The 72,089-nt window shown below is 34.7% G+C and overlaps 1 protein-coding gene across 1 annotated transcript; it reads right to left on the bottom strand.

The window, feature by feature from the left end:
- Positions 1-19,554: 19,554 nt before the first annotated feature.
- On the bottom strand, positions 19,555-42,714 carry LOC129225583 (uncharacterized). Its single transcript, XM_054860034.1, has 8 exons — positions 42,556-42,714; positions 40,701-40,793; positions 35,769-35,815; positions 34,862-34,969; positions 30,474-30,524; positions 24,397-24,480; positions 20,789-20,843; positions 19,555-19,765 (listed from the first exon to the last, which is right to left on the bottom strand). The coding sequence occupies exons 1-7, from the start codon at positions 42,608-42,610 to the stop codon at positions 20,790-20,792; spliced, it is 492 nt and encodes a 163-aa protein (XP_054716009.1). The 5' UTR covers positions 42,611-42,714; the 3' UTR covers positions 19,555-19,765; position 20,789.
- Positions 42,715-72,089: the final 29,375 nt, after the last annotated feature.

Here is a 72,089-nt window from a genome sequence, read left to right as displayed (position 1 = left end):
CCCATATAATAGCAAGAACGGTGACACCCCCGTAGTACTGTTCGGAACCTCCCGATACGCCCATAGAAGATAGGGTAACTGTTTGTGCCATCCCCGTTCATCTTCTCGGATTACATGATGGAGCATATTTTTCAAAGTCTGGTTAAAGCGTTCGACTAATCCATTGGCCTGGGGATAATACGGCGTAGAAAAACGGGGACTAGCCCCTAATCTCCTTTCAAACTCCTTCGTGAGTCCTGAAATAAAATTCCTGCCGTTGTCGGAGCTTATCACGGAAGGAATTCCCGTACGCGAAAAAATGCTCAACAAAGCATCACAAGTCGAACGAGCAGTCAACGATTTTAGAGGAACAGCCTCCGCCCACCTGGTATGCTGGTCTACCATGCATAAAATATATTTGTGCGGCGGATCTATAGGTCCTATCAAATCTACATTGACGATCTGAAATGGAAGTTCTGGCCTGGTTATGGGGGTAATTGGTGCCCTATCTTTAATTTTTGCATTCCTTCTCAGCTGACAGCCCTGGCATGCGCTGCAATAACCCTTTATATCTTTATTTATCTTCTCCCAATAAAACGAATAACGCACACGATCACATGTCTTTTTAGCGGCCATGTGTCCGCCGAAGGGCGTCTCATGCGCTCTTTTCATTACCTCTAAACGTTTCTCCAGAGGCAAAACCAACTGAGTAACCTCTATTCCTCCAACCTTCTCTTTGTGAAAAAGCAGATTATCCAGGACAAAATATCCTCCCTTTCCCTGGGACGCGAGCAGCCATTCCTGGCGCAAAGAGTCGCTCTTCCCCTGCAAGCGGAGAAATTTTTCTTGGGGGCTGAGACCACCCTGACAGTCAGCTCCGTCCAATTCTCCCCGAACTGTTTTCCCCTTTTCCGGTGCCTCGAGCGCTTGCTCTTTCTGCGCTTCTTCCTCGGACGTTGCTGCTAACTTCTCTGTTTCTACCTCCAACACATCTGCTTGCTCTTTCTGCGAAGAGTCGGTTCCCCGTTGCAAACACTCGCTTTCATTCCCCCCTAGCAACAGATTTAAAATTTTTGGGTTCAGGATAGCCTCCTCGGAAATAAACGGTGTGATTGCACATAATATTGGCTTGTGCACCACACTAGAGTTACCCCCTATGGGTACTGCTAAATTTAAATGCCCCAACTCCGTCATAATTGGTTTACCGAACGCTGGCTTTAATAGAATCCTTCCTTCGGACTTCTGTCTCCCTTTCGGTAACATACTTTCCTTTATAACAGTGATTTGGGACCCCGAATCTTTTAGCGCAGATATAATCCTTCCTTCTACACTAATTTTTATCCGTTCCAATGGAACGATTAATGGGGTATTGGAGCTTGTTATATCTGTATTGTGCCCAATGTTGATTTTAGCCACAATTGTCCCCTCTTTTTCTGGTTCGATTTCAGAATTTTCTGCCACCTCAATATGATTTACTCCCTGACCATTACTCCCTGTTCTTAAGTTATAGTTCTTTATTTTATTTTTATTCTGGGGACAGTCTTTCTTACGATGGAACTTCGAAGCACAAATAAAGCATCCTTGGTTGGAATTTTGTCTGTTTTCTGTGCTCCGAAAGTTTGGTCTGGCCGTTGGGTAGCTTTTGGCCTTCCCTTCTCCCTCATTAAATTCATTTCGACTTTGATTTGGGGCTGTTGCGCTCACGTAATTATCGATTTGTGTAGACAATTCGCGCGGGAGGAACCATTTCTCTGTCTCTTTTAACTGTATGTATTTTTTTTATTTCTGGGCTTAAGCCATCTTTTACCTTATCAGCAATAAGTAGCTGTTTCAATTGATCAAGATTGTTGACTTTTCGAGAATTGATGTACATATTGACTGCAGCTTCTACCCGTAGAGTGTATTGGGTGTATGTTTCACTGTCCATTTTCCTTATTCTATCAAGGTTGTTTTTATATTCTATTGGGGTGATCTGGAATTCGCTCAGCACGAGCTCTTTTAAGTTCTTATAACTTTCCAGACCTTCCTCCCCTAGTCTAGAGCTCAGGCATGTGACTCTCCCCTTTAAGGTATGTAGGATTATTTTACCTTTATATTCCTCAGGCGTGTCATACAGTCGAAATATTTCTTCGACCTCCTGAAAGAAGAAGGGCCAGTCTTCTGGCCTTCCCCTCACTTCTGGTAGGGCCCCTTTTATGATATTCAAGTGGGTCACAAAATTCTCCTTGCTTAGATTTGAATCCGACCCGTTCCTGAATTCATTTGTTTTAATCCTTTCGACCTCTAAGATATGCCTCCTCTCCGCTTCTAGCTGATCATTTTTTTCCTTCTCTAACCTGTCATTTATTATTGTAGTTAAGCACCCCTTAACAAATTCCTCGTCATACGAGTCACTTTTTGTAATTAGCTCTTCAAACTCAATTATCTTCGCATTTAAAGGCACCTCAATATTTAACTCCTCCGCTAATAAAGCGAGGTCTTGTTTTTTCCCTTTAGACAAAAAGGCCATTTTGTTCTTTTACCAATAATTTTACAAATGACAAGGTTAAAAATAAGCAATTCCAAAATTCAAAATACACATAAAAATTATCAACTTGTACTAAAAACTCAGTATTTTAAACATAAATAATGGGTTCGCAGCCAAAAAGTGCCCACTAACCTGGAGACCGTTGAAAACATCTCTTGCGATCTATTGTACTGCTGGGAGGATGACGGAGATACACAGTCCCATCAATATAGAGGCTTCAAATCTGTGCTGCTGTATTCTGCCAGAGGCTATTCAGGAACTCTCGAATGTCTCAGCAAACTGCACTCCAGTCCGAATCGGAAACACGCTTTCAGGAACCACCTTCCACGGGAAACCGGGGCCTTAGATTTTATTCAGAGTCCCTCATTCAGCGTTGAAATTGGTGATCAAGTTCGTCCAGAAAGCTATTTGACTGTCGCTGATATGAAATCGTCATTTGCGTTGCCCGCAATCGTTTTCCTGCCTCTCAACACACACATCCCACTTCTGACACCAGTATGTCGGAGTTGGCCGAGCGGGGGCCGTTGTAATTACTTGTGAGATTGGTGTGAGGAGGCAATTGAGCAGAGTTCGCTAAGCATAGCTTTATTTATACAATTCTATGTACAAGATGATGATGATGAATATGGAATGAATGATGGGTAGTAACCTGACCGACAAAGGCCAGCTAAGCCCTTCTCGCAAACCGCGAGAAGAAAATCACAGCCTCCCGTGTGTACGGGACCGAGAGACGTACCTCTTCCCTCTTGAGCTTCCAGGGGTCAACTGCCCCCTTCTTCGCGCGACGTTCTCTCCTCCCCCTCACTCCTTCCCCACTTTTGGCGGAGCGCGCTGTCGATCGCGACAGTGAGTAAGTTGTTTTCATGAACGGACCTTCATCCCTTTAGAATCACTGAGAGCAGAAGTAACCACACTGTACTAGTCTTTTATCGCTTATATAAATAACTACTTATCATTTTCCATTATTTTTTTTCATTCTAAATGCAAACGTTAACAAAATATAACAACACCTAGGAGCGCTGCTTTTTTTAAAGTTGGTGGAGATAGAAAGAAAAAGAGAACGTTTCTGACAATTAAAGAAAAGGTAAAGCTTCTTGAAAAGCTGAAACTGAACCAAAAAATGCTTCGAAGGGTAGCACAACAATTAGGTATGACGGTATGAGTGAATCTTCCATACGTACAATTAAAAGTCAAGAAAAGGAAATCCATAGAAGTTCACCGAGTAATAGTACCCACGCAAAATGCAAAAATTATGAAAATGGAAGCTGTTTTTTATTGTAAATTAAAGAAACCAGGAAGAGGGATAATGCCATAGATGGAAACTTGATAAAAGAACCAATGAAGCAACTGTATTTAAAAATATATCAGAATAACTGCAGCATAAATCATCATTTTCACTTTTTTAAAGTTACAAATATCATTACTGAATCAACTGTACAGTACAACTATAGGGCATTTGTTCTCCTTACTACATGCCGTACGTACAGTACTGGTTTATTTTATGTCTTTCTTTCCCATTGATCATTGTTTTTGTGCATCATAGCAGTATTTTATGTTGAATAAAACGGCTTTTTTTTAAATACAAATGAAAATTCAGTTCTTTATGTAAGAAACAGTAAGGTATGGTTAAGAAAAGATTTTTAACTGTTTAAGGTTGTGTTTACACGTGTCTAAAATGATTGGTTATGTTTATAAAAGTTTTTACACATATCTTTTTCCACAAGGCGAAATTTCGACTTACGCGAGGGGTCTTGGAACACATCCCTCGCGTAAGTCGGGACTCGACTGTATATCAAAATATCGGATATTTTCGAACCCTGATCTTTACAGATAATCTCAAAACCCCATGATGACAGCCTTTATTTTAAAATGCAATTCCACACCAGTTAAAATTTAACTCCACATTAATCGAGATAGGATTATTTAAAAATCATTTTCCCACCAAATATCGAAATTTTTACGAACTTGACGTGGGGTGAGAGCTTCAGGTACTTTATTTTTCTGCTGATCTAGAAGAGTAGAATTCTTCTAAAGTTCCAAGAAACAGGTTGTGTCATAATGACACACGATAGATGTGAAACATTTTAACTATTCATCAAACATTTTTGAACAGATTGTGTTTCTTATTCATATTTTTACATGAAATTATACACATGTGTCCACTGATAATGATCATCTTCTTCCTTCTTAAGAAGAGAATTGATCTGTTTACGATAACTAAAGTAAGTAACTACAAATGTACATATTGATCTCCGCCCTGCCTGAAGCAGTACATGCAACCATACAAAATGAGAAAGGAAGAGAGAAAAGTGTAATATCTCACTTTTCTCCAATACCTGAAGGCAACCAAGCCACTTCTTTCCTTCTAACCGACATTGCTTATTCCAACCACTTTTCGTCACACAAAAAGGTTGGATCATATGCCCTCGTATAAAAAGTTTCACTTAAAAAATCTTTGATTCAGCATTTTATCATAAAAGTATTGATATTTCAACCAGCAAAACTTTAAATGTACCTAATTTCTGACAAACAAGAGCTGTGGCTGGGAGGACTTTTACAATCTCAAAAACCCATGATAACGGTCCTGATCTCAAAGGTAATTCAACACTTGTTAAAACTTAATTATGTATCAATCATAACCATAATTATTTAAAAATCATTTTCTCAATAAAAATGGTAATTTTTACTAACCTGAAGCGGGGTGAAAGCAAGCACTTTATTCTTCAGGTGATAAAGAAAGAGTAGCATGGAAAGGAAATAACTAGGCAACCTAAAAATTAGTAAACCCTAATTAGAGCATAATGAAAAGTAGCTTGAAACGAACTTAGAACATCTCAGTTTTCTGTTTATGATGGAACACACAGCGACTGACATGCTTGTTGAATAAAAAAAGAGTAAATTACCAAAAAAAAAAAAAAAAAAATTACCTACAGTTCATTAAATTTTTAATAAAATAGTACATTTTAAATTGGCTCGCTCAAACTAAAAAATTTATAAAAACTGTGCCGTGTGTCAAGCAAGTGTTGCACTTCATATCCACCTCAAAAGCTTTGGCAAATTCATGTGGTTACATTAATTTCATAATCGAATTGACATTTCTTTTACAAATTTCAACTACAGTAGAAGACCATTATAACGCACACCTTGGGACCAAAGCTTTTGCATTATACAGGTTTTGGCGTTATATAGGTCGTTTCACAAATTTTGGAACTAATATTCAGAATATATCTATATTGGCACTTCAGAATGGGTTTTATCTGCAATGAGTAGTAAAGCACTAATTATAGAATTAGTTATTCACAAATAAATATGTTTCACAATCAAAAGAAAGTGAATTATCTTGCATTTCTTGTAGCTTCATGGTTTGCATAACAGCTGCATTTTCAAGAGCCATCTGGTATTTTCTTTTTACTGTGAATAATAGTTTACATTTAAATGCTTTGAATTATGATGGGAAGATGAAAAACTGTTTCAAAATTGAATTTGCCTAACAATTTTTATGTGTGCAAAACAAAACAGAGGGATTTTTTTAACTTTAAAACCTATTGTTTACTTCTGAAAAGTTGTGCGGTGGTTTATAGAGAATTGCGTTAGATAGGTCGGTGAAATAAATATTTGGCAGAAAATCATAACAAATCGTTTTTCCTTAAATCTAAATGGTATTAAAAAATACTGCCAGCAAGCATTGAAAGTTCTATAATTTATAAGCATTTTATTTCCTCAGCATCTCCTTTCAAAAAACAAAAATTTGACACTGTAAATACTTACGTTGCATAAAGAGAAGATTTAACTTGGAGTTTAATAGCTTGAAGGAACATTAAAAACGATACATAAGTCAATTATTGTCGAAGAAATGATCAGGAAAAATAAAAACCTTAACATTAAAACATAAGTTAAAATGGGTTTTAATATCAAGTCACATTCATTTAAAATAAAAATTTCTGCAACATACAGCATTTATAATACAAATCACAAGTTAAGATCTCCTCGCATCACAAGTGTATGTTTTGTTTACTTCCACTCGTCGCCAAGCACGAAATTGATCGCGCCAAACCGAATACAGAGATCTATCGTTAAAAAAATTTAATTTACACAATTTAAACTTTTGCCTTGTCTTAAAGTGTTGTTTTTCCAATTACGTTGTGATTGGAATAATTGATTTAACAGGAAAACTAACTATAAAAGACCAAATAAAGTGTCAGAAAGGAATTTTAGCACACCGGAACACATGTTCTTGATATAATTACGCGATAGTTCAAGAAATAGGAATGGACTCGCTCAAGTAAAGCTACACACGTATAGTTTGAACATTGTAGAACAGTAATATGAGCATTAAAATCTTGGACTCACCTTTAATTTTCCAGATTCTGGGTTTTTCCACAGCACTGTCATACGCTCCATGTTAATCCTACGGGAGAAGAAGAAACACTGCCTCAGGCGGTCTTCGACCAATAGGAAAATGATGCCGCGTTGTCGCAACTCTGAAAACTACGTTTTCATATAGGGACTCTACAAACCGTGAATAAGGGCCAAAGTCGGGGTAGGAGCTACTGGTCGATGATAATCGCATGTACTTGGAGCGATTAACTGATGTCAACCAATGAGAGAATTAGGTTTGCGCTCCCTGGGTTTGAGATGGTTAAAATCACTCGACGTTAAATCCCGGTTATCACAAATTTGCCATTTCAACTGCGCTTCCGCGCGAACTTTGCTGATTTCAAAAATCTTGCTAAAATTAATTACAAACATTTTAAATTTGTTAATAAATATAAGATGGCAACTGATAAAAATTAGAAATCACAAATCTGCCTCTGATTTAGTCTTTAGGCCTCGGTAAAGATTGAGTTTTGCGTTTTAATTATTAATGGACTAGGAGTCTGATCTTTCTATCAAACAAAGGCCATTTTCAGGGCCAAATTTTTAACCTCAGAAGAGCGTACTAGAATTGCAGCTACACTTCTAATACAATGCCGAACCCTCAATCTAAATAAAAATGTATAATACTAAGCTGTCTACGCTTGACGAGAAATATCTGCAAAAGACAGATATCTGTACTCATATTCCAATCATTTTTGAAGTGCACAACGTGTTTTACGTTTATGTTGAATAAATATTTCCTAACCAATAAATATTGAAGTGTCATTTTTCTCTTTACATTATAAAGATTATCAGTTATTTATATGCGTAGTTTCATATAATATGTCACGAAATCGCTGTAAAAATATTCTAATCGCATTCATTAATTTGTTGGCACTCTAGCTTAGCCTAAACAAGCAACACGAAATCTTAAAACAGAAAGTCGGAAACGCTAAGTCCACGCGCAAGCGCAGTTGAAATGGCAAATTTGTGATAACCGGGATTTAACGTCTAGTGTTAAAATCGTGATGCAATATTTGTTTTGATGTTGAATTCATGTTCGCTCGCGTAATGGATATGTTCCGTGCTATTTTTTTTTTCAACTTTCAGTTCTACAGTTAGAAAAGAAAGCAAACTGGATAAAAAATGTTGCCGTTTAAGAAATGCTTTATATGTTCCACATGCATATTGTATTTGTTTTGAATAAAACGCATGATGTTTAAAGGAAAATTACGATTTGATAATCATCCGATGAGAATGAATCTGAAGAGTATCAAAGATTTTCAAATAATTTTCTCACAACGACAATTGAATAATACTTAGAGAATTTTGAATTTAAACTGCCTATTGTAATATCTGTTTGATTTGAACATGTTTGTTTCCCTACGTTGAATACATTTGCACAAGTAGTAAGTAAAAATATGTTTACTTATGAAGCAAAATGAGAGTTTTTGTTAATAGTTTGGGTTATGTACAAGTTTAAATTCAAAAGTTGGAACCAATTTCTAGAATAGTTACAAATAATCACATTGATAAGATACATCCAGTTTTGAAATGGTGATACACATTGTGCAGAGATAAGCTCTTTTTACTTCAACTAAACACATTTTTACTGATTTTACTTATTTTAGTTTACCTAGATCATAATAGGTCTCTTTGATTTCGCTTAAACAGGTGTGATTGCAGTATGTCTTCTTTGTTATTAAGGAAGTCAGTTGTTTTTTCATCAGTAAAATGTAAACTAATTTCTTGGTACCCTGAAATAAGTGTAGCTTCAAAAAAGAAATTTTATTCAAATACAAAATTATAAAACTAATTACACCTATATGTACTGTAATACGAATAATGTAAGAACATAGTATGACCAGGGCCAGGCCCGAATCTATCAATTTTGAGGCCGCCTGCCAAAAATCAGCATGGCGGCTAACTGTCTACTAAATTTCTATGTCACTAAAGGTCGGGGGGCACTTTCAGTGGCATGCCCCCCCCCCCTTCCCACACACACTGTAGGGTCTGCGAGTATGTAGATCCGGGCTTGACTAAGGCCGCACAGAGGGTAGGAAAGCAGGGGCAGGGCCGTCCGAAAAGACTGACCATGTTATCTTTCCTTTTATTAAAAAAGACAGGAATGTGTTAGTATTTTAAATTAAATCTTTACTAATAATAAAGCTGAAAGTCTCTCTGTCTGGATCTCTGTGACTCGCATAGCACCTAGACCGTTTGGCCGATTTTCATGAAATTTAGCAAAGTTTGTAGCATGAGGGTGTGCACCTCGAAGCGGTATTTCAAAAATTCAATTTTGTTCTTTTTCTATTCCAATTTTCAGAAAATTTCTCCGAAAAATTATCACAACGTGGAATACTAAATTACGAAATCATCATAACGCGGAACTGTAACATGGGCAAGCGAATTGGCGAGAAATTCACCATACATTATTTAAATATACAGGCGAACCAAAAGACCTTTTAATTTTCTACTATGGGCAAAGCCATGTGGGTAACACTAGTACTGAATAAAAGTAAAAAGAATACATTTTAATGCAGTTAAAGCTCAGTTTAGGGCTCGCTGTCATGTCTTCACTCCCGCCCGGCGGGGGATGCCCTGCTCATCCTTTTCTTTGGACCGCCATGTGCCAGGCAAAAACTCTGAAGCTGGCTCACAAGGTGCCTGCTAGCCCTGGAAATGGACACACAAGAGATGTTTTTGGGCATTGTAGCATAACGAGAAATTTTTTATGTGGAGGTGAAGGTTTATTTATAACCGGGGTTGCAGTGTCAGGCCAATTTTAGGTTAGAAGATACGAGTTGGAAGCTTTGAAATTCTAGAATTTGGAATCATTTTCCCTCAAGACTGTAGCTGTGTCAGGGATACGGAGTAGTAGTGAGAATTGGTTTGGTTTTGGGGTAAAGGCAGGGCACCTGAGAGTCAAGGAAAACCTGTTGTTAGTTTGGTCCCCAGCCCCAATTCTCCTCATAAAACTCTGAGCTGTGACCCCTAGTTTTCGACTAAGCTGGCATGGTCTCTCGTTGGCCCTGCGTAAACAAGTCTGAGATTTAAAAATTCAAATGCATTGCTGTAATGCAATTTTCCCATCACTGCTGCACGTAAAAGGCATACATTAGCTTTAAAACCAGCCATGTACTTCATGTAGTATTACAGAGCTACATGCTGTATAACTCGCCACAAGTCGAACCGTACCATGCTACGGACACTCACTGGTGAGATAAATTTACCGGCCTAGTTGACCTATTTAGTAATCAAGCCCTGAGTGAGAAAACATTCGCAGAATCGAAACTTCGTAAGGAAAACTTATTTTTATTATTGTTTTTTTAATTTCTCATATCTTTCCTGTTTGTTTATAGCTTCTGTATAAATAAAAATAAATAGCTTAATGATCTTAGGGGTAGTAGTGTGCCTTAAGGGTTTCGTAGATTGAAGCCATTGATCTAAAGAGAATACGAGGGGTTACCACATGGTGATCGCCCCGCTCCAGACCCCTTTCAATTTTTCACACGTAATGGAAAAGAGCGCGACCCTCATATTGCTCGTAAAAACTGCTTATACACTGCTCGACATTGAAAATGCAACACCAAGAAGGAGTGGTCAGAAAGTGATGAAATTTGGAAAAAAGACAGAGACAGCAAGGAATAATAAATGATCTTTATTTCAAAATGATAGACAGAATACAGAACGAGAACGGCGTCGACTCAGTAGGATGTAGGACCACCGCGGACAGTGATACACGAAGAAACACGTCTAGGCATAGTGTCAATAAGGGTGCGGATGATGTCTAGAAGGATGGCTCTCCATTCCCTTTCAACCATTTGCCACAGTTAGTCTTCGGAACGAGGCAGGGACAGAGTCTGCAAACAACGTCCAATCACATCCCACACATGTTCGATTGGTGACAGGTCAGGAGAGTATGGTGGCCAGGGAAGCATCTGTGTGCCTTGGAGAGCATGTTGGCAGATGCGAGCACTGTGTGGTTGGGCGTTATCTTGCTGAAAAATTGCATTAGGTAGCCCTTGAAGGTAAGGGATTGCCACCGGCCGTAGCACATTATCCAAGTATCGTTGGGCCGTCATAGTGCCCTGAATTCGAACTAGAGGTGATATGGAATCGTACGCAATTGCGCCCCAAACGATTATGCGACACTGTCGTGCGATGGGACGTTCCACAGTTTCTGCCGAATTAGATCTGTCTCCACGTCGACGCCACACACGTATGCGGCGACTATCACTGGATAAATAGAAGCGGGATTCATCTGAGAACACGACATTTTGCCATTCTGTTGTCCACGTCGCTCTAGTCCGGCACCATACTAAACGCTGCTGTCTATGTTATGGGGTCAATGGCAGTCTTCTTAGCGGACGCCGTGATTGCAGACCAAGTTCGACCAAACGACGAGAAATGGTTCTGGTCGACACGGGAACATTCAGGGTATCTTGCACCTGCTGCAGAATCGAGGAACAAGTGATTTGTGGGTCTGCTACAACTTGTCGGTGGATGCGTCGATCCACGCGTTCTGACGTCACTCTGGCTGCCCCTGCATCCCTCAATCTTGCCACATTTTGCTGTTCTAACCATTTTCGGTACAGCCGATGCACCGTGCTCGCATCCATGTGGGTATCAGCTGCGATTTGACGTACGGATCAACCTCCCCTTCTCAGTCCGATCACCATACCCCTCGTAAAAGTGCGTTCGTTGACGGCAGCCTGGCATTCTCTCGTGTTACACGTATCCTCCAAGAGAAAAACAAAATTTTGTCGATAATTCTCCAGTCAGAAATAACGACACGAATATTGCCCATTCTGCAAGTTCCTTCCCTTATATCTTACTTCACGTGCGTCGGAGAGCTGCGCATTTCACATCATTTACATAACTCAGTGATGAACGTCTACTCTAAAATTTGCATTAATTTCTGAACACTCCTTCTTTGTGTTGCATTTTCAATGTCGAGCAGTGTATAACACTTTAAGGGGTTACAGTACCTCAAAAATGATGAAACGATCAAAAAAATTTTTATTGCTTTTTTCAAGACTATTCTTAACACAGGGGAAAAGTTTCAATGCTTTAGTTCAAATATTTAAAAAGTTATGAGTGGTTTTAGGCCATGCTCCCTATGTGTTCTTATGCAAAAGAAAAACTTCAAATTGCTTTTTCTCGATGATGGTTTTTTTGTGTTTTCATGTCATTAGAATCCCTAAGGATTTTTTTCTATTAAAGATACAGCTTAAAAGTAATCCTTTTTGCAATTGGGATAACATATTTGACAAAACTGTGCATTCGATAAGCATTTTATAAATTACTCTAAAGTTTAGAGCATGTTAAACCTTTAAAAACCAAATTAAAAAAAAAAAATTTTGATTTTTTACATAATTAATCACAGAAAATTTTTGAATGAACACATAAGTAAATGAATGCACAGATATTTAGAGATGATTATAGTGATCGTTTTGCAAAAAACGTTTGTTAACTTAGTGAAAAAATAAAAAAACCTTGGGTATTTTAAAAAGTTGAAATTTTCCTCAATTTTTTGAATTTTTAAAAAAAGTTGGCAATGTTTTTAAAATTTGAAAATAAATTACTGATTACGAAATAAGTATGCATGTTACAAAGAAATATAAAATGTATATAAATTAAAAGGAATTGCTTGAGAGGTACTGTGACCCCTTAATAGTTCTCAAGTGCTTAGTTCTTTCCCGAAATGTTTCTCAATTTTTTTATTGAAACTTTGGAGATCTAATAGTTATAGACAAGCAGAATATTTCCAAGCAAATATTTATAACTTTTTAACGTTTGAAAATTTTATGCGGTAGCTAATTCAATTGTTCATATTTAAAAATTAGGTTATCTTAAAATAATGAAGGAAATTAATAATGAATCACAGGGACAGTACATAATTCAGTAAAATATATCATAATAATAAATCATAATTAAAATATATCATATAAATATTCATTAAAATATACATAATTCATTAATATATATAAATATAATTCATTAATATTTAAATAAAACACATTCATACAAATATTTTCACAATGTTCGCGATATCCGCTGATCAAACATTTGTTGCACATGTTTCTCAGATTTTTTTTTTTTTTTAAAGCGAATAGGACATATAATATTAAAAAAGATGGTTCCCTAACCAACTGAGTCAACGGGCCTCTATTTTGGGATGCTATGCATAACGAAAAACAATAAATCTGCTTTTTGATAATATAACTAATTTGCGTATTGTCTCTATTTTTCGCAGATCGTGGTGAAAAATAGCTTTGAAACGACGCCTTTTTACTTTCTTCTATATCTAATATATACACTGGTGTAAGAAATTAAGAGAATTTTCTGATTTGGTCAATTATATCTAGAACTACGGGACCGATTTTATTGAAATTTGGTATGTGCATACATTAAAACAATACAAAACAAATAATCTCCCAAAATTTAAAATACACACGCATGATCATGAATAACACTTGTTAGAGTCGGATGGCATGAAACAGCGGTTGCAAAATTAAACAAAAAAAAAAAAAAAAAAAGGTTAGTAGGGCGTATGGTCCCCTCTAACAGACGTAAAGGTCTCGCGGTGTGACTCCATTCTTGAAATGAAGCAGCTGATGGGATACTTAAGCAATTATTTCCACTCGTTCCACAACGTCGTTCTCAGGGTATGGACGGTCCCCGTATGGTTTTGCGAGTTGCTATTGCCCTCCCGAGAGCGTCCCAGACATGTTCTATAGGGTTGGAGTCTAGAGATCTACTTGGCCAATCCATCGAGTGAATATCCTCCCCTTCCAGAATTTTGTCAACCAGAAGAGCTGTCTGCGGCCTTTTTTAACATCCATTAAAATTAACTCGAGGCTAACAGCGCCCCCCGAAAAGTGAGCATAGAGCTCCAACACCACATTCCTATGCCTCGCAAATGTCACAGAGCCTCTCTCAAAGACATGGAGGGGTGTGCGGCAATCCAACATGATGCCTGCCAGACCGTCAAACCACCACCGCCATAATGGTCGATTCCGCCGATATTGGAGGGTAGGTAGCAAGATCCTGCTTATATCTATGCAAACGTATTACAAGAATAGTTGTTTAAGCTGAAAGGGACTCGCTATTTGCCTTCCAATGTCCGCGAACTCGACCATTATGGAGGAGGAGGTTTGACGGTCTGGGCTGCTGGCATCATGTTGAATGGCCGCACATCCCTCCATGTCTTTGAGAGAGGCTCTGTAATACACTGACTACCAATAAGTATTTGGACACCTGTGATAGAAAAGAAAAACTAACTTTATTCAAAATCAATAGTTGGTAGAGCTTCCACGAGAGGCAATTACAGAGTGAACCCTCAGGGGAATACTTTCCACAAGTCTTTGTATGACAGCTAGTGGTATTTTCTTCCACTCAGCTTAGAGAATATATAGAAGTTCTTTCACCGATTTTCCACGGGGAGTGCACCCCTGAATTCGGCGATGCAACTCGTCTCAGAGGTTCTCGATAGGGTGTAGGTCTGGGATCTGGGCAGTCCAGTCCATTCGATGAACTCCATTGGCACCATACCAAGCTTTGGTTAACGTCGAAACATGACAACTGGCATTGTCGTCCTGAAAGTAACAGGGGTCCAACCCGTAAAACTGCCACAACGTAGGAAGCACAATGTCATCCAAAATAGTGCAGTAGGCATCGGAGTTGAGCTTACCATGAATGGGGATCAAGGGTCCAAGCCCATACCAAGAGAAACACCCCCAGACCATAATTCCACCTCCGCCGAACTTGACTGTTGGCACAATGCATTCTAGCAGGAGACATTCTCCAGGTAAACGCCAGACCCAGACTCTGCCATCCGAACGGTAAAGGGTGAACCTTGATTCGTTACTCCAAAGAACCTGTTTCCACTGATCTACGGTCCAATTTCGATGTGCTTTGCACCACATTAACCGAGCAGCGCGGTTAGACTTTGTGATCAAAAGCTTATGGACAGCATCACGACCATGAAAACCAAGCAGATGTACTTCTTTACGGATGGTATTATATGAAACAATACTCCCGGATGCCTATTGAAACTTCTCGCAGATTAGGGTCATCGTTTGGGTGCGGTTCTTCCGAATTTCTCAGGACAGCACTCGTCGGTCTCTATCTCCCAGTTTCGTTGGTCTACCGACTCGGGGCACATTCCGACAATGACAGCTCACCCTCCACTTCTTAATCACATAGGCCACAGTTGATTTAGGGTACTTCAGATCGCAAGTAATGCCCCTTAAGGATCGGCCACATTTGTGATACCCAATAGTTATACCTTTCTCGAAATCAAAGAGCTCCGAACTGCGAGGCATCTTGCATGCTACTAAAGCCGATGCTGTTTCCTACACGATATATACCGGCGGAGACCGTGACGTACCTTAGGACCGCAGATATCGACATTTGCATAGGTGTCCAAATACTTATTGGTAGTTAGTGTAGTTGCAAGATATAGGGATGTGGTCTTGGAGCCCTATGATCTCCTCTTGAGGGGCACTGTTATCTCCGAGTTAGTTTTAATGGATGTTAACACAAGACCACATACAGCTCTTCTGGTCGACGAATTTCTGGAAGGGGAGGATATTCACTCGGTGGATTGACCAAGCAGATCTCTAGACTCAAATCCTGTGGAACATGTCTGGAACGCTCTCAAGAGGGCAATAGCATCTCGCAACACCCCTCCGGGGACCATCCATAGCCTGAGAACGGGGTTGTTGAATGAGTGGAAATAATTGCTTAAGGATCCCATGAACTGCTTTATTTCAAGTATGGAGTCACATTGCGAGGCCTATATGTCTGTTAGAGGGGACCGTACCCCCTATTAACCCCTCTTTTTTTTTAATTTTGCAATTGCTGTTTCCTACCATCCTACTCTAACGAGTGTTATTTATAATCATGCATGTATATTTTAAATTTTAGATGGTTATTTGTTTTGTAATGTTTCAATGTGTGTACATACCAAATTTCATTAAAATCGGTCCAGTAGTTCTGAAAATAATTGACCAAATCTGAAAATTCTCTTAATTTCTTACACCAGTGAAGAAAAAGTATTGGAAGCGTGCAAATTTTTGAAGTTCGAATTTTGACGGATTTGAACGTTTTGAGGTGTGCTGAGTCCATATCGACCATTTTTGGAAAATGTCTGTGTGTGTGTCCGACCGTGTGTGTGTGACCAGTTTTTTTAGCCGCTCTACAGCAAAAACCACCGCATGAAATCGAACGAAATTTGGTACACATATGTGCCCTTATGTGAACTTGTGCCCATTGGTTTTAGCACGGATTCCTCCAAGGAGGGTGGAGCAATGGGACGTTTCTTGAGTTATGCGTGCCTGCTATTCCCCAAGAAGTAATAGGCGGAATCAATAAAATTTGGTCCATATGTTGCTCTTAACAGGTACAGGTGCTGATTCAATTTTGGTGTCAATAGCTCAAACGGGGGTAGATCTTATAGAACGGTTTTTGTAGTCAATTGTGACTGCTGTATCTCAAGAAATAATGAACGGAATCAAACAAGAATTTAACAACAAGTAGCCCTTAGAGGTATAAGAGTGATTCCATTTTGGCGTCAATATCTGAAAAGGGAGTGGCGCAATCGAACGTTCTTTTTTTGTGTCCATTGTGAGTGCCATATCTCAAGAAGTAATGCTACGTTTTGGATGAAATTTGGAATAAATGTGAATCCATATGTAAACAGACGTTGGTTCAATTTTGGCGCCAATCGTTCCATGGGGGGCTGATTTTTTTTTTCTTTTTTGAGCAATCACGATTGCTAATTATTTTCATTCTTCCGTCCTTGATGTTTGGTTCCTTTTTTAACCCCACCGCCCTCTGCAGGCATGGCTCCTCCGGTCGCCATGTCTGCAGCACCATCGCCTACCGTCCTCTGCAGGCATGGCTCCTCTGATCCTGAGCACTGTCCTCCGGAAGCCGCTTCAACTGGTCGGTGGCGTCCATCATGTCCTACATACACGAACGTTCACACACACTCATACACTCACACACGCGTCTTTTCACACATACACTACACACACGCCAACGTACATACACATAGGTCTACGCACACATACAAGCCTACACATACACATACACAACGATACGTAACCGCCCTAGAGGAAGGCCAGGCTTGGAGGAACAAAAGTTCTTTCTCTTTCTAGAAACAATAACTCCAATGAGCATGGTCCTGTTGCAGTTAGTGATTGCGAAAACATAATTTGAATTCAAAATTTTAGATTTCAAATTATTATTATTATTATAATTATTATTATTATTTGAGCAATCACGATTGCTTATTGTTCTCACTTGACCGTCTTTGATGTCCGGTTCCTTGTGTTTCAGCTTGGACCAGGGGCCTCTGCAGAACCATCGCCTACCGTCCTCTGCAGGCACGGCTCCTCTGATCCTGAGCACTGTCCTCCGGAACCCGCTTCTCCTGGTTGGTGACGTCCATGTCCTACACACACGCACGCTCTCACACTCACACACGCCTTCACACACATACACACACCTACTAGCGAGCACACACACATCTATACACACGTAACTGCCCAGGTGGAGGGGCAGGCACAGGAGCCGTTTCTAGAAACAATAACTCCAATGAGTAGGGTCCTGTCACAACTCGTGATTGCGAAACACATAATTTGAATTCAAAATTTCAGAATTCAAATTATTATTATTATTTTTTTTCTTTTGTGCGAATAAAAATGGCTTTATAAATGCAACAGTAAGAAAGATGAATCGTAACAGACGGTCGTCTGCGCATTTCGCGTGATTTTAATTGTTGGAAATTGACCAGAAAATCGCAATGATTTAAACTTTTTAACTGTTGCCATCTTGTGCTTGTTAACAAAATGTTTGAAATTAATTTAAGCAAGGCTTTTAAAATAATTTTAAATTTTCATTCTTTGCTTTGACTTTTAAAATAAATCGGGAATTGGGATGATCGTCAAGTTTTGGCTTGTGTAATTTTGTTTTTGTTGGGAATATTGCTTCCTCGTCAAGCATGGGGAATGATCAGAATTATAAGAAAGATATATACAGAAGAAAGTTTTGTGATGGCCACAACATGCTAGTTTTTATGAAGTTCGATGTAGTATTGAGGAAGTTATGGTTCCTTCACAAAAGAAAAAAAAAACACCTTTGAGAAATAATATATAAGTCATTCTCTCTACTCTACATCAACAGACCTGACTTTTCTGACCGATCCCACCTGAACATCTCCAAATTGGACGACATTTAATAGAGGAGCAAGAGTTGCCTTTAAAACTAACCTATGCAAATTTTCCGCTTCCAAGATCCAAATCCTTGCAAATCTAGGGCCTCATACAAAAATGCTCCAAAATGGCGGAAGAGTTTAAAAAATATTAACACACTGGAAGCCTAGTATTTTTAGAGTTTAAAGTACTTTTGACTGTAAATACTTTTGTTATAGTACTGCTAGTTTTTTTTTTTTTTTTTTTTTTTTTTTTTTTTGAGTTTGAGCTCATTAGTGTTAGTGTATTTAGCATGTAAACTCTTGAGATTGCGCGGTGGGGAAATTTTTTCCGGGATTTTAGGTCGCATAAATCCTGAACAAAGATAATTCAAAAACTCGTACTTCGTAATCCTACCTTCAAAATACTTGTTTTCAATGAGTTTCAATTGTAGGGTGTAAATACTGATTTTTTAAATGAAATTGTCATCCAAATTGGTCAACAAAACCAGTCACAGGAAAAAATAATGTTTTCAATTCACAGAAGTATAAGTTCTGTCACCTTGCATCTTCTTTTCGTTAGAACCATTAAGCACATTATATTTTTTCCTATCAAAATAATGTTTTTTCTTCGATTGTGTGCTTCCATGGACAAGTTTGAGATGCTGTCTGTCGTAAAGAATTGCCTTGTTTAGGCTAAAATTACAGACAATTTTATCACACTGAAAGCTTGGAATTGGAGCTTTAAGTACTTTTGACTGTTATACGTTATACATAAAGTATTTTTGTGAGCTTGAGCTCGTTACTTTTTGCGTAGCACGCATGCAAAAGCTTGACAAAGCTCGGTGAAGAAATTGTTTCCTGGATTTTCCCTTGGGGGGGGGGGAACGAAAATAATTCAAAAGCTCGTACTTCCTAAATCTATTGTTTAAACACTTGTTTTGAATGCATCACAGTTTCAGAGCGTTTTGTAAAAGATATTGTGATTCAAATTGACCATCAAAATCCTTAGCATGAAAAATAGCATGTTTTCAATTTTCTGTAGCTCGAGTTTGTCACCTTGCATCTTCTTTTCGATAAAACCATTAAAAATATCAGATTTTTTCCAATTAAAATGAGTTTTTTTTTTTTCGATAGTGTTCTTTCAGATATAGATGAAAAAATGAGCTTTAAATCGGAGATAGTCAGGTGGGGACCACTGAGTAATTTGACATGGAATGACTGATATATGATATGCAATTATTTTTTTTAGCTATGCAAACAGTATTTTTATGTTTTCTCCATTTTTCTAGATTTACATTATATTTTAAGCACTAAAAAGATCAAATTCAACTGAAGGAAACAATCCTATGCTGTCCCTTGATGTTCAACATGTGTCATGTTACCACAAATTAATTTCTTGACATAACACATTTATTGTGTTGAAATGAAGTAGACAAGAAAAACCACTAAGAATGTCATTATGCCATAAGCATACTTTAATATAAAATAAACTAAATAAAAAGTTTATTTATTTCGAACTTGAACAAATACTTCCTGCATACATTTTTGATACACACTTAGAGCTTTGTCCTTTAAGTTCTTTACAAAAACTTTACTTTTGTTTGTGGCTCTTCAAAACAGCAAAACGCCGTAGACATTTTCAGTGAGTATTGTTCCTTTTGCAATCAATCTTTATTTATGAAGTCTTGAGAAGACTTCTGCAAAGAAATACAATTGGTTCATAGCATTTTTTTACATTATTCATTTTAAGAGAACGTATCAACTCATTTATTTACATCGAAAATGTTAAGTACACATTTGTGTCAAAAATTTCCTTAAATTTCATTTGGAAATAACATATTCGGGGATCTGTGAATAATGGGAAATCTCGCGGACGTTTTCATAAAAGTGATTTCCTCTGAACTAATCTCTTTTCTACATTTTGTTCCATAGTTCAAAAGAGTTTGATAACAAATTAGAATAATTTTGTTGCGAAAGTAACGGATATAAGTCTCCGATACTTTCGCGGCGACCCCGGGTGAACCCATCATGAAGCACTAAAACTTTGTACACATAGGACCCAAACTCAAAATGTAGCAACCAAGGGACCATCACAGTTCCGGATGTATTTCAGAAACTTGAATTTCGAAAAAAATTCTCGGGGAAAACCCTCGAATCCCATTTTCCCTCCTAACGTCATCAAGGAGAGAATAAGCTCCCCCAAAGTCCGGTATTTTAATTTGAGGCCGGTTCTACTTGTATAAAAATAATTATGGATGTTCAGAAACGATCTAATAGAAATGAATGATCACTGAAACGTTTAGAGGCGATTTCAGGACATTTGTTTAAAAAAATCGATATTTTCAATCGGATAAGACTCAAAATCTACCTTCAGACTTTCTTTGTCAGAGAGCTCGGTCTACCGCTTAACATAGTGGTTTCCAATTTGTGGGGCCCGCCTTTACTGGGAGGTATAGATTTTTTAAGGGGGGGGGGGGGGACTCGAAAATGCACCAAAATTGTTGTATGTATCGAATTGTTGTCTGGATTGGTACCGAAAAAAAAAAAAAAATCTGTGTCGGAAAGGTTAGAGCCCCCGCACAAAGAACAGTAATTTTTTTACTGTATTTGCTTTATTTTATTTATTTATTTTTTTAAAATTTTTATTGCAGCTCCTTGAAGCCCCAGAGAGGATTATAAAAAACCCTGCAATTCAGATTTCTATATAAATTTTTTTTTACCTTAACATGATTCTCCAGGAACTCTACATTTTGTCAAAACTGTCGGCACACAATTCTGAAAAACAGGGAAATAGTTTTACACATTATTCAGGAGTTTTCAAGTAAAATCAATCAATAGAAAAGAAGTTCGTCTAAAAATAAAGTGAGTATTTTTTTTTTCTAATATGAACATCAACTTTGTAAAATAACTTCTTGTCTTTCTCTCTCGACATTGCCTTAGATTGCAAAGTATTTAAAATATAAAATTTCAACGTTGAGAACAACTATCGCAATGTACTTATATTTAAAAAAGGAACAAAAATTAATGATGTGCGTTCTAATACTCACTTTATATCTAAGTTACAACCGTTAGCGGCTCTTCCTTTTGCATGTAAAGCAAAGTAATTTGAATTTACAAAGTTCGTAAAATAAATCAGCCAGTCCAAACTATCTTTTCAAAATTATTATTTTACATTTATTTATTATTTTTTCCCCTTTTTTTTCATAGTACAAAGTAGAAATATATTCGAAGTTTCTGAAATAATGGCAATTATTTTTTAGCAAAACTTTTATTTCTGGTAAAAGATTTTTTTTCATAAAAAATGTGAAAAAAAAAGTTGAAATTGAAATTTAAATTTTCTTCATTTTTAGCGGAAATCATCTACAGCAAATTCACTTATTAGATTAGGATTAATAAAGAATTCAAATTTCTGTTCAACGCCAAATGTTAACACAAGCAAATGTTTTAGTTTTTAATCGGTGCCAAATTAATAAAAATATCATTACAAATTTAGCATGGTGATAGAATCAAAATGCTTCTCAATATGTATTCGCTAATAATTTATTTATTTATTAAATATTAATGAGTTACATAAAACTATAGGGCAAATGCATTTCAATATTTATTTCACAGCATATTTTTCTACTTTGAAGAAGAAAACTAGAAACCAACTCAGAATTTCTGCAATTTTTCGGTGACAAAAGATTTTCTATTTCATGTTTCTCTCTATCAACAGTTGGCGTCGGTTAATGTGATCACGGTTAATGTTATCATTCGTTTCGTTATAAGAATCACGAATGGGGTTGTTTCCTTCAGTCAAAAGTACTACTTTTAGTCACTGAAATTGATAGAATAAGCAAAAAAAAAAAAAATAAAAAAAAACATGGAGCGAGAAAAAACTTTTCTTTTCCCAACGTTCAATTTTTAATTACTTTTTTAAAGTGCCCGATTTTGAAAACAAGGCGTGACTTTTATGACGTCACAAATGATGTACTTTTGCGCATTTCCACTGGCGGTTCCACGTCTTGATAATCAAGCAGCGAATTAAATATTGCGCTCTACGCTTGCTATCAACCCTATCGTTGCCACTACATATGAATAAAGATGCGAATTAAATATTATGATCCGTGAATGGCATTTCATCATTTATGATGTCATCGGCAGAAGCGTAAACGATGAAAGCGCACGATTAAAATAATTTTTAAGAAATACTAAACTTAGCCAAATTATTTAAGAAAATGGTCCAATCCAATGTTTTTAAGCATGCTCTTTCAGAAAAAAAAAAATATTTTTAAAATTTGGGAAACGACCCCATTCCCACTTGTATATTAACCTGTCTTCAAAAAGTCGTATATTGTAATCAGTGTCTTCGTTATTGTTATCACTCTTTCATCAATTTTCCCCCTTTTTGGTTCCTCAATCAACAGAAATTACAAAGGTAAATCCAGACAAATATCTTCCGGAAAACAAGTTTCCTTCTTATCAGTGAAGCAGAAGAATTTTTCTACCTGCTCAGTTATTCTAAAAACTTCAAGTCGAAACGGTCAATGATTTTTGCCATAGAGAACAAGTGCAATGATTTACGATCAAAAAATTGACATTTTGAAACGCTTTACAATTTAACCGTGATGAGTCAATGAGCTGCTGCAGAACAACTAAACATTTCTCAGCCCTTGCTTTGTAAGTTACAACAAATCGTGACAAAATTGAAAACAAAGTGAAGCTAAATAAGAATTTAAATAGCAAGCTAAAACGTGCTTGAAAATATGGTGAAGTTGAATCTGCTTTTAAGGGGTCTAAGGACCTTCAATCTTCAAAATTTTCAACTTTCTGAAAAATTAATATATTACGCATAATTTAATTCTGAACAATTTGATACCTTATTTGTTACCATACGCAATTTTTTCTCAAGTTATCGTAAACATGCGTAAACTCTCTCCATAGAGATTTATGAACAGCAGCTGTTTAAGCCTCTTTTTCTCAGGTGTCGGTTTCTTGATTTGCGTGCGTGATATATCTCAGAAATTTTCTTATATATTTGCTTAAAATTTTGCATGTATATTTGTCTGATTTATTTTCATAATCTGAACCTTAAGCTGTAATTAGCGAATCTCAGGGAAAAGGATACGCGAGTAAATGGTCCGTTAATGCGACGAAAATCAGAAGAATTTTCTTGAAAAATGGACAAAAAAGATTTCGTAGCATCGGCCGGATGGTTTAATCGATGGAAAAACTGCTTTTCCTTTCTGCTAATTTAGTAATTTATAATTTATAACTGCGTTTAGTTGACTCATTGCCATTCTAAATTACAGTTGTAAAAATGAATGCTTCTTAATTGAAAAAAATCATTATGTTGTTGTGTCCTGGATTCTTTTCGGTTATTGTTATCAAACTATACTCGTTTCAAAATGATCACATTAAGCGACGATAACTGTATTTTCTTTCTGAAAATTTGCACTATTTTTTTAATGTGCAGTTTTACAGAAGCTTTTTCGAGCAGTCCCAGACTCTGGAACAATTTAAAATTATTGTGTTTCTGTCATCAAGAAGATTCACTTCTTTTTCAAAGTTTTATGGTTGATCGAACTAATGCAACTTTTGATTTTCGGATTCTCTCACGCAGAGAAATATCCTGTTTCAAACATAGATCTGATAATTATTAATGGTTTGGAAGTTGTTTCTATTTAAATTTCTTCGACACAATAGCGAAATACTACGAAGAAAGAGAGTAAGAAAATTCCGAAACTTAACAGATTATTTCCGGAGAACGTTCCGGGGTTTTCACAGGTTTCCATCGGTTTTCTGGGGAAATCACGTGTCTTTGCGAAAAAGCTTCCTAACTGCTGCAAGTTGTATGAGCGCATATTTCTCACTTTTGGGAAAAATATTTTTAGCTACCAAGTATCAAAATAAACTCAGCGTTTTAATCAAGTGGTGTCTCTCTTAGCTCAGTTAAGGGCCGTCTTGATTGGCTGAGCCCCAAATGAGTGCTCAGTGCAGTCTTTGGACATTGTAGCTTTGCAGGATTTTCTGGCAAATAAGGAGTTAATTTGTGCAAGAGTATAATTTTCGCGAGCAGGAGAAATAAGCAAGATATTCTAGAACGCGAGAGTTTTTAGGAACTCATTTGTAAAGATCAAATTTTTGTCTTATGTTCCTATAATTTCTATTTGATTTTTAATCTTGTTTTACTTTATGTTCCTTTGCTTATTTGTCTTAGTTCTCGTCTTAATTGCATGTGAATTGAACTATCTAACTTGTTCTTATCCGACACCCAAACCGTCTTAAATGTGTGGATTGATTTTTCAAATAAAGCCATATGCAACAGCAAATAAAATATTTAACTTACCAAGAAATAAAAGATGCTTTTTTCCTCGTTTCGTCTTTCTTCTTCGCCATTTGTTTCAAACTGGAGATCTCCATAGATTAGCCTCTGAAATGAAAAGCGTATTAATACAGCGGTCTCCCAACCTTTTACTATCCACTACTGGTAAAAATAAAAAAATAAAAAATAAAAAAAGGAAAAGAAAAGAATAGGAAAAGAAAAAACAAATTCGTAGACAGGTGAGAGTTTTTTTAATGCATTTTTTGCAAAATAAATAGATAAATAAATAAGTGAAAAAGATTGTCGTCAACTATAGTTAATAATGACTATAACAATAACATACATATGTTTTACAAAATAAACACTAAAAAATAAATAAATAGTTTGATAAATGAAATAAAAGAAGAAAGAAAATAAAAGAAAACTAGGCAAACCATCGAGTAAAGAAATTACATAGAGAGGCCCCGCTATACTAAAAAATTGAAGCCGGAAGTTGCACCGCTGTATACGAAGATCCTTAGTTTCTTGCTGAATATTTCGAGATACATTTTGATTCAAAACAATTCATTACTGAGTCTCAACTGGTAGTTAATTGAAACTTGTAATATTTTTGCAAGTTTATGAAGCACGTTTTTGAAATTGCATTACAACATGAATTAAAATGTAAACCAACCCATTAGCTACTTCCTTCGGTTGTTATCATAACCCTGCCCATAACTGCACCACTGTATCCCATAATTCTGTATTCAATTTCATCTCTTTTTTACCGTAGACGAGGCCTGTCTATGTAAATTTCTTTAATTTACGGGACAAACCTAACCTCGTAGCATTGTAATACTGTGATTACGATCTGCGTAGCCTCCACAATGCTGCCAGATTAGGTTTGCTCCAGCGCACGTAGCCAAAAAGCTGCCTAAAAGTCGAAATGTCAACTTTACTGATTGGTGTCGGCCTTAAGTCTCAAAAAAAGTCGATAAACATGCTATTATGTGGAAGTGTTCTTTTTTCACTGAAACTATCCATAAATATTTGCGAGCAGTTGGAACTTAGCTCTTTAATGATTCGGTTGTCTTTGTTTACGACATTCGAGATTTTCAATAAACCTTCAATGTCTTATTTTTCGTGTTAAAGTTATAGGAAGAAAAATTTATTATGGATGGACTTGGGGAATGTTTGTATTCTATTATTCATCAATTTTTACTTTTTAAGACTGTTACTATTTTTTAATGCAATTTATGAAGCCTCACAAAAATATCATGCATTTTTTTGAAAAATTTTTTTATGTAAATGAATGGTTTTAAACACTACGTACTCATTGGTATTACTTCTAACTTATACCTTTTGTAACTTTAGAATGTCTAATTTGATAATCTGCAGCAAAAGTTTGCCCGAGTTCGCCCGAAAAAATAATAAAGCTTTAAATAGAACACACTATTAGTTTCATAATTTTGAGCTTTTCGATTACTTTTAGATTCTATGGCTTCAGTCATGAGTGCGACTCAAAAGCAACTACACAATATTATAAAAGACATTACATAAAGGCTATTTGATGCAAAGTTCAAACAAATAGAAATGAAACTAGCTGAAATTGTGTATTTATCTTATCAGAAAATTTCGAAATTGAAAAATAGCAACTCGTTTTATTTCTAGGTCTGACTTTGAAGTCAGTAGAATCAAATTGTCTTTCTATTGAATAATTTATAATATCCTGTAATTACTTTGACTTTAAGCACCTTAATAAAAACTGTGAGCCCTTAAATAACGGAAAAAAGGAAAATTTATGAAATTAATAGCTTGCTCTCTTTATAGCTTTATTATTTTTCCGTGCAAACTGGTACAAACTTTTGCGTCAGATTTTCAAAACAGACAGTGTTATAGGAAAACTTGGAAGTAGGAGCACAATATTTAAAAACATGCAATTACAAAAAAAAAAAAAGACAGGGATGAGTTTTTGTGAGGCTTGAAGAAAGGGATTAAATGAAACAATAAAAATATATGCATATAAATTGTTGAATAATAGAGTACAAACCTTGCTCGAGCCTTTCCATAATAAATGTTTCTTCTAATATTACTTTCAACTTGAAAAGTAAGACAAGGAAGGTTTGTTAAAAAACTTTAATGTCCCAAACAAGGACAATCGAATCATGAAAGTGTGAAGTTCTGACTGCTGGTAAATTTTTATGGTTAGTTTCAATGAAAAATGAACAATTTTACATACTGCCATGTTTATAATGGCAGTATGTAAAATTGACAAGGACAACACAGACAAGGAAGGTTTGTTGAAAAACTTTGCCAAACTGACAAAAAAGACAAGGAAGGTTTGATGAAAAACTTTAATGTCCCAAACAAGGACAACCGAATCATGAAAGTATGAAGTTCCGACTGCAGGTAAATTTTTATGGTTAGTTTCAATGAAAAATGAACAATTTTACATACTGCCATGTTTATAATGGCAGTATGTAAAATTGACAAGGACAACACAGACAAGGAAGGTTTGTTGAAAAACTTTGCCAAACTGACAAAAAAGACAAGGAAGGTTTGATGAAAAACTTTAATGTCCCAAACAAGGACAACCGAATCATGAAAGTGTGAAGTTCCGACTGCTGGTAAATTTTTATGGTTAGTTTCAATGAAAAATGTACAATTTTACATACTGCCATGTTTATCCGCCTGTTTTGAGAATCAGGACCGACAATAACCAGTAAAGTTGACACTTTCGACTTTTGGTCAACGATTTGGCTCAAATACCCGTCTGTGCAGCGTGAAACAATTGCTATACTTCAGTTCATCTTAACACTTTCAATATTATTTGGTTACAGTTAGGGATTGCAATATCGGATCAAAAATTCAATACCAGTATTCGGTATTTTTAAAACGTGATACCGGTATACCGGTATTAATACCGATATTTGAAATTTCTTATAAAATCCTTGGAAACATAGTGTTTCGTTGCCGCATTTGATAATCTTGTGCAAAACTTGTATTGTTTATGAAAACGTATTGTGAACAAATATAAAATGAAGGAACAGATGTCATAATAAATAATCAATAATAGTGTAAAACATACTGCATCTATTGAATTATCTCCAAGCCTGAAACTCATTTAGTGCTCACCTTTCCTACAGTTGAAAATACTTTTTCTGAATTCACACAGGCAGGTGGTACTGTTAACAATCTGCGATACACCTTCTTAATTTGTCTAGAAGTTCTTCATCTTCAAATAATTTAGCTTCTTGCGTGTTATTTTTGGAAAAATCCCTTTGTGTGTGTGTGTTTCTTTTGTATTATATGTATTATTATTATAATTTTTTTCAGATTTATAGCTAGTTGACTAAATTTGATCTTGTTAGTTTCTGTTATTCGTTTTTGCATTTTTCTCAAAATGCTGTATAATTATAATTATGTATAGATCTGAAAATTTCGTTCCAAATGATTATGCTTAATCTCTATGCAAAATTTTAAGGCACTATATAATTTTTAAATATTATCCTACCAACTATAAAACTTGACATTGCAACAAACCAATGCCGGTGACAACAAATTACCATTTGCTTTACTAACCAGAAAAAGTTTTTTTTGTGAAAATGCAGTACAGTTGAGACAAATATTTAAAGAAAATATCATAAAGTATTACTGCAATTGATGGTTGGAATAAATTATTCATAGAATAAATACATTCGAAATTCACTTTCACAAAAGGAAAAGTGAGAGACCATGGAAATAGGAAAAATAAAAACATGGTCCACAAAAATGCGATTTATCTCACCATCTAGTAATAAAAATATCATTTTGCAATCCTTCCGCTACTTTTGTTTAATGATATTCTATTAGTTCGTGCTTTTGAAGCCAAATTTTTACATCAATAGATTGATTTTTGTTCTGTATCATGGAAAAAGAAATGTTTTTTAAAACTATATAAGTAGATGTTTAACAAGTTAAATTTAAACTATTTATTAGTTTCGGCTAATGCCAAAAATACCGGTATTTTACCTCAGCAAATACCGGTATTACGAAATTGCAATATTGCTCGAAATACCGGTATTCAGTACACCGGTATACCGGTATTGGAATCACTAGTTACAATAATAATGAAATCAATACGCAAAAAATTATTTTAATTATACTAAATAATTAAATAAACCATTAAGAAAATGGAAATTCGTGCCAAATAATTGAAAATTAAGGTAAAACTTATTGTACAAAGCTTATCACCATTTTTTTTAAAAATATAATTGCTTTAAACACGGACACCTAAAGTTGTTATTATTTTTTCTAAGAAATCAAGACTGCTTTTTGATTTCACTTTGCCGTGATTTTTTATCACTTTGTGATTAATATATAGCGAGTCATATGAACAATGCCATTGCGTGAAAAATTATTTCAAGAAATAACGTCTCTGCTAATATTATTTGACTTCATTAACTGAACTTTATTGTAAGAGGTTTCAGCAGTTGAGGGACTGGTTAAAACCTTAGAGTAATCAGTGGTTCGAGTGACCAGAAGTTCCTTTCCCAGCCTTCTCAAGATTAATTTTTATTTTCTTTCTAAATAGCGCATAATGAATAGACTATTACACTTATAGTATGAAAAGAAATAATTGTTAGAAAAACGCAAAGAAAGTTAGAGAATAAATTTTATAAATATAACTCGAAAAATGAATTTTTTTTTTTCTTTGACTGCTTACATTTTTTCACTGCTTTTTGAAACGCCATTATGTTTGCACGAGTATGTCGTATGCGTAATTTTTCTTTCTGTTCGTGTTACTTTCAAATGACTTTTTTGTCCCAAAAGCAGATTATTAGAATCGTCAAAAAAAAAAAAAAAAAGGCTACTTTTTTTCAATGTTTGCCAAAAATATAATTCTCTCAAAGATTAGACATCAATAAAAGTTTAGGTCGTCAGCCACAACAAAAAGTCATCATATTGGCTACTGCTCACTCTTGCAACACTGTGTGGACTAAGGTATTGTAAATAAATTAACCCCCTTATACAAACTGATAAGCAAAGCAATGTGTTAAAGAGAGAGGTTTTTTTTTTTTTAATTTTATTTAGGCTGCGTTTTTAAGCATGAAATGGAAACGAAACTATATCGTAAAAACTTTTCGAGAAAAAGATTCAACTTTGTACTTAAAAAACTAAATTATTTTGAGACCGAATGAAAACTTCAAGAAATAAAATAATATTTGAATACAATCCGGGTACTACCTATTACCTTTATTTGATAGAGGCTCTTAGTATTGTAAGCAATAAAAACATGTACGTGTAACATAAAATCAGACTAACTAGCCTTTGTTTTCAATCAAGTGCTGATGAAACAATCAAACTGATAATACTTGCAAGGCAACGTACTTGACAGTGTAGCTAAATACAGATTTTAAATATTCTTAAGAAGTTAAATGGGGAACTGTTTAATTTTAAAAATTAAGGATTTTTCGAAATTTTTTAAAGCGGTCTCATTCTGCGTTCTACTGATATTCCTCTTGCTTACCAATATTTATAGTTGGACTTCATATTTATAACCTTTTACTCTTGAATGCATCGTATGCCATATGTCAGTAGACCCAATTTAGTTTTCTTAAAATACAAAAAGAACCAATTGAAACTGTGTAGTTGCCAATCACCAAGAAAATACTCCCTGAAGATGTTATTAAATCGATTTAAAACTTGTAAATGCACCAATTCGACGGAAAACAAAAATATATTTACTTTTTTCGGCATTCGCAAATGTAGGATTTTTTTTTTTCGGCTTAGTCTAGTGCGCTTAAAAATGTCTACTTTCATTATAATTCTATGCAAATAAGTTTCACTACTACTTAAATAGCAAGGTATTTTGACAATTATTTTATCCACGTTTTAGTACATTTGATGTTGAGTTATTTGTTATTTTTTCAGTTGAAAAAAAATATAAATAAAAAATAAAAAACCCTAACACTTAGACTTATTAAAGTTGCTTTTTAACTGGTCTCTGGGAAGGGTCCCCACAGATTTTCTTGCAGGGGGGCCGGAAATTTGTAGATCCGTGCCTGAAAATCACACATTGAAAGAATAAAGAATGACAATGCTGAATATTCATATGCATTAAGTTACACTTTTATACTTACAATGAAATTTAGAAAATCATCTGGCAATAGATTTGTCTCTGCACATTCTAGCTACAACCAATGAAAAAGAGAGAGAAAAAGGACATATTAGTACAGAGATGTAAAGTTAAAGAAATTTTAAAGTAATGGGAAAAACCCGTTTTTTTTCCGGGGTTTATCAGGAAAAATTGGAAAAAACGAAATATTTGATTTTTTTTATGAATAAAAATAAAGTTTCTTAATAGCTCTGTTTTTCTTGGAACATATTAAGGGTTAAACATTAAAAAACATATGCAATGCAGACATCTTCTTTTTCTGCTTAACAGAAATACACATAAAGGTAAGTTTAATTAGAAAAAAAACCCTTTTTGTTTTGTAACTGAGATCTTTCTTGGTCAAACACCAGAAATAAGTCAAATCGTCGTTCAACCAATATATTGGGCAAGGTGTATTTAATCATAACAATTACATTTTCTATTTTAGATTGCCTTTGAAACTTGAAATAATAATAATTATTACTGACTTTCAAACAGTATTGATATTTTTTGAAAGAAAAGTATGATTTCCCTTCCTTGTAATGTAACTTTACTGTCTGAAAATTAAAGCTATTGAGTTTAGATTTTTCCAAATCAAAATTGATTTTTTTTTAAAAATCTTTTCAACAGAAACCCCAAACCACAGTGGTGTAATGGTTTCTAGAGCTGAACCAAAACTTACACTGGAGTTTCAGTTAACTATACGGCCGTTATAAGCACAGCAGTAAAAGTAGTTATACTTGCATTTTTGAAAAAAAAATTGAGTTACTGTAAACAGGTTGTTCCTTGTTTCGAATTTTAGGGGGTTGGGAGCCAAAAAGAAATAGCATCAGAATTTAAGTATGAGATATTTCTATTTTTATCGCTTTTTGCTGAAAATTTCAGTTGGAACTTCCTGAAAAGTTGAAAAAATACAATTTTTCAATTTTTCCGGATCGGAAATATACCTTTTTGAAGAAAAAAAAAACGGGTTTTTTCCGAACTTTTCCAGGTTTTTTCCGACTGCTTTCATCTCTAGCGCCAAGAATAATAAAGAATAAACTATCTAAATTAACTTATAACCTAAAATTTTAACTTAAGGAATAACAATAAGTGTAAAATGTTTTGCTATAAGCTGTAGGGGAGAGAACCTTGGGACACTTTTCATATTTTAATTTTTAACATCAATTATTTAAATCAAATTTAAAATCTAAAAGGTCACATTAAAATTCCCCAACATATTTTTGTGCCATATATATTTTAAAATTCAGTCAGTTTGAAAAAAAAAATATTGCCAGTCATTTAATGTAAGAGTTCCAAGCTGTCCCAAGGTGCAACATCCTATTGTACATTGGGACACACCCTGTTGTACTATCGGAAAGTCTTCATGATTCCGGAAACAGCCATACACTTAAACCAATTTTGTACCAAAAAACAAAAAAATATATATATTTCCTGGTAATGAATTAAATCATGAATAATGAATTATGAATTCTTATCGAACATTAAAGGTGTTTAAAAGACAACATAAGATTAGAAATTGCTCCATAATCTTAAATATATCTTAATTATTAAGCACCATGCACATGTTGTACATTGGAACGTGTCCTAAGGTACAAAATGTTTGCCTGTCCCAAGGTACAATCACTACGTGGGTTTAAGAAAACCAAAATGGTGGTGATGCACTTTCATTATTTTCTCATAAACAAAATATTTAAAGTACTTCTCTTTTATAACAAAATAAAAATCAGTTGATTAGTTTTACAAATACATAGACGGAAAATAAAATAAAAATGAAGAAAATATTTACTTTGGAGTCATGAAATTTTCCTTCTCTCTCAAAATCGTCAATTTTACTCATTTATGCTGATTTTCGCTATGGCACCATTTAGTGGTAAAGATTGCTATTAAAGATTACAAAAACATGACTGCTAAATATAGATCCTTAGAAATTAGCAATGTTCCAAGGTACAAAACTTTCCCCTACCCCTTGTTTACGAAGTGATTTAGCGTTTAATAAGGTAATTTGAAAAACGTAGTACGTAAAAAGCATTAATGCCATTAATGCTAAGAGTGCAGTTGCTAACTTTTCATTCTCGTTGCTTAATCATTTTATTCGTCAAAAAGTCTGGTTGATTTGATTGGGGTTTTAGGCTCAAGAGCCTTAATAGGCTATACTGTACTAATTAAAAAGTCTCATATTCGTGACTTCCTTGCACTCCTTTAAGTAGTCTACATTTTTAATAACTAAAAAGAAGTGGGTTCATGTACTCACAAATGCTCATTAGAAGTAATACTTTTTTAAAGCATAATTTTTACTTCCTTTTACAAAAAAAGGAAGCATTGTATTCGCAAAAAAAAATTCACTCAAAAATCGGCCTTATTTTCCATTTTTCTCGCCCCCGAATGAATGTTGAGTTTTTTTTTTTTTCCGACCCGACCACACGTGGATATATGCCTAGGAACCTACAGACACCCGAAATATCCATTTTGACGACCCCTGAGTTAATTACCACGAATTTTCTCGTGACGTCCGTATGTACGTATGTGTGTGCGTATATGCGTATGTGTGTATATATCTCACATAACTCTAAAACAGTATGTCCTAGAAAGTTGAAATTTGGTATGTAGACTCCAGGTGCGGCCTAGTTGCGCACCTTCTCTTTTGGTTGCATTCGGATGTTCCTAAGGGAGTCTTTTTCCCCCTTTTGGGGGGAAATCATTGTTAATTTCGATGTAAACTCGAGTGTATTATAATTTGTCGGACACTTGGCGATATATCGCCAGTCTTTTGGTCTATACTGCCAGTCTTTTGGTCGCCATATTTTGTCGCCAACTTGGCGACAAATTTGGCGATTATTTTTTAATATAAAATTTGGTTTCAATTTGGCCACTGTTGTTGATATTTAGAGAGTAAACAATTGAATCACATTAAAACTGCCAATAATGGGGAAATGACATTAAATTGGAGTAAGAGGAAGTCATGTGATGCACACACACATCAGCTCGTTTTCAATGATTTTTTATTTTTTGAACATAGTTTCTTTGACTTTCTGCATTTATACCTAACACATACAATGGTACAAGTAAAAACTAAATGTGCAAACTAAAATGTAAAAGAAACAAAATTGCAGTACAAATGTGTTTTACAGTGAGAATAAGCACATTTTAAGTAACGAAACCAGATTGATTTTACACCTTTGTTTCGAGGATATAGATGCTGGAAATACAGCGTAATAGATATTCCTTATAAAAATATCGATAAAGTTTAACGTTAAATCTGCGAGGATCTCGCTAAATATCACCAAATTCACCTTAGATTAAGTATCTCATTTTTGGCATCCAATTTGTCTCCAACTTGCCAATGCATCTCCAAATTGGAGACAAAGAACTTAGCTGTACATCGCCATGTGGTTGCTAATGTATGATGTTACTTCAAATGGTTTTAGATGGTAAACACCTCGAAATTAAATCGCTTTTAGTGAAACTCATTGTAACAAAAAGACGAAGTGCGCTACTAGAGGCTGTACAGGTCATGCGTACAAAATGTCATCCTTCTACGGATAACTATTTTCGAATTATGCGAGGTACATACATACGTACACATGTCCAAAGAAAAAAAAAACGGCACTTGATGTTTCAAGTCGCACACCATCTAATATTTTTCCTTTTAGGTAAAAACAGTAGTAAAAAAGTTTCATGTAATTTAAACAACGGCAACCCGTGCCGACTTGCACCGGAAGTGTAACCCAACCCTGTGTGCTAGACCGAATAATAAAAATAGTAATTTTAAAAAAAATTGGAAGTTCGAAATTTCATTATGATAAAACGTTTCCCCTATGGTCCCACATGAACCACAAAAATATTTATCCAAATTAAAAAATATTTAAATGTCCATCAGGAGGCCTAAAATCATGATTTTCATCAAAAAATGGATTTTTCCAATTTTATTTTTAAAATAATTACAATATACATTAAAATATCAAGTTCGAAAATCATTAGCGAACTCATTTTCAACCAACATTTTCAAATGAATAATAATAATAAAAAATAATATATTAAAAAATGAAAAATTTAACTTGAACTTGAAAAAATCCATATTTTGAGTAGGACTACGTGGGAAATTTAAAAATTTTCAAGGACGCGAAAGTTTCTATTTATCGCTAATCACGGAACTTAGTGTCGATGTTTATCTTTTTAAAATATATCACACATTTTTATAAAAATGTATAGAAAAAATCAATTTTTTGAAGAAAATTACAAATTTTAGGCCTCCTTCTGGACGACTAAATATTTTTAAATTTGGATAAATATTTTAATAGTACATCATGTGGTTCTTTGGGGACAACGTTTTATCGTCAGGAAACTTCGAACTTCCGAATTTGTTTTACGTACCAAGCTTTCATTGTCCTGGTTGCAGGCACTTTCCACAACGGCCTGAAATGTTCTAGTGTTTTCCAGTCCAGCACAAGTTGCAGTCTTGTTAAATACAATGTTAACCGTCTAAAAATCAAGAAATAATTAAAGATAAAACATTAAGAACCGTCCCCATCTTAACTTAATGCAATAATTTAATTAACTTTTACGTGTAATGCTACTGCTGTTGATGATGATAAAAATTATAATAATGGTAAAATAATTAAGAGGAGGTTGATACTAAGAATGCATGTAGGAAAAAAATGATAATAATGTAAGGATAATGGTGATGATGAGTGTAGTAGTAATAATATTGGTGTATCACTAAAATAAAAGTAATGAAAAATCCTGAAATTAACGTTAAAGAATCTGTAAACATTTTTTCTTAAAAAGAGAGAAACATAGTTCGAGAAACATATATATATATATATATATATATATATATATATATATATATATATATATATATATATATATATACACGCACATTATTATTATTATTATTATTATTATTGTTATTACTTTTTTTTAAATTCTTCTTTCGTCTACCTAGATACATATATTTCTTGAAATATTAGAAAGTAATAATGTTATTACATTTAAAAGAGCTCAGTAAAGTCTCAAGTATGCAAAAAATGTTTTAAAACACTCTACAAATGTTGATAACTATGAAAATATATTATACCTAACCATTTTTGTTCACATTTAAAGCCGCTCTTTAAAAGTTTAAAATCTCTTAAGATGAAGAAAAAACTAGAAGCAAATCCTTAGAAAGCTGTTGTAATTTTACTAACATTAATTTGTGTAATAAATTAAACATTTTTCAAAACAATATGAGTTTGTTAATTTATAATTTAAATCTGAAAATAAATAAACTGCATCTTACCGCATCATCTGTATTATCAATACATTTCCGAAGTGAATTCGCATTTCCTGCAAATAAAAGAAAATTACAACCGAGCATTTTTAAAGACATAGATTTTTTTTAAAGTAATTTTTCTTGAATGTTTATGGGTCTGCCAATATAGCAGCAAACCACTTAAAAAATTATCAACAAGAAAAACAAAGTTCAGAAGTTATTATCATTGGTGTGATTGAAAAAGACTTACATGTATATATTCAACTTTCAGTTTGCAATTTTGTTGGCAGCGAAATCTATGTGTCATGGCATCTTTATGTCATGAAATCTTTATGTCAGTTATTTCATGAATCTTATGTCAATCTTTGAGTCCATTAGGGTACCCCCTCCCCCCCCCAAAAAAAAAGTCTATTTTTTTGTATATATTTTTTAAAAAAATGTAAGGTAATTTTTAAAATTTTTAAGAAGTTATCAAGCTGAAAAATATAAACAGTAAAGTCGTTAATTAGAGTTTTAAATTAAAATTTATGCTCTCTTGCAATATTTAAGTCTGCCTCGTAGTACTAAAAATATGGATTTTTTCAAGTTTAAGCTAAATTTTTCATTTTAAATATTTTTTTTTTTCTATTCATTTGCAAATGTTGACTTGAAAATGTGTTCGCTAATGATTTTTTAATTTGATATTTTATTTAAATGTATATGTATTTTTTTTTAAGATAAATAGAAAAAAAAAATTTTTTTTGAAGAAAATTATAAACTTTAGGCCTCCTGCTGGACACCTGAATATTTTTTAATTTGGATAAATATTTTTGTGGTACATGTGGGGCAATATATATCAACAACTATTGTGGTACTATAGGGGCAATATATATCAACAACTATTGTGGTACTATAGGGGCAATGTTTTATCAACATGAAATTTCGGACTTTCGATTTTTTTTTTTTTTTTTTTTGATTCGGCTTAGTACACAGGGCTGATTCATACTTTCAGGCGCAAGGGTTGTCGTTATTCAAATTATAAGAAACTTTTTTTACAATGGGGTCGTTTCCAAAATTTTAAAAGTATTTTTTTCTGAAAGAGCATGCTTAAAAACATAGGATCTGACCATTTTTTAAATAATTTGTTTAAGTTTAATATTAAAAAAAAAAAAACTTAAATCAGTATGCTTTCATTGTTTATACTTCTGCCGATGACATCACAAATGATGAAATGCCATTCAGTGTTGCCATTCACAGTCGAAAATAATTAATTCGCATCTTTACTCGCGTGTATTTGCAACGATATGGTTGATAGCAGAGATAAGTTCGGGCTCATTTTTGACAGCCCATGCCCGCCCGAGCCCGAAAATTTGTAGCCGAACCTGCCCGAGCCCGAGTGATATTGTCCCGGACCAAAAAATCCGAGCCCTCAGGAAACTTTCTTGTATCAAAAACTGAGCCTTCTAGAGTCTGACAAGATCTCTCTGTTAATGAATAAAAAAATTTTGAAAAAAAAAAAATAGATCAAAATTGCTCTAAAAAGTGAAAAATAATTTTATTCTTTAAACACCATCGATAATACTTTTAAACATAATTTTTGAAGTTGGCGCAAAAACGATCGATAAAATCATTCACAGCCATAACTCAACTACAAGTATAAATTTAACCAGGTCCAGTTTCTTCACTACCACATGCATTACGCATTGATGACAGCATATTTGAGTAACGATATAAATGTTTCGTTCCTAACTTTGGATGATTTTTTGATAAAAATATGAACGAAGCATGGTTACAATGGATTTTACTTTTTGTTTTTTGCGCCAACTTCAAAAATTATGTTTAAAAGTATTATCGATGGTGTATAAAGAATAAAATTATTTTTCACTTTTTAGAGCAATTTTGAAGTCGGTTCTATTTTTTTTCCAAAATTTTTTTATTTTATTCTTTTTAGTGTAAATGCAGATATTTCAGTAAAAGTAAGAAGTTACCTAGTAAGAAGTTCGGCTCTATATCACTGTATTGCTTTAGAAAAGCCTTTATTCAAAATTATCATTACAATTACTATTAATGTTACTGTTATATGGCACCAAACTTTTATAACAATGAGTTTCATATTGTCACGTAGATGAAGATAGCGAAGACAATGTGAAAGCCAAATGAAGTGAATAATCGTTAGTCTCAACTCGAGATCTTTATTCAGAATGAACGTTACGTTTTACGAATGAACGTTACATTTCCTTATATACAACTTGAGAAAGTGCTGGAACTTTCCAGACTTGGAAAGATACAGAAATTAATAGAACATTCGAGAAAATACGGGAAACAGTAGAAACGAAATTTGAGTAAAATTCACTTTGTCCTAGTCGGGATTTGAACCCGGGTCGCTCGCGTGGGAGGAGATAATTCTACCACTGAGCCACCGTTATCCGTGGATGAAAAGTGCGAACTTCGCTACAATATCATTTAATAGGGAAATTGCATAAAAATTACTGTTTTTTGCCCATAACATTTTTTCTAAAGAACAAATATGGTCAAACAAAGTAATGGGACCTAAGTTGAGCCATCCCCTATCCATTAAAAAAAGAATCATCAAAATCGGTTCACTAGGTGAGACGCTATGAGTGGACAAAAAAAAAAAAAAAAAACATACATACGGTATGAACTGATAACCGCCTCCTTTTTGAAGTCGGTTAAAAATGTTACGTCAAATGTGCTTCATTAACAGAAGTTTCTAAATTTTCTTAAAATGCTCCACTTCAAATGCATTACTGTATGACATAATGCAATAGTAAGCTCAAAAAAACCACTATGAATAAACGTTAATTTATTTTCTGTTTTTTTTGGGGGGGGAAGGGGGGAGGGGTTAAATTTGAGATTGATAGACCTGATTTAAATGAAACTTTCCTTTTTTCACAGTAGGAAAATGCTTATTTGCTATGAATTTGTTTGAAGATTGACGATTGAACAACTTTGCTTGAGTCCGAGCCCGCCCGAGCCCGAAAATTATTTTCGGTTGTCGAGTCCGAGCCCGGGCTGAGTCCATCTCATTTCTAGTTGATAGCAAGCGTAGAGCGCAATTTTAATTCGCTTCTTGATTATCATAAGGTGGAAACGCGATAAATAGAAAGATGCGCCAAAGAGCATCATTTATGACCGTTATCAATACCACGCCTTGTTTGAAGAATCGGACATTTTAAAAAATTAGTTAAAAAATAACTGTTGGGAAAATGAAAGTATTTAATGGGAAAATATTTAATTTTTTTTGCTTATTATATCAATTTCAGTGCCAAAAAGTACTACTTTTGACTGAAGGAAACAACCCCATTGTTTTGATCCAAAAGGAAAAATATGAGAAGGTGTGCGACTTGAAAAAAATTTTTTTTTTTTAACCCAAATGTGCATTGAATAGATATGAATGTTTCATGTCCATTTCAGGCAGGTGCTTGAAGGTTTTATTTACACTACATTCAAAGAGTCTTGAAACAATTTTAAGTTAGGACTTAAAACACTACATTTAACACAAATTCTTAATAGGTCTTCTTTAATGGTCGAAAAACACTTATTTCTCTTATTTCGATGAAGGGTAGTGAGGAAAAGGTGCCGATGCTGAAACAAAGATCACATAAAAAAACTTAAAACTTTTTTGGATAGTTTCTTAATTTGTCGCATTTGCGTTGAAGTTTCGCCCAAATTTAGGCCCACCCTTATCCATAAAGGCTCTTGAGGACGAACCACAAAGAATCTAAATGAGAGAATTCGACCTTAAATTTTTAAAATCTTCCTAAAAATCACATATTCGTTAAGTCTTCATGAACTTTGCAAAATTTTAATTTCATCCTCGTATTATTTCCCGAAGTTAATATTTCATGGAAAAAACTGACAAATCATAAAATTCAGAAAGTCTAGAGCTCACCAAAATAACAAGCCTGTTTTCGTATGCATTTTATTAGCTCACTAGAAAATCGTCCGTCAAGGTTAGACGGGGTGAAAATTGCTTCTACGTTTGAACGTAGCAATTGCATATTTGGTGATATTTTGATAGTTGAAATTTTAAACTTTCCTCCAGTGGCTTAACCCCAAACTCCAGTAGATTGCGTTCATTGTTGACCAATTTCTTGTTTCTTCATTCTCCTAAAGTTGCAGCATTACCATTAAAACAGTTAAGTTACCGGATCTAATTCAGGCTCGTCAAAATAAAGCATTTCTCTGCATGTCAAACATTGCCAAAAAATATTATCAAATTATTCATAGCTTACTGAATTTTTGGTGCTTCAACAATGAAATAATGCCGTCACAGATGCTATGGCATATGTTAAGGCCCTTATATATACGAGCCGGCGCATCAGCTTAAGATTAGCCTTTTTGAACCGCTGCACGTGTTTGACACGTTGTCTTTTCTGGCGAGTAATCGCGTTTGGTGATTGTTCACTGCGAGCGATTATTAGCGGCATGTTAATTGTTTATTAAATAAAGGGTTATTTTCGGCAAATTTGGCGAAAGCCCGTGGTAATCCTAGCAGCGCGACAATGTAAATCCGATCCAAAATGGCTAAACTTAAGCTGATGCGCCGTCCTATCTATATAGAGGCTCTAGCATGAGTTTCTTTGTTGATGACGTCAGCGCGTTACTCTTTCAGTGAATTGGCTATTATATATATATATATATATATATATATATATATATATATATATATATATATATATATATATATATATATATATATATATATATATATATATATATATATGAGAATTACGAGGAATATTTCACTTAATACACATTTTAAAGGCTCTTGAGAATGAACTACAAAGAGCCTGAAATGTGGTTCTAAAAATTTTTAAAACCATCCTAAAATTATACGTTTGAGTCTTCACGAACTTTAGAAGATCTTTTTTTTTCTATCTGGCGTCTATTCTTAAGTTATAATATTACATAGTGGAAACTTTGGTGTAAATCTCAATAAAAGAATCGAAAGCTCACCACAATCACAGGCCTGTTTACGGATGCATTTTATCAGTTCATTCTGAGGCAGTTCAGATGATGATTCAGATTCACTTTCGGAATCATCCCCGTCTATAAAGGGAGAGCAATAAAAATATATTATTTGTAAAGCTAGTTACTATAGTATATAGTTACTATATTTAGTATGAAATACAATTTACATTTCAAAAGAAGGTAATGCAGCTTTTAACTCCAATAATGACAACCGATCACACCAACATGGCGGCAAAGCTGTTTTCAAATAAAGTTTTTAAAAAAAAATCTTTTATTACTTTTCCTGTATTTTTTGATAATTTCGAAGAATGTTTTAGTCTCCCAAGCCTTTTACCAATATATCGTCACCTCGGAGCAACAGTAATACATCTAATCCCAGGAATAACAGTAAGATATCCATCCTATTGTTGTTCTGAGGTGACGATATGTATCAGTTTAATAGTGTACTGGGAAAATTTCGTCTGCGAGTTAAAAGTAAATTTGTTAAAAATAAATAAATGAATAAATAGAACTAATCTATTTCTTTCTTTTTTTTTTTTTTTGTCGTCGGCTAAACTTTTTCATGTTATTTTGCAACTACGTACTATTGGTAAAAAATAATTCTTTATTTTTTTAGAACATAGACAAAAAAAGTAAACTAAATTTTTTTAAAGGTCTATTTTATTGCGAAACGTTTTCTTTACATTTACTTAAAGAACTTACATTTAATTAGAGAGTTATTAGTTAAGATAAATAATGATTTTAAGCATCCCTTGCTATTGAGCGCGGTTGTGCTACAAATAGGGTAGAGTCACTTTAGTTCGTTCCCGTGTCGAGTAGATTGTTCAATAGATGCTTACCAAGACATTAACTAAAACAACTGATTTGGTTTTACATGATATTTCACAACTTTTAACACAAGACAGTGAAAGCAAGACTTGCATTTTTGTACATTTCATTTTTTGGTACGGTTTCATTTATTTTTGTACGCAGTGCTTCCTAATGCATTGGATATTAGATGGAAATGAAGCAGTAAAAGGGATATATCTCATGAGGATTTTGGCGAGAACACCAAATTTTGGACAACTTTTCGATTTATTCAGTTAATAAAAGATACGACGAAATATATTAGCTTTTTATATTTGGGTGATAATGAAGAAAACTGCCAAGAATCCCAGTGACTGAAATTTTTATTTTACCCAAACCGAAAAATATCTTCATATTTACTTCAAAACAGTCTATTTCGACAAACTAGAAATCAGTGCATTTGTCAAATCTTACTGCGTTGCCATTTTTTGCACATCTTGTATTCGTTATGAAATGTAACAACGCCAAGCTCCGACTGATTGATGAAGGTTTTCCTGCTTCATAGCGAGAGAGCGCCATCTGTTAGATAACTAATTGACAATGATTAAAAGCAGCTGTACAACTACATCAAGTAACTCAAATTTCGGAAAGTTTCAGTTTTTCCTTCCATTACATGCTAAATGCACATGAAGTATTAAAAACTTGTGTGACTGCTATATAAGTGCCTTAGATTTTTGGTGATCCTGCCAGTGACAGCATCTGTCGGCGACAGAATTCAAGAATTTTGACTGGAAGCATTTTGTCTTCCGCTTCAGACTTACAAAAGTTCTCTCTGTTTTCTTTCTTTTTTTCATTGTTACACATAACACTTTAAAATTCTTTTAATGTACCAAATGCTATAGTTTTCAGTGATATTATAATTTTCTGAAAAAGAAATTGTGCTTAAGGGCTCATTTATTGGTCAGACTACATTACATTATTATTTAATCTTAGACCAAACATTTTATCCGCAATTTTAAGAAAAAAAACCCGCCAATGATGAAACAGGACTTACTTGCTTTTGAAAAATGTAATAATAAAATGATGGCGATAAATGAAACACATTTCATCCTTGCTTCTCATATAAATAGTGCACTTGACGAATACATAATTGCTATGTAACTCAGTACTGTATTTATAGTTGGAGAAGCTAATTTCATGATTTCGAAAGTTGGGTTGTACCTCGAATAATTGATTGCAATTAACATAAAACAATGACTAGCTTTATTGGACGATATTTCGCATTCGTCTTCAAATTTAATCAGCCTTGTCCGTAGAATCACGTTCTGAAAACAAAGTCGCATTCTAATTTATCACAAACATAAGTCTTTTTATTTATCCTGGGCAGCAGGATCTTTTTTTTCCTTCCTTTTTCAAAGGTTTCGGAATTCTATTCCTTATTTTAAATAAAGCTGATTATACATGTTTATTTGATAATATTTCTTTAATGTATTTTGACTCACTCTTGCAATTAAACCGCCTAAATTGGAGGTAGACTGGAGATAGACTAACTCCTTACAATGGAAACTGAGACAGTTCTAGAGAAGTTTATTAACATTAATCACAAACAACGACTATCATTATTCTAAGTTTCTTTTTGTATTTCTGAGAGTTATTTACTTTTGATTAGCCAGAGGTGAATTGCACGTTCTCCGGATTTTAAAACACTTACGTAGTCACGTTTAATGTCGTAACCTCAAGAACTGTTCAATTTTATTGGCAACACGCTGTTTTCTTGAAAGTTGTACATTTTAAAGAAAGCTGGAAAAGCATGAATTTCGTTTTAAAATTGTTTACATTTTGACACGTATTGGCAGTGCTCCAAATAAATTCTTGGTTAATGTTTCAAAACTAGACTGGTTAACAAATCGGAATAAAACTTCGATATTATTATTTTTTCAATCTTCTGCTGTATTTGGAAAATATGAGCTAGGATTGTAAATTGTTATTGTAGTAAAACATTAAATCCTTGTACATGCAGAGTTTATTTTTACAGCATAATTGTAGTTAAATCAAACGAGCTACAAATTAGTTTTAGAATCAAACTGATATTTTTGCTTATCAAGATGAGATTTGTTTTCACACGAATCTCTTCTTATTACTTTAAATGTTTTGCATGTTCCAAGTTCAATTTATTAAGGGAAAAAAACCGTTTAATTCACATAAAATTCCTAGACTCTGAAGCGATACTTGCTTTGTTTCCAGGAATTATGGGCTTTTTAAAAATTGCTGAATATCGGAATTCAGAAATGAAATACTGTTGAACTAGGGGAAGCTAAGGAAGTTTGACCCATAAGGATTTTTTCCATGAAAAGGATATTTAGGGAAAATTTTAGCCATATTATTGATTGACCAGTCATGCAACAGTATTTTTTAGGGAAAAGTCATTTCAGAATTATCTGTGATTTTTAAGAAATTCAGTGTTAAATGATACTGCTCCCTTCAAGTAAATTTTGAAGATATTGGAATTTTTTAGATTTTAACCTCCAGTTTTGACGGAAATAAAATTTAAAAGTATACTTTTAGTCACTTTTCTATAGCTATATATTGATATGCAGTAGTTTTATATAACTTTAGTTTAAGTTACCAAAATGTTAAGGTAAACAAAAGAAAGCTTCTTCGGGAGCTTTGATCCAAGCTAACTAGTGAAACTTGAGCCAAAGACTAATTTGATGCTTTTTCAATGAATTTTCATCTTTGAATGGATAAAATATTGTCATTTAGGCCTAATGATTTTATTTTATTCATGCAATAACTCTAATATTAAATATGAAGGCCCTATTTTTTAATGAATAACTATAGTGTGTAATATTTTGAATTAGACTTTTGCTTTCCTGCTAATATGGAGTAAGATAAATTATACATACATACATATATATATATATATATATATATATATATATATATATATATATATATATATATATATATATATATATATATATATATACACAGGGGCGGACTGACTGACTTTGGCTCAGTCGGCAAAAGGATATTTTGGCCCACCTCTGTTAATTTAAAAAAAAAAAAAAAAATCAATGAAACTGCCGGATTTCGATTCTTTTGAGGTCGAGCAAAACATTAAACTACCTCTTGTTCCTATTTTCCTTTAAGTTTCTAAACCAAGATTTAAAGTTCTAAAAAAAAAAGAAAAGAAAACTGTGAAATGTACAATAAAGCTAACATTGATAAATTTTTTATGTGCCTTGAAAGAAGGATACTAATGGTTACAAGTCCTAAAGGCACATCCACTGTTAAAAAAAACCTGAAAGTTCAGGTAGTTTTCTGACTGATTTTAACAGAATATTTCCGTAACGCTTCAAAACTTATTTTTTCCTTCCAACAACAGAAATATCACGAAAGGAAGTGATGAAAACAGAATTTTTCCATTTCTAGGGTTGCCGCTGTGCTATACTTTGTTAGTATTCTGATTAGCCTTCAAGTTATGATAAACATCGCTTTTTGATAGTACTTATTAAATCGCACTGTTACATGTTGTTAATTAAAAGCTTATTTATAATAACAACTCAGATGCCGTAGAAAAAACAGATAGCTTGCTATTTCATGTCTGGAAAGCAATATACTAGTACTATGTCGAAACTGTTTTTACGCCTTTGGGCTTTGTAAGTTTGGAAAAATGTTTGCGCCATTTTCAGACAGGCAGATGTGTTTTGATCGCCTTGGTGATTTGATGTGGGTTTTACTGAGTCAGTATTAGAATATTATTGCGGTGTATTATTTTGCTCAATACTTCGAAATTCTATTCGTTAGACGACGTTCGTCGTCGTCGACGACAATTCTATTCGTTAGTCATATTGTGTGTTCCAGCGGTGAGAATAGTTTTAGGATCTCGTGTTATCCATTTAAAATAAAGGCTATTGGATTACTTGTGTCCAGATGCAAAGGAGACACTTAAATTTAGCACCGCTGGTCACATGTAAGTATTGTTGAATATCTTTGTACATGTTAATATACAAATGTATTTTCCTTGTTAATGTGCATTTGATAGAATTCCGATGTAGCTGATTTAGAAATTATAGAACTATTATAAAGTTACTGTTTTTGCTCTAACGCGTTGTATTCTTGAAAGTCATTAAAAAGTTAAATGGTCAACATTTCGTATCAACCGGAGATTATCGTGGTGTGCGAGCAAGACAGAAAAAATCACTCAGTTTTTTTTTTTTTTTTTTTGACAGATTGAAGGTAAACATTTTGAATCTCTAAATAAAAGTATTTCTTGCTGTTATATTTTTTGCGAAAAGGCATAGTAGATTGTTAATCTTTGAAAATACAATTACAATTTTGACAAGAATAAGTTTTCTTGACTATTTAGAAATCTGGAAACATTCATTACTCCTTTCGGGATTTCATTTATAATAAAAAATATAAATTATTTAATTTATTTCCTTAGGATCTCATCCAACAACTTATTTGAGATTATTGCAAGTTTCTTGTAAAAACATTTCGGGTAAAACGAACTGATTGATATGTTTAGCCTAAGTATAATGCTTATGCACTAAAAATCTATGTTGCTACTCCAATGAGTGAAAAATGCGGAAATCACCGAGGGGGGGGGGGGGATATACATCATCTGAGCAAAAAATTCTTCACGTGTATGTCAATGATTCTGTTTTTAAACACAGTAAATTGGTATGCGGTACTCTCCATCAGGTATATTATTCCATGATAAAGTTAACCGGTTTTTGATGGTATTTTATTTGATTCATTCTGCAAATAAAAATATTCTATTTTTCAAGTATGCTTTTCCATGCCACACCAGAATATGTACGAGGAGATGTGGAATTAAATATCGAACAGTATCAGCATCAAAAATTGGTGTTATATTTAAATCCACTAATTTCCTTGCTGGTACTTTTCGATTATTTTTGTTCATCTGAAGGTGCAAATTTCGAGATAGATGCCTTGAAAGGTAAGTTACCAAGCAAAAATTTCACTTAAAATATATGAGTAATAAATACAAATTAAAAAAATAATAGTTTTTGAATAGTTAACTATTTTTCTATTATATATCATTTTAAACATAGGATAGAAAAACGAGAATGAAATTTCAGTAAAATACGTGAAAATGAGAAACGAAAAAATAGCGCAACGAAAAATCAAGAACCGAAAGTTCTGTAAAGACACAGAAAATATAAAAACGGAAAAATAGATGAACGGAAAATTTAAAAACGGAAAAATAGATCAACGGAAAGAAGAGAAATAGAATTTTCGTTAAATCACGGAAAATTTATAAATGGAAGAACAGAACTAAACGGAGAAATGAGAAATGGAACTTCTGTTTCACGGAAAATAATTTAATGGAAACGTAATATTTACGGCAACTTTGCTGCCGGTACTTTATCCGTTATTTTCAGGAACTTTTTTTAACAGTGTCTTTAGGCTTTTATACTGACAACATATGTAGAAAGGACGCGAGAAAAGGGAGGAATCGGGTAAGTTTCTCCGAAAAATTTTCGAAATCGGTTGATTTATATCGGCTATGGGAGGTGGCGGAAGGGGTTCTAGTTCCCTTGCAGGCTATATTTTCAAAATTGATGTCAAAAACCACAATTTTACAGTTTTCGGTAAAGTTAGATTAGAGGGAAATGAAGGGGTTATCCCACGCGATTTTGTTTTCTTTCTGTTTTTTCTTTTTCTTTCTTTTTTTTTTTTCAAAATTAAAAGGAATTTTGCGATTCACTTTTGGAATTTTTCGACATTAAAATGTTAAAAATGTAATCTTATAATATGTTTAAAAACATTAAAAGGAAAGGTGACAGGCTTCTCTAGTGTTCCCCCCAAGATTTTCAGGAGGCACCGTGACCTTACGTTTTTAGCTAACCCTTGCCCTTTAACTTAATCAACCCTCCTTACCCCTTACAAGGTTCAGCAAAACTTCACATAAGTAAAAAAATTTTTAAGCCTATCCTTGAAACGTCACTCCCTCATTTCAATCATTTAAAGAATTTGATTGGAATGTCTCTGGATGTTTTTAGCATTATTTTTAAAAACTGAACTTTTATCTGAAAACGCACTGCTCCTTTTTTGGTCTGTGGTATTTTTTTCTGAAATTGAAATCAATTTTAATCTGTAGTATAAATAAAAGGGTTACGGAGCTATCCCATGGAAATTTCTATAATGGAAATTTTAAGCTATCTTTAATGACTTAAAAGGCATGGCGAAGGTTCGAAAACTTAGTCTGAAATCTTTTCGATATTTAAGTCTGAAAAACACAATTGAGAGACTTGATGCAAGAACCAGGTAAGTCCAGACTCACCTACTTTTGGTGAGATCCAGAAATAACATCATTGTCCAATATAAACTCGATGTCATCTTTCCCATATTATTTACTACAAAGAAGAGGTCTGATCTTACATTTCTGTCTCGTTGTTGCACCAATTGGAACATCTATATTGTTACAAATTCTGTAAATAGTAATTATTGTAGTAACGTAACCTGTAAATAGTTTCCCGTAATGAATATACAACCCCTTTACATTCGGCTGAAGTAAACGACCCCCTATTTCCTTTTTTTTCCATTGATAAAATTTGATAACGGTCTACGCATTTCGAGAAGCAGTAAGAATGTTGTGGAAACTTTTCGATGTTTATAAAAGCGTCCCGCGTGATAAAAAGTTCAGTTTCGATTGAGAATTTGTACTGAGTGTGTATTAGCTCTTTTTATTGCGAGGCATTTCGATGTGTTGTTTTCGTATTTGGAAGTAAATACGTGTGTAACCGTTGAGTTTACGGTGCTGAGTGATACTTGTTTAATTGCTGAAGATTAATTTAGCGGTTGTTAACGATTTCTCTTGTACATAGCGTAAATAAAGCTCCTGTGTTTTTATCAATTGTGTCGTCCTTTCAAGAAAGTTGGAAGTCTCGCCGGATCCGTTACAATTGGCGCCCAACGTGGGGCTACTTCAGGACTTTCTTGGAGTAAGTGTGACTTTGGACTTTTTTTTCATAAAGACTTTTTTTGAATTAGGACTTTATTTTTATGGTGATTACTCGCGCAATGGATAAACAATTAGAACAACTTCTTGACGCAATCAACTCTGTGAAGAGTGATATGGCGGCTAATCAAGAACAATTAAAAAATGAATTGGCGGCTAATCAAGAACAATGGAAAAGTGATTTAATGGTGCTGAAAAATGATTTAGCTTCTAACCAAGAGGAAATTAAAAACGACCTTACTTCGGTAAAGACTGTGATGGAAAATAAATTTAATGAGATAGAGCATCGAGTTGATGCTTTTGATGAAAAACTTGAAACAGTAGAAAACCGTATCGCAACAGTTGAAAATCATGTGGATGAGAAAATTAAAAACATGGAAAGGAGATTGGCGACCGCGGAAAGCAGCTCTGTACAGTTTGGCGCTCCCACATCGGTTGCTCGACCGTCCATTAAACTTGCCACATTTGATGGGAAAACTTCGTGGCAGGTTTACAAAACTCAATTCATGATAGTGGCGGAAGCGAACGGATGGGACTCTGCTACCAAGTCCTGCCATCTTGCAGCATCCCTGAGAGGTGACGCAGCGGATATTCTTCAGATCCTTCCGGACAGCCAGCGCCTGGATTTCGCCGCCTTCACATCTGCGTTGGAGCTTCGCTTCGGTGAGAAGTGCCAGAAAGATTTCAGCCGACTCCAGTTGAAGTCCCGTTTCCAGAAAACCGGGGAAACCCTGCAAGAGCTAGCGACGGACGTCGAGAGACTGTCTCATCTTGCTTTTTGCGACTGTCCTGCGGATGTTCGAGACAACCTGGCACTCAACTACTACATCGACGGGGTTCGAGATCCGGAAATCCAGAAAGCTCTACGGATGGCGGATGTTAAAGACCTGAATTCTGCTGTTGTGTATGCGATGAAGTTGGAGGCCGCCCAGCAAGCAACCCGCAAGGATCGCCATTCAATCCGTGGCGTGAAAACTGATGAGCCTGATCCGGATTCGTCACGCTTTGCTGAACTGGAAAAACAAATAAAAGAAATTGCAGGAATCCTCAAAAGGACTTCAGCTCCCAAGGACCAAAATGGACAATCACTTAAGTGCTGGAAATGTGGCGGCGAGGGTCATTTACGAAGAAACTGTGAAGCTCGTCAAGAAACCAGAGGGAAGAGCACCTCTCCCTCGCAGGTCCAGGAAAACTAAGCCATGGCAATCTCGCGGGGCGGAGGTCGCCAAATTGGAATGAGCCCCATCTTAAAGTTTTCCAGATTTCATCGACGAGTGGTGGCAGTAATGGACTGTTTGTTTACGCATATGTAAACGGGTTTCCCTGCGAACTGATTATTGACATTGGAGCCAATATTACAATCATTAGAACAGATGTGGCTTGTCAATTTGGACTCAACATTCTATGGACGCCGCCTTGCGGTACCCTCCAAACTGTGACAGGTGACAAGATCGAGATTGAAGGTAAAGTGAACTTGGAAATTGTGTTTGGAAATGCCACTTACCATCATACGGCATTCGTTGCTGCTATCACAGACCCCTTCATTCTCGGATCGGACTTTTTAAAGAAGTATAACTTCAACTTCGACTTTAAGACTAATGAGCTGCACTCGATGAGAGAAGACATAGCCATCTTCAACGCTGAAAATGATGTAAAATACGCTCATCAAATAATAGCCCAAACAGATTCATCGACTCCCTCAAGGTCAGAATCATTAATACCTGGCTCCATTGAAGAAAGCAATAGTTTTCGATTTGGACTCATTGAATACCCTAACCTAAGCAATAACCTAAAAGGAGTGCTGGTAGCATCTACGCTTGTGGACCTTTCTAAGGATGTAATTCCTGTGAGAGTCGCCAACGTGAGTGAAAGGCCAAGGAATATCCGGAAAGGTGAAGTGTTAGCAACCTGTACTAAAGTAAACAGCATCATTAGAAGAATCAATTTCCCCGAGACTGTGTCTTCTGAGTCCTTGACATCGAAGTTAATTGGGAGTGCGCCATTATCGAAAGATCAAAGAACTGCTGCGGAACAATTAGTGGATGACTTCAAGCATCTGTTTTCATCTGCATCGGAGGATGTTGGTCGTACGAATTTAACGCAGCATAGGATTTACACTGGAGAACACCCCCCTATTAAACAGCATCCAAGACGATTACCATTCGCCAAGAAGGAAGCAGTTGAGACCCTCCTGAAAGAGATGAAGTGGAATGATGTAATCGAACCGTCATCCAGTCATTGGGCTTCTCCCATCGTCTTAATCCGAAAGAAAGATGACTCCACCAGATTTTGTGTCGATTACCGACGGCTGAATGAAATCACCAAGAAAGACACTTACCCTCTTCCACGGATAGACGACACCTTGGACACTCTTTCCGGACACAAGTGGTTTTCGATCCTGGACTTGAAGAGCGGCTACTGGCAGGTTGAAATACACCCTGACGACCGAGAGAAGACAGCGTTTACAACTGGACAAGGCATATGGCAGTTTAAAGTGATGCCCTTCGGCCTCTGCAATGCACCAGCTACTTTCGAGCGTCTTATGGAGACAGTGTTAAGAATACTTTCCTACGAATCTTGTCTGGTCTACTTAGACGATATGATCATCGTGCGACGCAGTTTCGAAGAACATCTGGCAAATCTTAGGAAGGTGCTGCAAAAGCTTAAGGAAGCCAATCTGAAGTTAAGCATGTCCAAATGTAATTTGTTCCGCCGGGAAGTGAACTATCTTGGTCACATCATCTCTTCTGAAGGTGTACAAACCGATCCAGAAAAGGTATCTGCGGTCAAGAGTTGGAGTCGTCCCGAAAACATCCATCAGCTGCGAAGTTTTCTGGAGCTCTGCAGGTACTACAGGAAGTTTGTAAAGTGTTTTTCCAACATTGCACGACCTTTGCATAAGCTGACGGAGAGCAAGCAAAAGTTTGAATGGTCCAAAGAATGCGAAGATGCATTTCTACGACTGAAGGAGGCTTTAACATCAATGCCTATCCTCAGCCTGAAAAATCCTTCGTCCTGGACACTGATGCGAGCCACGAGGGCATCGGAGCTGTTTTTTCCCAAGAAATTTCCGGCAATGAACATGTCATCGCTTACTGGAGCAAATGCTTATCAAAGTCGGAGCGAAATTACTGCGTCACCAGAAAGGAGTTACTGGCCATAGTGAAAGCTGTAGAACACTTCCATCATTACCTCTACGGCCGAAAGTTTCTGCTTCGGACAGATCATGCCTCGTTAACTTGGCTTTTGAACTTCAAGAATCCAGAAGGCCAGATAAACAGGTGGATACAGCGGCTCCAGGAGCATGCCATGGAGATCAAGCACCGAAAAGGGTTGTCTCACTGTAATGCAGACGCTTTATCAAGGAGACCCTGTCCTGAGAACTACCGCTATTGTTCCCGAATCGAGAAACAGTATGGAACGACTAGCCCTACCGCCTATCAGGTGACAGTAACTCCAACATCATCAGAAGCTGAACCATGGAGTGATGACCAAATTCGAAAAGATCAACTTGAAGACCCCGACATAAAACCAATTTTGGAGTTCATGGAAAGTGACAGTCGACGCCCTAGCTGGCAGGACGTTTCCATCTTCAGTTCTGCAACAAAAAGATACTGGGCTTTATGAAACTCGCTCCATTTACAGAACGGCGTGCTACACCGAAAATGGGAATCTGACGACGGCAAAACATCTAGGTGGCAGTTACTACTTCCCCGATCAAGAATTCCAGATATTCTGAAAGAAATACATAGTAGTGCGACTGGAGGACATTTTGGAGTCTTGAAAACCCTTAATAAAGTTCGGGAGCGCTTCTTCTGAAGCAAGGCGAAGGATGACGTGGAGAAGTGGTGCCATTCTTGTGACGCCTGTGCTGCTCGTAAAGGACCGAAGAAAAGAAGCAGAGGGAAGCTACATCTGTACAACGTTGGAGCTCCTTTCGAACGAATTGGGATCGACATCCTGGGTCCTCTACCAAGAACTGCTGATGGGAACAAATACATTCTTGTTTCCATCGACTATTTCACCAAATGGCCCGAAGCGTACCCCATTCCAGATCAAGAAGCTACCACCGTAGCAGAGACTCCAGTCCAACATTGGATCTCGAGATATGGAATACCTTTGCAGATTCATTCCGATCAAGGGAGGAATTTCATCTCTGCTGTGTTTAAGAGCCAATGTCAAATTTTCGGAATTGAGAAAACTAGGACAACACCACTACACCCACAATCGGACGGCATGGTGGAGAGATTTAACCGCACAATCCTGAATAATCTCTCGCTTATGGTCTCCAGAAATCAACAGGATTGGGACAAGAAGCTACCTTTGTTCCTGCTGGCCTACCGCAGTGCTGTCCACGAGACTACCGGATATGCCCCATCTCAGATGCTCTTCGGACGAGAGCTTCGGCTACCTTGTGATCTCGTCTTCGGTCGTCCTCCGGATGCGCCTGCATCGCCTGAGGAGTACATCCAGGATCTCCAGGCCCGGTTGGAAGACGTTCATAACTTCGCACGAGAGCGAATCAACATCGCGGCGGAGAAGATGAAGACCCGATACGACACAAGGTCTTTGCAGTCGCATTGGGATGGACCCTACAAAGTCCTTAACCGACTAAATGACGTCGTAGTGAGGATCCAAAAATCACCTAATGCAAAACCTAGGGTTGTACATTGTGATCGGTTAGCCCCATACTATGGCCATAGTTCATGAGTATAACGTAAGCAACCATGGTTGATAACATAAAAGTTGTAGATAATCTTTTTTTGCTTTTAATGTTTAGTAATATTTCTTGTTATTATTGTGTTTCCTATGCATTATTGGTTATTATTTAATGTGTGTATTTGTGAACTTGTGATAGAAGTTTGGCACCCTTTTTTGGGGATTGTACTGCCCGGGACGTGCAGTCCTTAGGAAGGAGGCAATGTTACAAATTCTGTAAATAGTAATTATTGTATTAATGTAACCTGTAAATAGTTTCCCGTAATGAATATACAACCCCTTTACATTCGGCTGAAGTATACGAACCCCCTATTTCCTTTTTTTTCATTGATAAAATTTGATAACGTTCTACGCATTTCGAGAAGCAGTAAGAATGTTGAGGAAACTTTTCGATGTTTATAAAAGCGTCCCGCGTGATAAAAAGTTCAGTTTCGATTGAGAATTTGTACTGAGTGTGTATTAGCTCTGCTTATTGCGAGGCATTTCGCTGTGTTGTTTTCGTATTTGGAAGTAAATACGTGTGTAACCGTTGAGTTTACGGTGTTGAGTGATACTTGTTTAATTGCTGAAGATTAATTTAGCAGTTGTTAACGATTTCTCCTGTACATAGTGTAAATAAAGCTCCTGTGTTTTTATCAAGAACTGTGTCGTCCTTTCAAGAAAATTGGAAGTCTCGCCGGATCCGTTACAATATTTTTCGCACGCAAAAATAAATTTAAAAAAGAGAAAAAAATGAAAAATTTAGACTCAATTGTAGACTATCGTTGGTAACTTAAGGAGAAAGCCTTAACGTTACCAAAAGTAGAGTCAGGAGCCTCTTCTCCGAAGTTTTTCGAGTTTGACGTTATGAAAACGCGACTTTAGGCTTCGTTTCGAAACGATATAGGAGAAATAAGGGGTACGAGGTTCAGGCTTCTCGAATATTTAATCATAAAATCGTTTTTGAACGTAAGTCAATTTCAAATCTTTTAGGGCATTTGAGGGTTCATGGGTGCATTTTTTTTTTTGAGATTGAAACCTTAATTAAACTGTCTTTGAGGATACAGAAGTGTCAGGATTTCCCCAGAGCTTTTTTTTGTCATTGAAGTTTAAAAAATGCAATTTTTGGCTGCATAGGGAAACGTTACGAATGTATGTACGTCAAAGTACTCACAGTCTTAAGTTAAGTGCGTGTACTCTCCCTAGGGAAATTTTCGAAATTGAAGGCCTGAAAAACGAATTTCTACACTATGTTTTTGCTGACGTAAGAGGGAGGATTCTGAGGTTTTCCTAGAAAATTTTTCGACACTGCCGTTTCAAAGTTTTAAAATGTAGGGGAAGTGATGAGAGAGTTAAAAGCTCTCCCTTCTAAGTCGAATTTTTGTCCTGTTCAGATTCAGTTTATCGGAGTCCTGACTTGCTTCCCCGTGTGCGATTCTGAGATGAAAGTACTTGTAGCGATGATTACAATAGAACAAGGAAATCTCTTGTGAACTTGCAGCATTTAGTTGAATCTGTCTCAACCAGCTGAGTTGCTGAGTACATAGTGAATGATATTGTTGTCTTTTTTCAATTGGGCCAGCAATCCAGGATATTGTCCACTCATAGTTGTTGCCCCAATCCTAAATGGGCAGTCAACAAATTTCGAGGCTGCAGAGAGCAAATTTTCGATTTATCTTAAAAGTTGCTCCCTTATCCCAAGTGCTTCTATTGTTGTCTTCTGAGCTATTAGCCTTTTTAATAGCCTTAAATTTATTTCCCCATGGAATGGATGCTTAAAGATAACTGGTGTACGACTGAAATATCATATATAACAGTGGTGCCCAACCGACGGCCTGCGGAGCTCATGGGGCCCACGAAGCTGATCTATATGTGGCCCGTTGTTGTGTTCAATGTTATGAAACGCAAAATATATTCTGACGCATTTCAAACCAACTGATCATCTTCATTCGGTCTTATGAATGATAGTTGAAAAATTTGAAGCCGAGTAGTCATGCATTGCTTTCTAAAAAACAGATCCGAAGTTCGTATCATTAAAAAAACCATGCAGTAATTAATGGAAGCAAGTTCTGGTTTGTAATTGTCTTTCATTTTCCTTGTTTTCCCATTCTATTTAGGAAAAAAAATGAATTTTATACTTGTTCTGGCCCGTGATATCCCTCCTAATGTGTGGTGTGACTCGGGGTAAAAATAAAAAAGATTGGGCACCACTAATGTATAGAGCACCAATCTTAGTTCTTTAGAGCTTATCCCGTTTTATATACACAATATCGACTTGGATTTGAGTAATTTTTTTTAGAATCATTTGTTTGACAAAAAAGGGTCTACTGGTATTTAAGTTGGCTGCCTAAGCAGTTGGCCCAGGCGGCGATCCCCGACTAGCCGACTTAGCCAGTCCGCCTCTGTATATATATATATACACAACACCTCACCTAGAGTAGATGTTTTTGTATAATATACAAAATTCAAACATGTGACCCAAACAGGAGAAAAAATACTGAAATTGCATGGCTGTGTGAACTAACCACAACACTGTTAATATATTGAATTAACACCTGAAAGCTCTCCCATATATTTTTGGGTCTATACATAGCAGACTATTTTAATTGGATGCATTAAATTAACGAGCATGTTGAATTTAGCTTCCAATGACTCTTCGTTTTTTCTGCATACAGTATTTTGCTTTCTCAAAAAATACTGAATTCTGTAAAAATACTGAAAAATCACATGTCTGGTATATTCAAATCAAGTATAACTTATTAAAACAAAAAACACCATCAAATCTGCAGTTTTGATTTCAATATCTATGAGTCTTCCTGCTGATATGGAGTAAGATGAATTAAAATTATCATATGTAACATTTCACCTAAAGAGTGAACATTTTGAATATTCCTCTCGAATATCACTCATTAAAACAAAAAATACCCTCTCACCTGCGTTCTTCATTTCAGTATCAATGAGTCTTCTTACATTCATGAGGTGGGTCATGTCTCTCTAAGTGTTGGGTCAAGTCTCCCTAGCTCTAATTACACTTGACCCACATGCATACTTGAGGAATTTAATTTTTTTGAACCATTTATACTTAGAATTATGCTACTATGTTCAGCCATCATAATGTGCAAAATGGCTTAAACTATTTTCATATATATTTAGTTTCGTTCTAACTATTCAGCAAAAAAGAAAAAGAAAAAAAAAGAAAAAACCAAAAATTGGGCCAAGTCTCCCTAGTTTCCACTATTTGTTATTAGTTTGTTAATAGACATTTAGAGGCAAAATTCAACACATTTGATGGTTCAGCATAGAAGAAATATTAATGAGTATCCTTTTCTAGGGGCAATTTAGAATGCTTCTTTTGCCGGAAAAGGATGATTGATTTCTTTTGCCACTTAAAAATTATAATATGACTATAACTACAAAAATCTTCAATTCTTCTCCCCATATAACACCTCTTTTTGACTAACAGTCAGCAAACCTCTTTTAACAGTGCTAAAACTTTAACATGGCTACACTTCGGAATTACGGAGTTTTTCGGCTGACGAACTCTGATAAAGAAAACTTCTGAACAATTTCGCCCTACATAAAATGCACCGCCAACTCAGTCATTCCAACTGAGGACTGCCAAACAAACTGGCACTTTTGGCTTCCTTAAGAGGTTTTCCACCTCCAGCTCAGTCACTTCTTATTCCGGGCTGATGAGTGCTATTAAGCATGAAACTGCAGTCTTCGGGTGGAATGACTGAGTTGGCGGTGTATTTTATGTATTTCTGCCTTAGCCTGGACATAGGGCGGTAACTTACTGAAAATGTCGCCATAATTTGTTAATAGTTAAAGATGTTTATTTCCTTAGGTTGAGAACATAAATGGCTTCTGAAAATTCGAAATATGAAGAGGGAGAGAAGAAAATTTTCTTTAGAATTTTTTGATTGCGCATCTGTTTTGTTTTAATGGTACTTGCCTGTAGCATTTTCCAGGGTTTTGAGACCTATGTCAGTTTAACTTCTGACGTAGGGAATATGGTCTACATTCATTCGAGGTCTGGCTAAAAAGTATCCGACCTTTGACCAGAAAAAATATTTCAAACAACTGACGGGGTTGGGACCCTAATCTCATTCAAAGTAGGTCCCATGTGCTTGTACACATTTAGCCGACCGATCCTTTCACTGCCAGAAACACCTGTAGAAGTTTTCTTTTATAATATTGTTCATCTCCGCCGTCGCTTTCCGCATTATCTTTTCTCTACTCTCAATACGGAATCCTTTCAGTAGCGTCTTCTATTTTGCAAGCAATCAGAAGGCACAAGGAGCAATGTCTGGAGAGTAGAGAGGTTAGTGATGTGCGGATGCGTTTTCGTGATGCAGCTGCTAGTTCTTTTGGCGTCCACATGTCTAATCTTTTGCGCCAAACTGCGTTACGGATAACATGTTCATAGAACACCTTTTTCACCGTTTGTTCTTCCGGTGCGCATTCGTGATGCACAATTCCACGAGCATCAAAGAATGCAGTCAGCTTCACTTTGATTTTGCTTGGCATCAGTCTGCCTTTTTTGGCCTCAGAGACTCGAGATGCTTCCATTGCGACAACTTGTCTTTTCGTGTCTGGGTGCTGCTGAATCTTACAAATTGTTTCGCTTTGAGAATCACCAAGCTTTTGAAAAAAATAAAATGGATGCAGTACCCTTGCTCAACACGGTCAGTCATCAAGAGAATCGGTAATCCGACGAACCCGTTGTGTAGCATCTCCACTCAGCGACCGAAAGACAGCGACTGACAGGATGGAAGGGGGTGACAAAATTCACACATGTGTCTTCCTTCACTGTGTACAGGTGCGTCGCGCTATTGTCTTTATTTTTCCCGGGAAAATTAATGGTTGGATACCTTTTAGACAGGCCTCGTACACTTTCTCTATTGTTTTCAACGCGGCGAAAGGCATGTACTGCTAGTTAATTACATTAATGTATTTTTCCTGTGATCTTCAACGTGACCAAAGGCATGTATTGCTGCGTAATTACATTCATGCACTTTGCATTGCATACACATTAATTGTCGTCTTCAATGTGACGAAATGCATATAATGCTGAGTAATTCTAGCATCACGAGTACGACAATAGGACTAAATTTTTACTCGTTAATACAGTGGAAGGTAAAAAATCTGAACGCAGTCCCATGGCAAACTTCAAAGCTCTCTCAACCTAAAATCAGTGATTTTTTTTAAAAATGAGTTAGTCAGTTTTCCTTAACAGAAATTAGTCAATTTTCTTTGTGTGGTACATTATTCCGAAGGTCATTCAACTTTCCTTGTTTAAGTATTGCGTAACAGTTCCTCACAGAGTACAATACTGCAATTATTTTTCATTTTTCCTTTAGGTTTAGTTCTCATAGAGAGTTAATTTTCTTACATTTTGCTAAAATGTAATTATATATTGTGGACTGTACTGTATATTATGAACCACACATATTGTATAACCACTTTATTTGATTAAATTGCATACTATTTCCCCAAACGATGTTTTCTTCGTTTTCTTCGAGAGTCTGAACAATTTGAAAATCCGAATCAGGCGCACGTCGTCCCTATGTGCAAGGTCGTGTGAAGCACGACGTCGCCAGAGTCAAAAAGGCGCCGAGCGCTACCAATCAAAAATACTCCAAATAAGGGGAAAAAATCTCTAACCAAAAAAATAAAATTGAACTTTTAATTATATCTAATAGTGATAGTGAAATTATACTGCTCATTAAAACTAGCATTCCTCCTCACTGCTTTTCTAAAAGGAAAAAATTGCCTTGTTGTGTCCAAACATGCTATTCAAAAGCACAATCTTTTACACTGAAAACACATGATTTTAATTTATGCATACCTGAGCATTTTTCTTCATATGTGGAGCCGTGAATGCTATTTCGAGAAGTCTATAATTTCACAAGGTTGAGCATACGAAGTGCAAGAAATTCGCTATTCCTCATTTTGGTTCTTGCAGTGAATATGTAGTAATTTATGCACCTCCAGAATGCTGAGTTGAACGTTTTTCAAAAATATTCTTTATTATTGAAGAGATAAAAAAAAACACGTCTTAGGAAAACAGAGTGATTTTGATAAGAAAAAAATAATGATGTTGGGGGAAAAACTTAAGTTTCTTTCAAAAAGAAATCTTTGAATTAAACATTTTCAGTAGTTACAGCTAATTGTTCTCCCAGCTACTCCGCCCACCATCCATTTTCCTTTTTTTCCCTTATTATTTTTCTTTTTTCTAGTTCGTCTGAAAGTAAAATTGTCTTCAAAATGCTGCTACTCCGATTCTCTCCCTCTCCCGCCACCAAAAGCATTACGGAGCATCTCAAATTTCGTTTTCAAATCTTCAATTTCGCAAAATTTCCAGGGAAAGTCCTCGAATGCTAAACAACATGGCTTCGAAAATCACCTAAAATTGCATTTTTGGAGGTTTAATTTCAAAAGATTGCCGGCCCTAATGTTGCCAAATATGGACTTACGATCGCGTTTTAAAGTCTTCAATATCAGAAAACATTCGGGCAAGGGCCTGCGAACCGCCTTCCTTTAATATCATTAAAATTTAGGTTTTTAAAACATGGCTTACGTACAATTTAAGTGAAATAGCTTCTGAACTTCTTCTCCTAATATCATAGAATATTGCTCAAGCTTTTAGGGCTTTAATTTTGAAACATTTTCTAGGGAGGAGCTCCAAAATCTTCTTCCCGTAAAAATCTTCAAAGTTTTCTACAAGTGCGTTTTTGGAAGTTTAATTTCAAAAAATTGGAGGGGAGAGGAGGAATTGATTTCTAAATGTTTTACAAAAAAAGAAAAAAAAAATCAGGTAGAATCCCAGAGTTCCATCTTTTTTTCTAACGTCAATAAATACGGCTTAGAATCGCGTGTTAAGGCTTCAACTTCAACAAAGTTTCGCGGAGCCCCTTGTACCGTTTTCTCCCATAACACCACCAAAGACCGTCCAAAATTGCGTCTTTTAAAACTACAAATTTCAAAAATTTTACTAGAGAATATTTTTTCAATGTACTCCTCTAAAACTACTTTCTAGTTGCGCCAATGCTTCTGTAGTTATGTTTTGGCAGGTATAACTGTTTTATTAATTATTTATCACTTAGAGATTAAATAGATACTCACAGTGGCGTGAACTTTGCTATTTCAAACATTTTCCTTTTTCCAAAATGCATTATTAGCATATCAGAGGAGCTGCTGAACTCTAAATAATTTCGAGACATGAAGTAAAAACTTACACCATATTCCAAAACTAAATATTCACACATTATTGTTTTAATAAATTAAATGCCAAACGTATTTTTTTTCCATTTTATATTTATTTACAAAACCTCTTTCCAGGTATTAACTACATTTTCCCTGACCGCCAGAGCATAAAGGCGCTCAAAAGACATTTGCACGACGGCGCCGATCAGGCTAGGCACGGCCCTGATCCGAACTACTTGTAATCACAACTAACTTACATTTTTAACTCTTTACTGTATACTGTTAAACAAAAATCTGAAAGTGCAGGTAGTTTTCTGACTGATTTTAACAGAATATTTCCGTAATGGTTTCAAAACGTATTTTTTCCTTACAAAAACAGAAATATCACGAAAGGAAATAACGAAAACGGAATTTTTCCATTTTTAGGGTTGCCGTTGTGCTGTACTTTGTTAGTATTCTGATTAGCCTTCAAGTTATGATAAACATAACTTTTTGATTGTGCTTATTAAATCGCACTGTTACATGTTGTTAATTATAAAAGCTTATTTAGAATAACAGCTCAGATGTAGACAAAATAGACAGCTTGCTATTTCATGTCTGGATATACTCGTATGCCAAAATTGTTTTTACGCCTTTGGCTTTGTAGGTTGGAAAAAATGTTCGCGCCATTTTCAGACAGGCAGATGTGTTCTGATCCCGCAGGTGATTTGTTGTGGGATTTACTTAGTCAGTATTAAAATATTATTGCGGTGTATTATTTTGCTCAATACTTCGAACAATTCTATTCGTTAGTCATATTGTGTGTTCTAGCGGTGAGAATAGTTTTAGGATCTCGTATTATCCATTCAAAATAAAGGCTATTTATTGGATTACTTGTATCCAGATGCAATGGAGATACTTAAATTTAGCACCGCTGGTCACATGTAAGTATTGTTGAATATCTTTGTACGTGTTAATATACAAATGTATTTTTCTTGTTAAAATGCATTTGATAGAATTCCGATAGTAGCTGATTCAGAATTTATAGAACTATTATAAAGTTATTGTTTTTGCTCTAACGCAGTGGCGTAGCTACAATGTTTGCCGACCGGGGCGGTTCCTCAATACGCAGCCCTTTTGTTGTGAAATAGCTAATACATTTAACTGTCAAAGGTGTTTAAAATAAAACTAAAAATGTAATTAAAGAAAAAAAAAGACGTAATTAATTTCTACATATTTACAAAAGAAAAAAAGAAGGGGGGGGGCACACTTGGAAGAAATTGCTTAATTTGCGTAAAAAATCGTAATTTTAAGCAATTTTCAGTAAAGTGAAGTTAAAAGGCAGGTTGGGTTTGCTCCTGATTTTTTTTTTTAAAAACTAAAAGTCTCTTTTAGTGTTTCTTTGTTGACGTTAAGGGATCGGTGGGCACCGCAAGGAAATGCTCCGAAATCAAAGCTTAAAAATGCAGCTTTGGCAACTTTGTGGAGAGGTTAAGAAAATCGAGAATAGTTTAATACTCAGTTCGAAAATTTTCAGCTCTGAAATACAATTTTAGGCTATCTTTTGGGAATGCAATTGCATGTGTATTATAACGCAGAGGCGTTAGGGAAGAGAGGGGAGCTGAGGTTTCTTACTGAAATGTTTTTAAAATTGAAATCAAGTTAAGGGTATTTTTAATGGAATGGGGAAGATTCGGCTTCTTTGAAAATTATTCGGCATCAAAGTCTCAAAAACGCAATTCGAAGCTATATTTGGTGACGTTATTCTCTCATGGAAAATTTCCGTAATTGACACACGACTTTAGGCTTTGTTTGGTGTTGATAATGTCAGGAGCAAAAAGAAGCGGAGGGAGATTTCTCTCCCAAAATCTTTCTTAAAGCTGAATTTCATTTCAGGCAATCTTTGAGAAGGAAGGATTAGTGGGCCTTCCCACCCACGAAAATTTCTATCAGAAATTTTGTGCTATCTTTGGGGACGTTAGGAAAAGGTCTGAGGAGTTCGGATTTCCTTCCTCGGAAAATTTTCAAAATTGAAGTTTCCAAAACTCAGTTTTAATCTTCGGAGACGTTAGATTAGGGGGGGGGGGGGGGTGAGTAGGGTATCTTTCTCGGAAAAACTCCGAAACTGAAGTCCTAAAAACGTATTTTGAGCTGTCGTTGATCACGTTAGGAGATAAAGAATAGTCAAGGTTCAAATGCTGTTTTCACAAATCGATATCGAAGTATCGAAGTTTTGAAAACGTAATTTTAGGCTATGTGTTGCGACATTAGAAAAGAGGATAGGAGTTTTCTAAAGGAAAGTTTTCAGAATTAAAGCCCTAATATGTACTTTTTGGCTGTTCTTGCTACTTTAGAGAAAAAGACAGGTTTCGGGGGTCTACCTAGAAATGTTTTAACTTTGAGGTCTAAAACCGTACTTCTAAGCCATCTTTGGTGATATCAGGGAAATAGATAAAAAATTCAAGAGCTCTCCCCTCTAAAAACATTTTGAAGCTATCTTTCGCGCTGTTAGACTATAGAGTGGAGGTGGGAGAGGTTCTCAACCGGAATTATTTGGAACTGAATACGCTAAAAAACAATTCCAGACTTATGTTTGGCCAAGTTGAGGGAGCAAACCGCATGTTGAAAAATGAAATTCGCTTACCTTCCATAAGGAGTAGACTGACATGTGATCCAAAGTTTTCGGATAGATTTTCTACTCTCAAAAGCGAGAAAACAGAAATTTCTTTCACTTCTTTTGGAATAGAGAACAATTTTAATGAATGAGAAATCAAAGTAAACTCTGCAACGTATAAAGCCAACCCTTTGATGAGCAATAAATTGTTTCGTGTACCATTTTTCACCTCCCCTCCCTTTCTTACTATTGTCATCATTTTCCTGAAATTAAAAAAAAAAAGTTTTTGTTTAACTGGCAGGTTTTCAGGAAAATCTCTTAAAAGCCAGTGTTAATTCTTTTTACAAAGAAAATTGGAAAACTTCATTGTTTTCTTCCTCCTGGAGTTAACTTCTACAATCTAAAAAACAATGGTCCCATGACTGTCCACTGCCGCCCCCACAGAAAAAACAAGGAATTGTACTAATATGCTATCAAGAAATACTTTAGAAAGTTTTTGAAAGGAAGCAGAAAGTTTTGTATGAAATTTATTTTAATTTGGTAGTGACACAAAAGTCTTACAATTCGAAAATTTTCTTCTTGCCTGCAGTAACAGACTAAAACCAATTTCCTTTTATTTGAAAAATGCGATTAATTTTTTCCACATCAAAAAGGTTAATTTGCCGCCCCCCGAAAAGCGCCGCCCGGGGCGGACCGATCCCTCCGCCCCACCCTAGCTACGCCACTGCTCTAACGCATTGTATTCTTGAAAGTCATTAAAAAGTTAAATGCCACCATTTCGTATTAACCGGAGATTACCGTACACTGTTAAAAAAAACCTGAAAGTTCAGGTAGTTTTCTGACTGATTTTAACAGAATATTTCCGTAATGCTTCAAAACGTATTTTTTCCTTCCAAAAACAGAAATATCACGAAAAGAAGTAACGAAAACAGAATTTTTCCATTTCTAGGGTTGCCGCTGTGCTGTACTTTGTTAGTATCCTGATTAGCCTTCAAGTTATGATAAACATCGCTTTTTGATAGTGCTTATTAAATCGCACTGTTACATTTTTTAATTAAAAGCTTATTTAGAATAACAACTCAGATGTCGAAGACAAAATAGATAGCTTGCTATTTCATGTCTGGAAAGTAATATACTCGTATGTCGAAATTGTTTTTACGCCTTTGACTTTGTAAGTTTGGAAAAATGTTTGCGCCATTTTCAGACAGGCAGCTGTGTTTTGATCGCCCTGGTGATTTGATGTGAGTTTTACTGAGTCAGTATTAGAATATTATTGCGGTGTATTATTTTGCTCAATACTTCGAACAATTCTGTTCGTTAGTCATATTGTGTGTTCTAGCGGTGAGAATAGCTTTAGAATCTCGTGTTATCCATTTAAAATAAAGGCTATTGGATTACTTGTGTACAGACGCAATGGAGACACTTAAACTTAGCACCGCTGGTCACATGTAAGTATTGTAGAATATCTTTGTACATGTTAATATACAAATGTATTTTTCTTGTTAATATGCATTTGATAGAATTCCGATGGTAGCTGATTTGGAATTTATAGAACTATTATAAAGTTACTGTTTTTGCTCTAACGCGTTGTATTCTTGAAAGTCATTAAAACGTTAAATGCCAACATTTCGTATCAACCGGAGATTATCGTGGTGTGCGAGCAAGACAGAAAAAAGTCACTCAGTTTTTTTTTTTTTTTTTGACAGATTGAAAGTAAACATTTTGAATCTCTAAATAAAAGTATGTCTTGCTGTTATATTTTTTGCGAAAAGGCATAGCAGATTGTTAATCTTTGAAAATACAATTACAATTTTGACAAGAATAAGTTTTCTTGACTACTTAGAAATCTGGAAACATTCATTACTCCTTTCGGGATTTCATTTATAATAAAAAATATAAATTATTTAATTTATTTCCTTAGGATCTCATCCAATAACTTATTTGAGATTATTGCAAGTTTCTTGTTAAAACATTTCGGGTAAAACGAACTGATTGATATGTTTAGCCTAAGTATAATGCTTATGTACTAAAAATCTATGTTGCTATTCCAATGAGTGAAAAATGCGGAAATCCGGGGTAGGGGGGGGGGGGGTATACATCATCTAAGCAAAAAATTCTTCACGTGTATGTCAATGATTCTGTTTTTAAACACAGTAAATTGGTATGCGGTACCCTACATCAGAGGTATATTATTCCAAGATAAAGTCAACCGGTTTTTAATGGTATTTTATTTGACTCATTCTGCAAAAAAAAAAAATTCTATTTTTCATGTATGCTTTTCCGTGCCATGCCAGAATATGTACGAGAAGAAGTCGAAGGAAATATCGAGCAGTATCAGCATCAAAAATTGGTGTTATATTTAAATCCACTAATTTCCTTGTTGGTACTTTTCGATTATTTTCATTCATCTGAAGTTTCGAATTTCGAGATGCTTGAAAGGTAAGTTATCAAGCAAAAATTTCACTAAAAATATATTTTAGAAATAAATACAAATTAAAAAAAAATAATAGCTTTTGAATAGTTAAACTATTTTTCTATTATATATCATTTTAAACATAGGATAGAAAAACGAAAATGAAATTTTAGTAAAATATGTGAAAATGAGAAACGATGAAATAGCGCAACGAAAAATCAAGAACCGAAAGTTCTGTAAAGACACAGAAAGTTTTAAAACGGAAAAATAGATGAACGGAAAATTTAAAAACGGAAAAATAGATCAACGGAAAGAAGAGAAATGGAATTTTCGTTAAATCACGGAAAATTTATAAATGGAAGAACAGAACTAAACGGAGAAATGAGAAATGGAACTTCTGTTAAGTCACGGAAAATAATTTAACGGAAACGTAATATTTACGGCAACTTTGCTGCCGGTACTTTATCCGTTATTTTCAGGAAATTTTTTTAACAGTGTAGTGTGCGAGCAAGACAAAAAAAGAATCACTCAGTTTTTTTTTTTTTTTTTTTTTGACAGATTGGAAGTAAATATTTTAAATCTCTAAATAAAAGTATTTCTTGTTATATTTTTTGCGAAAAGGCATAGCAAAATGTTAATCTTTGAAAATACGATTAAAATTTTGACAAGAATAAGTTTTCTTGACTACTTAGAAATCTGGAAACATTCATTACTCCTTTCGGGATTTCATTCATAATAATAAATATAAATCACTTAATTTATTTTATTAAGATCTCATCCAACAACTTATTTGAGATTATTGCAAATTTCTTGTTAAAACATTTCGGGTAAAACAAACTGATTGATATGCTTAGCCTAAGTACACTGTTAAAAAAATTTCCTGAAAATAACGGATAAAGTACCGGCAGCAAAGTTGCCGTAAGTATTACGTTTCCGTTAAATTATTTTCCGTGACTTAACAGAAGTTCCATTTCTCATTTCTTCGTTTAGTTCTGTTCTTCCATTTATAACTTTTCCGTGATTTAACGAAAATTCCATTTATCTTCTTTCCGTTGATCTATTTTTCCGTTTTTAAATTTTCTGTATCTTTACAGAACTTTCGGTTCTTGATTTTTCGTTGCGCTTTTTTTTCGTTTCTTATTTTTACATATTTTACTGAAATTTCATTCTCGTTTTTCTATCCTATATTTAAAAAAATATATATTATAAAAATAGTTAACCATTCAAAAACTATTATTTTTTTTAATTTGTATTTATTACTTAAATATATTTTAAGTGAAATTTTTGCTTGATAACTTACCTTTCAAGCATCTATCTTGAAATTTGCACCTTCAGATGAGTAAAAATAATCGAAAAGTACCAGCAAGGAAATTAGTGGATTTGAATATAACACCAATTTTTGATGCTGATACTGCTCGATATTTCCTTCCACATCTCCTCGTACATATTCTGGCATGGCATGGAAAAGCATACATGAAAAATAGAATATTTTTTTTTGCAGAATGAGTCAAATAAAATACCATTAAAAACCGGTTGACTTTATCTTGGAATAATATACCTGATGGAGGGTACCGCATACCAATTTACTGTGTTTAAAAACAGAATCATTGACATACACGTGAAGAATTTTTTGCTCAGATGATGTATACCCCCTGCCCCCCCCCCCCCGGTGATTTCCGCATTTTTCACTCATTGGAATAGCAACATAGATTTTTAGTGCATAAGCATTATACTTAGGCTAAACATATCAATCAGTTCGTTTTACCCGAAATGTTTTAACAAGAAACTTGCAATAATCTCAAATAAGTTGTTGGATGAGATCCTAAGGAAATAAATTAAGTAATTTATATTTTTTATTATAAATGAAATCCCGAAAGGAGTAATGAATGTTTCCAGATTTCTAAGTAGTCAAGAAAACTTATTCTTGTCAAAATTGTAATTGTATTTTCAAAGATTAACAATCTGCTATGCCTTTTCGCAAAAAATATAACAGCAAGACATACTTTTATTTAGAGATTCAAAATGTTTACTTTCAATCTGTCAAAAAAAAAAAAAGAGTGACTTTTTTCTGTCTTGCTCGCACACCACGATAATCTCCGGTTGATACGAAATGTTGGCATTTAACGTTTTAATGACTTTCAAGAATACAACGCGTTAGAGCAAAAACAGTAACTTTATAATAGTTCTATAAATTCTAAATCAGCTACCATCGGAATTCTATCAGATGCATATTAACAAGAAAAATACATTTGTATATTAACATGTACAAAGATATTCTACAATACTTACATGTGACCAGCGGTGCTAAATTTAAGTATCTCCATTGCATCTGGATACAAGTAATCCAATAAATAGCCTTTATTTTAAATGGATAATACGAGATTCTAAAACTATTCTCACCGCTAGAACACACAACATAACTAACGAACAGAATTGCTCGAAGTATTGAGCAAAATAATACACCGCAATAATATTCTAATACTGACTTAGTAAAACTCACATCAAATCACCAGGGCGATCAAAACACAGCTGCCTGTCTGAAAATGGCGCAAACATTTTTCCAAACTTACTAAGTAAAAAAGGCGTAAAAACAATTTCGACATACGAGTATATTACTTTCCAGACATGAAATAGCAAGCTATTTATTTTGTCTTCAACATCTGAGTTGTTATTCTAAATAAGCTTTTAATTAAAAAATGTAACAGTGCGATTTAATAAGCACTATCAAAAAACGATGTTTATCATAACTTGAAGGCTAATCAGGATACTAACAAAGTACAGCACAGCGGCAACCCTAGAAATGGAAAAATTCTGTTTTCGTTACTTCCTTTCGTGATATTTCTGTTTTTGGAAGGAAAAAATACGTTTTGAAGCATTACAGAAATATTCTGTTAAAATCAGTCAGAAAACTACCTGAACTTTCAGGTTTTTTTTAACAGTGCATAATGATTATGCATTAAAAACCTATGTTGCTATTCCAATGAGTGAAAAATGCGGAAATCACCGAGGGGGGGGGGGTATACATCATATGAGTCAAAAATTCTTCACGTGTATGTCAATGATTCTTCTTTTAAACACAGTAAATTGGTATACACTGTTAAAAAAATTTCCTGAAAATAACGGATAAAGTGCCGGCAGCAAAGTTGCCGTAAATATTACGTTTCCGTTCAATTATTTTCTGTGACTTAACAGAAGTTTCATTTCTCTTTTCTCCGTTTAGTTTTGTTCTTCCGTTTATAAATTCCCCGTGATTTAACGAAAATTCCATTTCTCTTCTTTCCGTTGATCTTTTTTTCCGTTTTTAAATTTTCCGTTCATCTATTTTTCCGTTTTTAAATTTTCTGTATCTTTACAGAACTTTCGGTTCTTGATTTTTCGTTGCGCTATTTTTTCATTTCTCATTTTCACGTATTTTACTGAAATTTCATTCTCGTTTTTTTAATACTATCTTTAAAACGATATATAATAGAAAAATAGATAACCATTCAAAAACTATATATATTTTTTAATTTGTATTTATTACTGAAATATATTTTAAGTGAAAATTTTGTTTGATAACTTACCTGCCATACAGCTCTTTTTCAAGCATCAAGCACGAAATTCAGATGAATCAAATTAATCAAATAGTTCCAGCAGAAAAATTGATGGATTTGAATATAACACCAATTATCCCTGCTGATACTGTTCGATATCCCCTTCGTCGTACATTGTCTGGGGTGTCATGGAAAAGCATATATGAAAAATAGAATATTTATATTTGCAGAGTGAGTCAAATAAAATACCATTAAAAACCGGTTGACTTTATCTTGGAATAATATACCTGATTGGAGAGTATACCAATTAACTGTATTTAAAAGAAGAATCATTGACATACACGTGAAGAATTTTTGGCTCCAGATGATGTATACCCCTCCCCCACCCCGGTGATTTCCGCATTTTTCACTCATTGGAATAACAACATAGGTTTTTAATGCATAATCATTATACTTAGGCTAAACATATCAATCAGTTTGTTTTACCCGAAATGTTTTTACAAGAAACTTGCAATAATCTCAAATAAGTTGTTGGATGAGATCCTAATAAAATAAATTAAGTAATTTATATTTATTATTATGAATGAAATCCCGAAAGGAGTAATGAATGTTTCCAGATTTCTAAGTAGTCAAGAAAACTTATTCTTGTCAAAATTTTAATTGTATTTTCAAAGATTAACAATCTGCTATGCTTTTTCGCAAAAAGTATAACAACAAGAAATACTTTTATTTAGAGATTTAAAATGTTTATTTTCAATCTGTCCAAAAAAAAAAAAAAAAAAAAACCGAGAGATTTTTTTTTTTGTCTTGCTCGCACACCACGGTAATCTCCGGTTGATACGAAATGTTGGCATTTAACTTTTTAATGACTTTCAAGAATACAATGCTTTAGAGCAAAAGCAATAATTTTATAATAGTTCTATAAATTCTAAATCAGTTACTATCGGAATTCTATCAAATGAATATTAACAGGAAAAATACATTGTATACGTGTACAAAGATATTCAACAATACTTACATGTGACCAGCGGTACTAAATTTAAGTATTTCCATTGCATCTAGATACAAGTAATCCAATAAATAGCTTTTATTTTAAATGGATAACACGAGATCCTAAAACTATTCTCACCGCTAGAACACACAATATGACTAACGAATAGAATTGTTCGAAGTATTGAGCAAAATAATACACCGCAATAATATTCTAATACTGACTAAGTAAATCCCACAACAAATCACCTGCGGCATCAAAACACATCTCTGCCTGCCTGAAAATGGCGCGAATATTTTTCCCAACCTACAAAGCCAAAGGCGTGAAAACAATTTCGACATACGAGTATATTCCTTTCCAGACATGAAATGGCAAGCTGTCTATTTTGTCTACAGCATCTGAGTTGTTATTCTAAATAAGCTTTTAATTAACAACATGTAACAGTGCGACTTAATAAGCACTATCAAAAAGTTGTGTTTATCATAACTTGAAGGCTAATCAGAATACTAAGAAAGAACAGCACAGCGGCAACCCTAGAAATGGAAAAATTCCGTTTTCGTTACTTCATTTTGTGATATTTCTGTTGTTCTAAGGAAAAAATACGTTTTGAAGCCATTACGGAAATATTCTGTTAAAATCAGTCAGAAAGCTACCTGAACTTTTTAGGTTTTTTTTTAACAGTGTACTCTCCATCAGGTATATTATTCCATGATAAAGTTAACCGGTTTTTAGTGGTACTTTATTTGACTGATTCTGCAAATAAAAATTTTCTATTTTTCTTATATGCTTTTCCATGCCACCCCAGAACCCCAGACAATGTACGACGAAGGGAATATCGAACAGTATCAGCAGGGATAATTGTTGTCATATTCAAATTCATCAATTTTTCTGCTGGTACTATTTGATTAATTTGATTCATCTGAATTTCGTGATAGATGCTTGAAAAAGAGCTGTATGGTAGGTAAGTTATCAAGCAAACTTTTCACTTAAAATATATTTGAGTAATAAATACAAATTTAAAAAAATGTAGTTTTTGAATGGTTATCTATTTTTCTATTATATATCATTTTAAAGAAAGGATATAAAAAAACGGGAATGGAATTTCAGTAAAATATGTGAAAAAGAGAAACAAAAAAATAGCGCAACGAAAAATCAAGAACCGAAAGTTCTGTCAAGACACAGAAAATTTAAAAACGGAAAAATAGATGAACGGAAAATTTAAAAACGGAAAAATAGATCAACGGAAAGAAGAGAAATGGAATTTTCGGTAAATCACGGGAAATTTATGAACGGAAGAACAGAACAAAACGGAGAAATGAGAAATGGAACTTCTGTTAAGTCAAGGAAAATAATTTAACGGAAACGTAATATTTACGGCAACTTTGCTGCCGGTACTTTATCCGTTATTTTCAGGAAATTTTTTTAACAGTGTATGTATCTACAAATTTTAAGGAAAAAAATTAAGATTTTGCTGATCTAGTGAGAGTACTTAACATGCGGCATTTGTTGAGTAAGGAAAAAAAAATTCTGAATATTTTCTAAATTTACATATTTTATAATGAATGACACAATTTTGAGCATCATTTTTAAACTTCTCAATTCTAACAAGATATCCGCTGTATCTAAGGATGGAAAGTTTTAAATCTATACTTTGTTTTCCTACTAATAGTCTTTTAGTGTTTTAAAAAGAAACAAAAAAGAGCCCTATCACAGAAAAAGAGACATTTTGTCCTGCACATGACAGCTTTATGTTTAACTAGCTGCGTTGCCCGACTTGCCCGGTCCACCTTGAAAATAAAAAGTGTCAAGTGACGTATATTCAACAATCAGGATTCAATAAATAAATAATAATAAAAAAACATAATGCAAAATTTCCCTCCTAAACAATGATGACGGATATTAAAATACTTTAAAGAAATTAAATCGGGAAAGATGGATTTAAAAAACATAACCATGGACACACAAAATGAAATAAGTTTAAAGAATTAAAATGCGAAAGAAAATGGTTGGTTCGATCGGGATCGTTTCCAAAATTTTAAAAGTATTTTCTTTTGAAAGAACATGCTTAAAAACATAGGATTTGACCATTTTTTAAATAATTTGTTTAAGTTTAATATTTAAAAAAATACTTATATCGATGCGCTTTCATTGTTTATA

Source organism: Uloborus diversus, chromosome 7 (assembly GCF_026930045.1).
Source record: "Uloborus diversus isolate 005 chromosome 7, Udiv.v.3.1, whole genome shotgun sequence".
In the NCBI taxonomy this organism is placed as follows: Eukaryota; Metazoa; Arthropoda; class Arachnida; order Araneae; family Uloboridae; genus Uloborus; species Uloborus diversus.
This window is presented reverse-complemented; position numbering and strand designations above follow the sequence as displayed.

What these genes read in the sequence shown, in the direction of transcription:
- LOC129225583 (XM_054860034.1), bottom strand. Translation starts at nt 42,610, where the DNA reads ATGAAATGTGTTTCATTTATCGCCATCATTTTATTATTACATTTTTCA. An exon ending in ATGATTTTCTAAATTTCATT is followed by an intron (nt 24,481 to 30,473) that starts GTAAGTATAAAA and finishes TTTTCATTTCAG; the next exon opens with AGGCTAATCTATGGAGATCT. An exon ending in AAAGCATCTTTTATTTCTTG is followed by an intron (nt 20,844 to 24,396) that starts GTAAGTTAAATA and finishes CCTGTTTTTCAG; the next exon opens with AATTGTGTGCCGACAGTTTT.